The 72,089-nt window shown below is 37.6% G+C and overlaps 2 protein-coding genes across 5 annotated transcripts; both read left to right on the forward strand.

The window, feature by feature from the left end:
• The first annotated feature begins 26,418 nt into the window (after positions 1-26,418).
• Positions 26,419-34,865, forward strand: LOC145166696 (protein PIN-LIKES 7-like). Of its 2 annotated transcripts, XM_079085719.1 has the most exons (12): positions 26,419-26,616; positions 31,671-31,768; positions 31,863-32,097; positions 32,204-32,283; positions 32,374-32,498; positions 32,716-32,837; positions 32,957-33,142; positions 33,622-33,735; positions 33,827-33,927; positions 34,038-34,090; positions 34,169-34,354; positions 34,549-34,865. In XM_079085719.1, exons 3-12 carry the CDS (start codon positions 31,963-31,965, stop codon positions 34,671-34,673), a joined length of 1,227 nt encoding a protein of 408 aa, XP_078941845.1. In that variant the 5' UTR covers positions 26,419-26,616; positions 31,671-31,768; positions 31,863-31,962; the 3' UTR covers positions 34,674-34,865. The 2 variants fall into 2 exon arrangements, with proteins under 2 accessions (XP_078941845.1, XP_078941844.1); XM_079085718.1 differs by having other exon boundaries at positions 31,671-32,097.
• Positions 34,866-35,758: 893 nt separating this feature from the next.
• LOC145166698 (protein PIN-LIKES 7-like) lies at positions 35,759-38,689 on the forward strand. 3 transcript variants are annotated; one of them, XM_079085720.1, is made up of 11 exons: positions 35,759-36,100; positions 36,258-36,337; positions 36,453-36,577; positions 36,683-36,804; positions 36,883-37,083; positions 37,175-37,270; positions 37,389-37,489; positions 37,592-37,644; positions 37,735-37,920; positions 38,140-38,283; positions 38,406-38,689. In XM_079085720.1, exons 1-10 carry the CDS (start codon positions 35,966-35,968, stop codon positions 38,262-38,264), a joined length of 1,224 nt encoding a protein of 407 aa, XP_078941846.1. In that variant the 5' UTR covers positions 35,759-35,965; the 3' UTR covers positions 38,265-38,283; positions 38,406-38,689. The 3 variants fall into 3 exon arrangements, with proteins under 3 accessions (XP_078941846.1, XP_078941847.1, XP_078941848.1); XM_079085721.1 differs by having other exon boundaries at positions 38,411-38,689; XM_079085722.1 differs by having other exon boundaries at positions 38,140-38,271; positions 38,411-38,689.
• Positions 38,690-72,089: the final 33,400 nt, after the last annotated feature.

Consider the following 72,089-nt stretch of genomic DNA (forward strand, 5'->3'; position numbering starts at 1 on the left):
TTACGTGTATGCAACCCATATCAAGCCTCAAATGGAGAAATATCACTGGAAATGGCAACCTAGTCTCCAATTGCTTATTTGCTTGCAAAAAGCTAGAAGGTAGTGACTCTATGGACCTCTCAAGGTCCAGATCTGATATCATCAACACAAAGGGGACCTCATACTCACTAGATCTTATAGAAAAGGGAGGTAAAAACCCTAAAATCATGAAATCTATCATATCAATACGAGATAGAAGGGATTATACTTCAAGAGACAATATCTCAAGATGATTAGCTCCAATCCAAGCTCCCTTCACGTTCTAGATGGATCCTCTCTTCTTTCTCTAGCAAAAATCACCCCAAAATGAAGATTATAAGCCCTTTCTTGCACTCAAGCCTTCCTCACTCTCTCTAGGGTTTCTCTGGAACAAGGTGGCCTCAAATGACGGCCATAAGGGCCTTTAAATAGGGCACAAGCCCCGAAAATTAGGGCTTCATTTAACAGCGCGGACTCGCCGAGTCCACGCATGGACTTGCCGAGTCCTTTCATTAAGTCTAGGCTGGCAGATGCGCGATTCCACTCGGCGAGTCTGAGCGCCTACTCGCCGAGTCCCTTTCTAAAATTCAACAAAATACTTAAAATAAGATACCTGGGTATCCCGATGTTACACCTCCTAACTGGTTGTTTGCTTAGAATGCATGTTAAACCCTCGAAGAACATCAAAATCCCCAAGAACATATGTGTTTACGGTTCAAGGAGATCTCCTTAGACCGTAAACACCTTCAAGTGGGGTTTAGGTGCCCCTAACACCTTCTATGGCTTGTATAAAGGACTAGAACCTTGCATGCATGAGCTAGAAACACCAAAACACGGAATGGTTGGGTAACCATGAGTTTACGGCCGTAAACTCATGGGTTTATGACTGTAAACTCCCAAGGAGTGGTCCAAGGACCGTAAACTCCAACAAAGGGCCATTTCGAGCCCTAGTCACTTCCTAAGCCTTGGATTCGAGTCTAGCTTACTTCCTTGTGTGGTTTAGGACCTTAAAACACCCAATGACACCATTGCCATGAGTTTACAGCCGTAAACTCATGGGGGAAATGGTCCCAGAACCGTAAACCCATATGGTGCTACCATATGGGGAGTAAACTCCAATGTGAGGCAATACTCTCTTAAGATGCAACCCTTAGCACTCATAGCACTTGAAACAAAGTGTTTTCATGTAATTGAGTGTCTTTACTTGCTTAATTAGTTATTAAATGACTAATTAGATACATAAATGTATCATTGCATGCTCAATAGGATCCGCGTGTGTGTTCAAGTCCTCACTTGACACTTAGCATCCTATGCCACCCGTTCATCCGAATCACCCACTTCAGGTGAGTTCATACCCCTTAATCAACCTTTTTAAATGATTTTAAATGCTTTTATGGGGGGGGGGAATACAAGTTGAACTATAAAGTTATTATATCGACCACATGTGATTAATAACTGTATAGCAAAAAGATTTCTGCATGTTAAACTATTTTATCCAGCTAAAGGTTTCCAAATCTCTTTTAAAGTATCAAAATCTCTTTTAAATTACCAAGCTTTTATCAAAGTCTTTTAAACTTATATTCTTGATAGATTCATGTCTATATAGATATAGTTATATAAGTAGGGTTTGAAGGACTTAGGACTGATAACCCGCTTTATTTCCTGTTCCTTGTTTGGTTGTGGACTTAGAGCATCCGGTTATTTTCCGAGTGTCGTTGAAGTCCTAGTTATATATTATGTATATCTGCTTAGATGTTAATACTCTTATTCTAGTTCAACACCTTTGGGTAGCAAAGGCATCTAGATAACCTCTCGAGTAAACTATAATAGGTATAGTTTAGAAACCAACCATAACTTTCATGAAGGAGAACTTAGTTATATATATATTCTAAGAACTTGTACTTATAGTAAAAAGAAAAGTATATAGAAATCAAAACACGAGATACATCCTCATGACGCGGATTTCACCGTTGTCGAGTGGTAACCAGAGTCTCCTGGAGGGAGAGCGGGCATTGTGTGTATAGATCTATACGGGACAGACCATCCCACATCCTGACTGCTAGCTACAGTCCCGGCCGACCAAGCCAAGCGGTGACAAATGTCACATTCATTCCGACGCCAGCAGGTCGTCATGTTTACATCCGTCAATCAGTATGGTTACGAGTATCTTTACATTTACCTTATAATTCATGGCTTTAAGGTAATAAGTATTATCATGGTATTTTCTACATATGAAACCATCATTATATATTTTCCTAGTTATACACTAGGCCTCATATTAAACCTTTAAACCGACCTACTTAGGATTAAAGGTTAACTTAGACTCTCCGAGGCGTATTGTTCACTTAATACCGCCTGGAGTCTGTATTTCATTCACTTAGACTCTCCGAGGCGTATTGTTCACTTAATACCGCCTGGAGTTTGTATTTCATTCACTTAGACTCTCCGAGGCGTATTGTTCACTTAATACCGCCTGGAGTCTGTATTTCATTCAATTAGACTCTCTGAGGCGTATTGTTCACTTAATACCGCCTGGAGTCTGTATTTCATTCACTTAGAATCTTCGAGGCGCATTGTTCACTTAATACCGCCTGGAGTCTATACTTCATTCCTTTAGACTCTCCGAGGCGTATGGCTCATTCGATACCACCTGGAGTCTATGTTTTATTCACTTTTAGTCAGCAGCGTTACTGCTGAGGTAAAATAGTATTTTCCCTATTACTTTTGCTTGTGATCTTCTCACATATTCCTTAAAGTATAAACTATATTTTAATAATAATAGTTACCTTTGGGGGAAATTACTCCTTAAACATAAAACAATTGGGTCTTGGTAGAAGACTACTTTTATTAGAAAATATAGGATTTTCTGGAAAGAATTCTAATACTCTGTAAACTCAAATCACCATTATCTAGTGAGATTTTTTTTGAAGAAAAACATGTATTTATACCAATGTCATTAAATACTTATGAACTCACCAGCATTAAAATGCCGATACTCGCTTTCAAAATAACTTGTATTCTCAGGTCATCAGTAGACAGGTACACTCCGGGAGCTTTTGCGAAGTCAGCCTAGTACCAAGCTGCAACATATGTTATTTCCTATATCTACTTTTGATGTTGTTGTTAAATGTAACCTATGTAAAATTATTACTATTAATGCAATGGTTGTTGTACTTTGATTACTATACTACATATGTTGTGATACTTGACATGACGTCCTCCACCCCAGAACGTTTCCGCCGTTCCGGTTTTGGGGTGTGACAAATTGGTATCAGAGCATTGTTTATAGTGAGCTCAATATATCAAATCATAAAAGATATACAACCTATAAATACAATGGGATAAAATACTCTGACCAAGAATTATACTTTAAAATATAACCATATTTTACAAAAGTATAAGAACATCCAAAATATAAAAGCCCGAACAAGTATCACAAGAAGAACAAGAATAAAAGTCTTTGGATGTTGAGCATTACCGTCAAACCTGGGCAGTTATGTAATCGTAAGCTGGAATAAATGTAACCTGATCAACTACATTTATTCGAGATGCGACTAACGTGTGCTTAGCAGTGATGGTGGTGTTGCAATGAATCTGAAACTTACCAAATAGGAATGCTAGAGCCAAAAATGTAATTAAAATACTATAGGGGTATTTTAGGAACCATAAATAACCTTGCGTGAAAACTAAAAGAGATCCTTATTGATAGACCTATGATTACAGAGTGTATACTCCCAAGGTTATATATATTGAGGATCTCATAGGCTAAGAATGTGTGGTTTCGCTCTACTTCCTTTTCCTTGTTTGGATGTGGATATAGGGTAGTATCACATATTCGAAGGCCTATCAGATCTAAGTTATATATGATTTGTGTACACTATTTAATTGTAGCCGGACTCGATATGGATCACCCAGTAAAATGTTTTAATAATCTCTTAAGATTCTTTAGACATTCCCATTCTCGCACAAACCCCTTTAGGAAACCTTATCCACTCCAGTAACCAGCAGAGGAGTCGATAAAGACCCAGAAGAGGTTCATTGAGAAAGACTTCCAAGTAGGAAATAAACGATCAGTAATGAGACTATTGAAATCACCATGTGCCTATACCTTTTAGGGACATCGGTGGGAAATTCGCCTAAACTTCTGAGATTCCAGTCATCCATTATGAAGAAATGACACCCAGAGTCAGAATCGGAAGTAAGGCGGAGCAGAAATTCAATATGTCTACGAGAGCGGAGAACCCTATATAGATACCCGAAGGAAACCAACGCTTGTTCCAGTCAGGAATAAGAAGTGGACAGAGGGAGCCAATGCATGGAGCCCGAGAAGTGTTTCTACCTCTTTAACGCCACGCTAATAATCCATAAAATAATACAATTTAGTGAGTTAGTGATTACACTACTCACACTATGTGCTAGGCAAATCGTCTTTCCTGTCGTGATTAATATAAATAGATCGGATCACAAAACCTCGATTGAGAGTGTTTAGCCATAAGTTTTCATGAGCTTTTTCTTCCGTGATCTGTAACACCAGCAAAATTAGGTCAAAAATAAATTTGTTCAGAAACCATAATTGAGTATACTAAGTGGTATATATCGTAAATAGGTTTCCAAAAATATAAAGAACACTAAAATCCGAGTTATAACGAAGAAGTTATGACTGATCGAAGATACGCGACAATACTGGTAAAACACTATTAAGCATAAAACGAGAAATTTCAATAAAATACTTTTCAACCTTCGGTATCTAAATGAAAGTCGTAGATATCATTAAACCGTAAACATACATAAAAAGAACGCCCAAATCTGACTTCATATGAGGAAGTTATGATTTTTCGAAGTTTCTGACCTAGCAGCAGACAGCTAAAAACTTGAAATAGAGATCGAGCGGTCTTTAGCCGACACAACCTAAACAAAAGTTGACGACCCCGACATTAGGAGTACAACAGCAAAAAGTCTGACGAAAATGGACATCAGATGAAGGAGTTATGGAATTTAAACGGACTTTTCCAGGCCCGACCTGTTAAAAATAATATAATAAAAATAAAGTCAAAATTAGCCGACGGAGTCTAAACAAGATTTGTAGAGCCTTTTCACACCTACGCGTGCATATAAAGAACGTCGAAATCGGAGCTCGTACGCGAAAGTTACGGATTTTACAAGTTCGGGACACAAAACCCGAGGCATGACTCAGCCTCACGACGTGAGGGAACCATGCTCATGACGTGAGCTCGTGATTGATGGGTTCCAGAGCTGTCAGCAGACGTCGCGTGCTTAGAAGAGGATAAGATCAAAACTCACGATGTGAGCAAGCCCATGCTCACGACGTGAGACCCCAAAAGTTGGCCTATAAATAGATCTCAAGGGTTTTCCGAGTTTAGTTGCTCACTTCTTCCCTTTGTCGTGCTTATGCTCTGCGTTTAACCTCTCGAAGCCATCCCGAAGCCCCGGTTATCATATTCAAAGTCCTGAAGGACGTTTTACGTTCCCGAGATTCCCAAGAATCCCGAGAATTCAGCTTTCTCCAGTCGAAGTTCTGCTCGACTTTTGTCTCACTTTCTTCAAACTACCAGGTGAGTTCATACCCCCATTTCTACGCTTTTAACTGATTTTAAATGCTTTTGAACACTTTACGGGGGAGAATACAAGTAAACAAACGGGTAATACTGTGTGAAAACATCTATCTTTCGTTATACATTTCAGACTGTTTTTAATAACTATCACATGGATCTTGTCTAATATACAAAACATCTTACTTTACTTTACCCTCACGGAATGGAATATGAATATAAATAGCATAAGCTCTATTTATACGTTTACATCATATTTAGGGTAACCACTTTCGTTATGACATCTTTATACATACAAGAACATACAAATCATTTTATGCCTTTATTATCATTATGAAAAAGGATAATCGTTACAGAAACAAACATATACATTTTAATACGTGACTTAATTGAGAATTCGTGAGGCATTCATCTTCAATATACCTTTTAAAGGTACCACTAGAAGTCCTGTTTATAACCAGAATCTCCCATCCGGAGAATGTGACAAGTGTGTATAGATCTATACGGGACTAATGATCCCGCGCCCTGACTGCTAGCTACAGTCCCCGGGGTGACAAGTGTCATCTCATTTCGACGCCTGAAGAACGTCGCTACAGGCAAATTATGATAGTACGGTTATGAAAACTCACTGGATAGACAGTTATTATGGTATTACGTTTTAATGGGGAAAAGTAACAAATACAGTTCTTTTCACATTCAAATACAAATCTTCTTGTAGTTTTGTTTTATAATAAGAATATACATCATCTTTTGAGCATGTCATATTTGCTTACAGGTTACGGTCTTGGACATTTAAGACTGCATCTCATTTAGGAAAATATAGCATTTTCCTGGTTCAAATACATACAGTTTATACAACGATCTTTCATACTCATTACATACGTTTGTTAGAAAATATCGGATTTTCTGGAAAACATACACGAACTTTCGAATGGCATACATTTTATCAAAACACTACTTATGAACTCACCAACTTTGTTGTTGACACTTTTTCTTTGAAATAACTTGTATTCTCAGGAAAACGCTAAGTCAGGTAGCAACTACTTTTTGAAGACTAACGCGCTGGCGTTAGTAACATATTTTGGATCACCATATTGTATTTGATATTTAAACATGTAACACATACAATCATGTAAACTTTTCAAATATATTTATATTATGGTGGTGTGTACTTTCTTTACTATTCAATTGTTATGATACTGTACATGACGTCCTCCGCCCCCGAACGTTTCCGCCGTTCAGGTTTGGGGGTGTGACATGATCTTCGTTCCGAACTTCTCTCAAATCTTTTCAAAGCCGGAGAGTGAACCTCTCCAATATAAAGATAACTTAGTAGGAACGACACCCATTTTATGGCTTTCCGATACACTTACTCCTACTCTATTACCCAGATTGCATCATAGGGATGTAGGTCGACACTCAGATAACCATAAATCAAGGCGCGGGAAAAATTTATGCCTATCATAGTAAAGAAAGATACGTCTAGGGTTAACCATCATTTCTCATCAGCTTGTGTTCCTTTTCGTGTAGGAAAAACCATGCCTCCAAAGAAACGTAACCAACCCGCTGGTAAGACACCGATTCTTCAAATCGATGAAGCTACATTTCAAGCTGCAGTTTCAGCAGCCGTAACAGCTGTCATGGCTCACATGAATGCTAACAACGCCAATGTTAGCAGGAGCCCTATCAGGAATCCCGATCATAGCAATGGACGGCAGCAACCAGCACCGGTGTGTAAAGCCACCCAAGAACTCAAACCTAATCCACTGAAAAGAAAGTCTGAGAACGAGGAGGGAAGTACCTCGACTCAAGGACCTTCCAAAGGGCAACGAGCTGAAGTGGTCAATGCCTCTGTCAACCCTTCTGCCTCGACACCTGGAAGACCATACCTAGGAAACCTCCCCCGCTGCAGCAAATGTAACTACCATCATCATGGTACCTGTCGAGAACTCTTTTGTGTTAGGTGCAACATGAAGGGGCATACCGCTCGCAACTGCAGGACCCCGGTTGAGTTCATTACATCAACCACCAATGTAGAGGCCAGTCCAGTATGCCACCTATGTGGTGAGATTGGGCACTTCAAGAGGGACTGCCCAATTGAAGGGAATGACAAGAACGTAGGAGGAGTTTAACCCTAATGCCTAGGGGAACATCAAGAACCCGGTAAAATTTTGGTACGTTTCTCAAACCTTAAGTAGCTAATCGAAAACTTAAAATAATCCGTTCTAATTGTAATTACTCCCTCGTTAAGGCGAAAGTCGCAGCACTGTTGTAACACTTAAAAACCCATCAGGTAAAACTATGATGGCTTAGTATATACGTTAAGGCCATTTATAATTAAGATTGATAGACCTTGAGTGAGTGATGCTGCCTTATCTCCTGTTCCTTGTTTGGTTGTGGATTTAGGGGGGAGTCGCTCAGTCAACAATCCTTTTAATCTTAATTATACATGACTAGTGTATACTAGGCGGTTATAGAGAGGCCTCGTGAGAAATCCGTTCATGATAAGTACATTATTCCGAAACATCAGGACCCCTAAAGTTCAGCGTCAACCATGTCAGTCCAAGTATCCACGATAGTGATGCCGTGGACGAAACCCGAGATGCCAAGAACTTGTGTGCCCTATTCAGCACATAGTCCTATCGATCTTCATTCCATATCATGTCGATGATTGTAAATTTCGACACTACCGTCAGTCATGCCTTGACTTGGTTCAACCATGCGAGAATTCCTGGTGCTGTGTAAAAGAACTTTCACCGTATCCTGAGCATCGAATAAAGATTCTTTCGAACCTAATAAGGAAAACCTAATGCGAACCGTCAGTCGTCTCTCTTATCCAACCTTCAGAAGTACCCAGGAGAAGGGTACCACGCACTGTTAACCAACCTCTCCTTAGACATTAAAACCAGAAGCGAAAGGCACTGCAGATATTCCGGAAGACAATAACCGCCCGAGGTCTACTCAGTAGATCCCCCAGAAAGACCATTAGCACCGCACAACCAGGTTCGTGAATCAAGAGAAAGAACTCATGGGATCAACTTACTACTGCTGAGTATATGCATTAGAGTGGTATATAATTTAGATCAATGAAATTTAAGATGTGTGCTTCCTCCCTACTCCCCGTTCCTTGTTTGGTTGGGGGTTTGGGGTGGGGCCACACATCTGAACATCCCGTTAATCTCAATTATATACGACTTGCATACACCGAGTATTAGTGATTGAGCCGAGTATGAGGTCTACCACGAACCTTATAATAAGACCCTTCATCCTATCCCATAGAAAAGGAGCTGGAGTCAAGAGAACCACTGTAGGTTGAGCTACTAAAATGACCACAAATTCGAAATTGTTGTCATCCCGGTTAAGCCAACGGAGTAGCTAACACCCTCAGTTAGGAAAAGTAACTCAAGCTGTAAGAGTCAAAAACATTGACTACGACCATCCATTCACGCTTAATCACACGAATTAAGCATCTTAGCAGTGGGCCCAAAAACCTGAAAGTTGTGACAGGTTAAACTCTAAGAAGAGTGGATGAGGAAATTAGAGGTTCTGAGTGACGGAACCCTATGCTATCTAGATTTAATCTAGATAGAGAAAACTCAGTAACACCGGAAGAGTAGTTGCAAGGGATACTCGCACTACTCGGGCACTTCGTCCATCCAAATACAGACGAGGAGTGCCTAGGATACAATGCCTCCTCAAGCGAGAAAAGTCACCGTCACCCTATAGACGATAGACTGCATTCTCCAAAGTAAATACTAAAATGCTAAGAACCACATGACTACCTCCGCAACCAAGAATAATTGAATAAAGTAGATGGTAAGTTGCGTTAAGCTTTATAACCCATATCATAAAGAGATTGTAGACTCGACACCAGTCTAGATGTTAGTCGATGGGTTATATAAGAACACGCGCTTCCTACAAACTGGAGGGAGCAGACGCGATGGAGAATGGTGCAAGTCTTAGAGATTTGTTAGACTACTAGGTGTTCCAAAGAATACTATCCCGAAAGAGATAGTAGATCCACCTCCCGAGATAGTCAATCACTTCAGAAAATCTTTAAGGGCGAAGCTAGCCCCGACCAGAGACTGCTATCCATGAAACAGCGAAGCGAGTAAGAGAATGATTCTTTCTAGTTAGGAATCATGCTGTGAAAGCATCTACTAGATGATGAGAAAAGTTGCAATTTTCTAAGCATCGTCTGGTAAAACCCTCTATCTCGCTGACTTTGAGAGTTTCTGTTAGAAACACCTCGAGAGTCAGAAGTGCAGGTCCATTTTGCACAGGGTCGAGATAGATGCCACATAACCAATAGATGCCAGTATATAGCCAATACCTCTAATGATCCAGAAAACCTCCGAAAACCAATCAGTAGGAAATACAAATCCGAAGACGACCTGAGCCTTCTAAGAACCAACCCGGAAGACTGCACTCCAGTAAGAGAGAACTTGTGGAACTTCAGAATGGCGATCACGCCAAGTGATGATCTAACCATGGAAGTACATTATGTTCCAAGTACTGAAACATTCTATCTTCCCAAGAACCTAGGACCATCAGGGATTCTTGATAAGAATTGGTCCAACCTCCGTTAGACCTCGACTACTTTAGGGATTCCATAATTTCCATCCGAATATATCCCACGTCTCAACTTGAAAAAGTGCTTGTCCGACGTGACTCTTGTAATCCCACTCGTCGAGATCGAAATCAATGAGAGCCCCAACTTCGTGTAGGAACCTATAGAGATCATGGACCGAGAGGTCAAGCCAACAAAGCAAAGTCGTATCCCGATAGTGGAGGTTCGCTGGAACGCCAAGCGAAGACCTGATTTCACTTGGGAGCAAGACGATCTGATGAAGCTAAAGTATCCTCATCTTTTTGCTTCGCTAAATTGTATCTACGTGTGTGCTTGAACTTTAATTTCGAGACGAAATTCCCTCTAACGGGGGGATGATGTGACAACTCGAAATTTTCATTTGTATAAACTCCGTGGTCAAGCACATCAAATTAAATCCAAATTCATTTTAGTACGTTTTTGGCCGGTTTTCAGTCCGTTGGGTGTTTTTATTTTATACTCGTCAAGCGAACAAATAAAAGGAAGTATACTTTAGAGGTTGTCGTGCATCACGTAAGTCTCAAAACTCCAAGATTTTGGAGTTTACGGCCCCAAACATGGAGTTTACGGCCGTAAACTCTAAAGAGTATAAATATGACACTTAGTCATTTTTAGCTCACTTTTTACTTCCTAACTCAAGAACACCCAAGATTCTCTCTCAAGTATCATAAGATCATCTCTTCAAATCCGCCAAAATGTAAGTGTTTCCTTCCTAGATTCGAACATGCAACACTTAATCTAGTGTTTATACATCATTTCATCCATGGATTCTTCATCTTTTCTTAGATCTTCAAGTGTTCTTCAAAAACCAAGAACACACACTAGTGTTCTTGGCCCTTAAACACTCCTACAAGCTTCCCATAAGTAAGTGGTGTTTGTAGCAAGGAGGGGTGTCTTTCGAGAAAGAGAGTTCATAAGGCAAGGAAACAATGGGAGGCAAATTGACCTTGAAGAAATTCAAGAGTCAAGTGGTGAAGGAACCTCAAACCCTAGCAGTCAACTTGAGGAGGAAACTCCTGTTGATCCAATTGACGAATCCGTACCTCTGAGGCGTTCCACAAGGGTTAGGAATGCACCTGAGCACTACTATGGTTTCCATATTACTGCGGAAGATGAGACACTTATCAGTGATGAGACATTGGTAAGTCTGGATGAACCTAACAGCTACGCGGAAGCCATGGCAGGCCCTGAGTCTGCTAAATGGAAAGAGGCAATGGACAGCGAGATACAGTCCATGTATGACAATCAGGTCTGGGACTTGGTTGACAATGTACCAGGTCGTAAGACAAAAGGGTGCAAATGGATCTTCAAGAAGAAGACCGACATGGATGGTAATGTACACACTTATAAGGCAAGACTGGTGGCAAAAGGTTTTTCTCAAACTCCAGGAGTTGATTATGATGAGACCTTTTCACCAGTGGCCAAGATTAAGTCTATTAGAGTATTGTTAGCCATAGCTGCATTTTATGACTATGAAATATGGCAAATGGATGTCAAAACCGCTTTCCTTAATGGAAAGTTGGCTGAGGATGTTTACATGAACCAGCCAGAGGGTTTTGTAAGTACATAATACCCTAATAGAGTGTGTAAGCTTGAGAAATCCATTTATGGATTAAAGCAAGCACCTCGCAGATGGAATCTTTGCTTTGATGAGAAAGTCAAAGAGTTTGGATTTTCGAGGAGTGAAGATGAATCTTGTGTATATGTCAAGGCTAGTGGGAGTATAGTTAGCTTTTTGGTATTGTATGTGGATGACATACTACTCATAGGAAATGACATCCCGACCTTGCAGGAGGTGAAGTCCTGGATCGGGAAGTGTTTCGCTATGAAAGACCTAGGAGAAGCTGCCTATATTCTAGGGATAAGGATTCTGAGAGATCGGAGTAAAAGACTAATTGGGCTTAGTCAGAGTACATACTTGGATAAGGTGCTGAAGAGGTTCAGCATGCAAGATTCCAAGAAAGGAGAGTTACCCATCCAGAGTAACGCTAGACTGAGTAAGACTCAGAGCCCGAGTACCGAGGTTGAGATAGCAGAAATGAGTCGAGTACCTTATGCTTCTGCAGTAGGCTCGATCATGTATGCTATGACCTGCACTCATCCTGATGTAGCCTTTGCTTTAAGCATGGTTAGCAGGTATCAGGGGAACCCTGGTAAGGCTCACTGGACAGCGGTAAAGAATATTCTCAAGTATCTGCGAAGGACTAAGGACTGGGTCCTTACCCTTGGTGGGAGTGATGACTTGAGAGTTGTAGGGTATAGTGATGCTAGCTTCCAGACTGATAGGGATAATTTCCGCTCTCAGTCGGGCTGGGTCTTTACCTTAAATGGAGGAGCTATCTCTTGGAAAAGTTCCAAGCATGAGACAATGGCTGATTCAACTTGCGAATCAGAGTATATAGCGGCAAGCGAGGCAGCAAAGGAGGCGATATGGCTAAAGAACTTCATTGGAGATCTTGGAGTTGTACCAGCTATTAAGGAGCCTATGGAAATCTTCTGTGATAGTGAAAGTGTTGTTGCCTTAGCAAAGGAACCAAGGGATCACGGGAGATCCAAACACATTGACATAAAATACCATTTCATTAGACATCGTATAGAAGAAGGACTCCTCGTGGCAAAGAGGGTATCATCGGATGAGAACCCGACAGATCCCCTCACGAAGGGACTGGGTAGGGTTAAGCATTTTCAGCATGCAAGGAGCATAGGGATGAAGGATGATATTAGTTTTAGTAGTTAGATAACTTTGAAATATGTAAAGTGTAATTGACATTTGATGATGAATAAAACTTGTGTTTATTTATAAGTAAAGTGTTGCTATCTTTTGTCAATCGTTTACTATTATTTCTTTTACATGTTTTGACTTCCAGAATATTTATGTTGTGTTTACATATTATTCAAATTATCCACAGTCAGTCATATGTTGGAAGTAGATATGAAGTAAGACTGTCATGGGTTGGTTGTAGAGGTCTAAGATGTTGGACATGGCCTCAACACTCATGAGTGCTCATAAGTTCTGAGTATTGGATTCAACCCACGCTCGCTGGTATCACTTCATGGAATTTATCTCGAGTGATCGCGAGAGGGTAATATCATATAAGTCTTCAAACCTAGAGATATGACTTGTTGACTATGAGTTAGTTATGCATTGATCGTGCGAAAACGCATTGGTAACTCGATGTTATAAAACGTGCGTTTGTGTGTGATTTAACAAGTAGTAGAACATGCATATGAGTCAAAGTTTATCTGTTCCTTCTTGGATTAGAAGCGATATCTGGGCCCCTCGATGATTTTGTTTTGACCCATGTACCGGGCCTGGTCAGAACTAAGTTGATGTGTTCAATTAAGTTCTATGTCAAACAAATCGGAAATCGGGAAACAAACTGCTGGACAAAAAGTAAGACACTGTTCCATGTATTTGTCCGGCTGATATCTAGAACAGAGGATTATATGATCACTTATCTGAAATGGCGTACCATCATCTTCTCAGTTCCGAGAAACCTTGAAAAGAGCTACGATTGCTGATCGGTTCCTGAAGTTATACTTGCAGTTATAGTTATTAGACTTATCCAAGTGGGAGACTGTTGGATAAGGTGTCTAAGTCCATAACTATTTCTGGTATGTACTTGACCCGACCCGGCATGGTCCATTTGGGTTGCATGGCATCATGCATTTGGATAGACTAAATGAGAAAAATAACACTTGTGGTTTATTAATATATTATAAGTTCTAATATATTAATAGTATTATTTAATTAGTATTGATCAAGAATTAATCTAGGACTAATTAAGTGGTCAAAAGATGACTAATTAAATATATGGGTTGATTATGTAAATCATCCATAACTTGTATAGTGGGCTAAAAGGCTCCATGGATTATCAAGTTGGGTTAAACCCATTGGATGCTCAATGGAGGCTCCATGGGGGTTACAAACCCATGGGTCATGGAAATGAAGAGCCATGCCACATTAGGGTTTACATGGTGTAACCCTAGATGTGACACACTATATAAGCAACATGTTCTCCACCAAAATCGGTTACACATAGTTACAAGAGGGCTTGGCCGATTTAGCAAGTGTTACACTTCTCTCAAGTTTACTCCAAAAGCATTTGGTGTTGTGTGAAGCATTTGAGGAATCAAACTTGGGGTGCTAGGCTCTCAAGGTTTCAAGGAATCATAACAACTACAAGGTATGTATTTCTAGCTATCTTTTATATAATCAAGTTCCCCATGTATGCTAGATAGGTTTATGAACCTTGGAAAAAGTATTTTGCATGTATTTTAGACAAACATAGATCCAAGGTTTTCTAGGGTTGCATGTACACTTAGGAGTGTTAGAATTGCTCAAAACCCATCAAAAACATCCAAAGTGAAACACAAGAACAATCGAATCCAATATGGTCTCAGAACTTATGAATATAAATAAAACACATTTTATTTAATCACCATATTGATTACAAATTATTCATTGCATAATGTTTCAAATAATCAACTTAATACTTGAACTGAAACAATAGTCATGCCATGCTCCAAGCATGCACACTATGTTTGTCCAAACAATAGTTATGCCATACTCCAAGTAAGCACACTATGTTTGTCTATGATCCTTACTTTGTGAAATAGACCAATTGGACATGAGTCCAATGATACTCATTTCACAATCTCAAATCCTTACCGTAAATGTAAGAATACAATATTCTTTGCCATTTACTGAAATCTGTTAGATTCTAAACTTATATGCATTGATTCTCTTGTAATGACTATGCACAAAAGTCACAAAGACTTGGCAACAGACATTTACAAAGTATTACAATGGAGAGCAATTCCATGGAAACGAAGTCTCAAATTCAAAGTACATTCCTTTGAACATCCTTCTTGCATTAAGTTTTTCTAATCTTACATAGATTTAATGAATACCTTCCACCTATGGAAACATTTCCACATTCCCATTTTAACTATCACTTCTGAACAAGAGTTGCCTCTTTTCAGAATATGTCAATATGGTCCTTCCAAAAATTTACACCATACTTCCAATTGTCCATGAGCAACCAATCTTTGGTAATCCTCAGATTGTCCTTGACAATTGCTTAATCATTTCAGTCATATCCGGTTCTCTTCCTTTTTCCCTCTTAATCCCCTAGGCATTTGGAAAATTTAGAACGGATAAGTATTATAGCATATGCAATCGATCTTATATCTGAAGCATACAAGACACGATTCATGATGTTTCACATAAAGACATGATACTTGACCAGTCTTTTGCTACAATATTTCTTATAATTTGCCATGTTCTCATAATTCGAATTATGAAAAGGGATGCCGTAATCATAATCGAATTTTAGAACGCAAATAATGTAATCATGACTAAATTTGATTAAAATCTCACAATCTAAGCTTTTATATTTGAAATGAAGTATGAATTCCTCTCCCTTAATTATAGCAAAACAACTTTTTCAACCCCTACAACTTCACGAATTGAAACTTTTGTTTTCTATAATTAACATTGTTAACTTGCAATACTAAACATAATAATCATGCTCCCACTAACATGATAATTATTATTAGCATAACACTTATGCTCCCACTAGCTTTGACATGTATTCAGAAATCAGCTGGACTTCTAGAAATCAATACTTTATTGACTTACCAAAGTTCAGATTTATGATACGAGATGCTTTGATAAGAGTTTATCAAAATCATACACCTTTTCTTAGATATCTCACATGTGTGTCTAAACAATTTAAGAACTATGAAGAGGTATGCCGTAATCACAGTCTCAATTGTTTAGACCTTTGTCATTCCTCACAAGTCCATGTTAGTGTGTTGGTTAACCACACACGCTCCACTAACTACTTTGAGAATGCAAATATCACAATTTCTATCTACTTAAAATCTTCTTAGTGAAAGCGTTTCCTCACCATTATTTTCATGAATCGAAGAGACACTCAGATTTTATGGTGTATGTGTTCCTATCCATGTGAATTTGTCAAAACCACAATCACAAGACAAGGTTAGTGACAAATCCAAACTCATATGGACTGTACTTGCTCAACCTTATTTACTTGCCACCTGGCAGCACAAGGGCCGACCATTGCTTCCAGGTTGTTATGCAACCAATTGAGAACTCTCAGAACTCACATGCATAGTCAACTTTAACTGGAATGGACACAGAAACAAGAATTATGTTAGCACGATAGGTTATAAACCTCAAGTCGTGTGCTAGTGACTACAATTTTTATTCTTGATTAGTTCTTGAAACTCTTTAAGGATCTTTTAAGACTCCCACTGTCCTCTTGACATATAAGACTCTCTTGCCAAGAACCATTCCTTGACAAACAAATATTCAAGAGATAGTGCGGATTCTTATTAAGACAAACACTTCACATAATTGGCTTTAGTTGGTCTTTGTTTTATCCAAAACATCACAACTTACCAATTTCAAATGTACAAGAGTAGAAAACATTTTACTCTACATTTGATAAGTGTTGTAAACCTTCCTTAAGATATGTCACTCAAGTTACAATCTTGGAGTATCACTCTAAGAATTGTTTTGGAACGAAGTATGACTCATCTTCTTGATTTAACCACTTCAACAATTCATGACTCCTCTTCTTAGCCATAAGAATGCACTAAGATGTCCTTAGAGGATCAATTGTGATATGGTTTCATAATCAGTAAGATGATCATGATACTAAAGTACTCTCCCATCTTTTCAGATTTGAGAAACTTTTATCTTTCTGCCTAATTTGATTCTTCTCATTCGTTCTGCGATACATTGAAACTTTTCCAATGCTTCAGAATTATACTTAAACTTGTAAGTATAACCATATTTACTAAACTTTAGTAAATTATGACGAATAGTCTTATCGATCTTTGTGGTGGACTTGACCAGTGCACAAGAATGTATACTCGATCCCTTAGTCCTTCACTTGACTCACATATACATGTGAACAAGGAACTAGTCTTAATCTTTCCAAAGATGAAAATTCTCATTCATCATACAATACAACTTGCATGATTCCAAGTTTCGGTCCAATTAAAACTTGGGTGATGAGAATCTTTCCTTATTTGGTAAATTTAGACACTACCACAAATGAAATAATCAAAATTAATTTTTTCAATATTGCTAGAAACATACAAACATCAATTTTTCATAAATGCCATTTCAAGGAGATATAAAATAAAGCAAAACAAAATTTTATTTATTTATAAAATGCGGAAAAACTTTTCCTTACAATGCAATTATAAGTGAAAAACTATGCTATTACATATTTCCTAGCAATCTATCATAACTCTCAAGCGGTAGCTCAGAAATCCGATTTTCGAACCATGCGATTGAAATCCATCTTCGCGATCAAATTCATCATACTCTTCTTTTAAGCTTCCTTCCCTTTGCTTGATCCTGTCAAACATCAAAATGCAACCTAGTCACATCATGTATTAAGAATCAACAATTAGAAAATTAACAGAGTTAGATAGTAGACTTACCTGAAGTAGAACCATACATTCTCATTAAACTTCTCAGGTAGTCTGGGCAGCTTCGATTCCAATGTCCCTGTCTTTGGTAATAGAAACACACAGGCTCACATAGATCAATCTCAGATTTGGCATTTCTCTTATGATCAAAACTTTCGACCATGCCCAATTCCTTCCCTTTAGGAGAAGGAATCTTTTCTGGGATGTCCATGTCAACTTGGGATTTTGACCTTTAATCAGATTTGCTTGACCATTACGCCAAATCATTGCTGATTCGGCAGCAATTAGCAAATAGGTAAGATCAATTAGGGTCATGTCGTGATCTGTCACATAGTAGTCTTTAACGAACTCACTATATGACTCGGGAAGTGACTGAAGGACCCAGTCAATAGCCAACTTCCTTGGGAAGACGACACCCAACATCCTTAGCCTGTCCATATGCAGCTTCATATCCAAGACATGAGCACATATAGGTTTTCCATCCTTGTGTTTACTATCCAATAGGGATTGAGTGATCCTAAACTTTTCAAGTCTTCGAGCTTGTGGGTCAGGGAGAATTATTGGAGGAGGTGGAGGAAGAGAAGTATGATTTCCATGATCCAATCGGAGGACATCATCTTCATTAGGAAAACTTTTTCCAAGGGATTTGGGAAGACCATAGTTGTCTGATCTAGACATCTACAATGGGAGAAATTCAAGTTAGTTGATTTAAGTCCTTAATATAACACCCAATCTGAAATATTAAGGCTAGGACCCAACACAATATTTTATAAATTGGAAGAGGGATGCCGTAATCCAAGCTATAAAATATTTGAAGGTAGGTGAATGACGATTCACCAATTTCCACCATGAAAAACGAAATAGGTATTAGGTTTTAATTGGATTGAAACTCCTAGATCTTTTGAGATTCATTGAACTTTTCAATGGCATGTTTAAATCTCGATTGTGCCCTCTCAAGTTTGTGACTGGGATGCCGAGGATCACAAACAAGGTATGAATAACCATGCAAATTAACTTGGTACCCTTAATTTTATCACCTAATCGATGTGTCGGTTACCCACACGCGCTCCACCGATCTATGATAAACATTAAGTCACCCTTTGCCACTCTTACTAGTCCATGTTAGTGTGTCGGTTACCCACACACACTCCACCAACGACTTGGTAAGGTACAAAGTGTAATTTCATGGGTTAGCACCAACTTCACAATTTCCTAAGTAACTAAGCTTGGGAATTTATAAGTGTTTAGTTACTTAGTATTTATCATTATACTTTTAATGAAAATTATAGTCCTTGTCCTACCCGTTCAGCTAATGACCCTCCACCAGTCAAGGAAGCGGTGGGTGAGAGTGGACACCCACTAAACTGCCATTTTATAGGCAATAACGTTATACCCCCTTATAGACCGACTTCGTGAATGAGGCCTACTAACGGTAAGATTGACTTTTACTCTTACACACACACACACACACACACATATATATATATATATATATATATATAAATATTAAACCTATAATATTATAATAGTATAAGAGTTGAACTTTAAACTATTTAAAATTCTAGGGTTTGGAACTAAAGTATACATGGGGGGGGGTAACTTTACAAATTCCAAAACTTGAGGGCAAGTTTTGAACAATTAAAAAAAACTTTTGGAATCCATAACATATGAGTTTAATACGGCTTTTATGACAAGACTCTTGAAAATCCATAACTTGAGGACAAGTTATGGATGTCATAAAACAATTTATGGAAAAAGACTCTTCAAGTTTCTATAACCTATGACTTTAAAAACTCTTTTAAAGAAAAACTTTTGGTTTTCCATAACTTGAGGACAAGTTATGGAATCCATTAAAGGTCATTTAGATCATCTAATAAACAAACAGACATATCAAGAAAAACTATGATCTAGATTAAACTCATATGAACAAGACAATTCAAATCAAACAATTTTCATGTAATTAGCCTAACCATTAAACTAATACAAAACATGAATCTATTGACAATTATCTTTTGAATTGGATTAGAATGATCATTACCACATCAAAAACACGTTTATAATATCAAAAACAACTTAGGGTAATGATTCTAGTCCAATTCCAGCCTTAAAAGTCGAAAATTTGCACTCAGGGCCTCCTACTTGTCGAGTGTATGAACCTACTCGACGAGTAGGATGATTTTAGTCTTGGACTCGGTGAGTCCCCCAGTGGACTCGGCGAGGCCACAGTCCAGAAGCCCATAAATTCAATTTTTACAGCATTGCATCAAGTATAACTGAAAACCAAGCCTAGGCTCTGATACCACTAATGGCTTTTGAGCATTCTAACACTCCTACGGTGTGCATGCAACCCTATGTGCCTTAGATCTATGTTTTCACTATTATACATGCAAAAACACAAAATTCCAAAGCATCATCCTAACTAGCATGTTATGGAGAAACTATACTACAAGAGTCTAGTTAGATGACATACCTTTTGATGGAGCTTGAAGTCTTGAACCTTTAAAAGCTTAGCCCCAATAGTGTGGAAGCCTCAAATGGTATCACAAATCACCAAAACAACTTGGAAAGCTTGAGAGAATAGTATACACTTGTTCAAAATCGGCTATGCCCTCTTTCTTCACACTCTAGTACAATTTCAAGTGCCAAGGACCTCTTTATATAGTATGGTGGATTAGGGTTACATCCATGTAAACCCTAATACCCATGACCTTTCATTTCCATAGGATCCATGGGTTAAAATCTCTATGGACTATCCATGCAAGCTTAGCCCATCCTAAATGAACATTGGCCCATTCTATATATATATATATATATATATATATATATATATATATATATATATATATATATATATAAGAGTTCATATTTAATTAGTCTCTTTTTGATCACTAAATTAATTCCAAATTAATTCTTGATCAATACTAATTAAATAATATGATTTCATATTAATATATTATAACTTATAATATATTAATAAACCTTAGACATAATATTCTCAAAATACTATCCATACAAATTGTTCCGGTGAAGTGCAACCCAAATGAACCATGCTACTCTCGGGTCGAGTACATACCAATAATAGTTATGGGCTTAGACATCTAATCCAACATAATGAGCCATCAGTCTGACTGGACCGTCTCCCAGTCCTCAGTCTATCTAGACCGCTCTCCGAGCCCTCGGCACGTCTGGACCGCCTTCCTCGGGGCCTACAGCCTATCCGGACCTCTCGTCGGGCCTTCGGCCTCTGACTAATTTGCCCAGCCCGGGCCTGCAGTCTATCTGGTTCGCCCTGGGTGTCTTGGCCTACAGCACACAGCAAGACTTGCCTCAACCCAATTCCCCAAACCAACAAACATGTGCACATAAATATCATACGCTATCATGCAATAACAGATAGTCATACAGATCCAACAGATCACTAACATGGCAACCATCCTATAACCAGGATACCGATCTAACCGATCTCTAACATAGCAACCATCATACAACTAGGATATCAATCTAACAGATTACTAGCATAGAAACCATCCTAAAACCAGTATGAAATCTAACAGATCAATAACATAGCAACCATCCTAAAACCAGGATGCAAATCATAAAGGATCGGCCTTGGTGCCGTAGACCATGTTGATATAGTGAGGAGAACTCACCTCTCAAGTGACGAATCGGAGTGATATCAAACTCTCGAACCATGGCCACGAACTCCACCACATATATTTACCATAAAATTATTTCCATAAATTTCCAATTTACCAAAATACCCTAGAAGTCAACTAGTCAATCCTTGGTCAAAGTCAAGGTCAACGGTCAAGGTCAACAGTCCATGTTGATCCGACTCGTCGAGTGCAGTTCACCGACTCGTCGAGCCCTTCCTGAACTCGAGAAGTCATGAAATACCTGGTTGACTCGTTGAGTTTCCTTGCAACTCGCTGAGTTCATGCATGTCCAAAAGTCGGGAAAACCCTAGCTGAATCGCCGAGTCACTCTACTGAATCGCCGAGTCCATGCAGAAATCCTTGCACGACAATCTTCATCGGACTCGCCGAGTTGGTCATGCAACTCGTCGAGTCCCTTCAGTCCTTTCTCCATCCAGACGATTTTTAAGCCACTTTAAAGCTCCATAATGCAGATCTAAGCTCTTAAGGCATACATCTTACGTAAAGTTGCAAACTTTACGTACATGCAAGGTGATAATGGCCCAAATCAAGCTAAAGAAAGGTTCTATGGGATGAAGAAGGTATTAACTCACTAAAGGCTGAAACTTTATGATCTTACAGACCAAGATAATCCTAGATTTGACGTTGCAACTTCAGATCACGCCTAATACCCAAAATAACATACCAACATTGCCAAAGTGGCCCTAATCTCATACATGCATAGATCTATATAGAAGAAGGTCAAGGTAACCACTTGTTACCTCAAAAACGGTGCTAAGATGAAGAAGAACTTGGATCTACAGCCTTCATCTTGTTCCAAGCTTGAGTACTTCAAGATCTTCCTTCCACAATTCACCACACGGCTTAATATCACACAAAAAGAGAGAAAAACGGTGATTTAGGGTTTCTGGACTCACAAGGGTCTGTAAGGGGAGGCTAAGGGGGCAAAGGATGCTTTAAATAGGGTGCAAAACCCCGGGGATTAGGGTTTCTCATTCCAGCTCCAACTCGCCGAGTCGGGTTCACCGACTCGTCGAGTTGGTCACTTAAACTACGTGGCCAAACGCGTCCATACTCAACGAGTCTACGCACCAACTCATCGAGTAGATCTTCTGATATATAGACATAAAAATGTAAAGATATATACCTGGGAGTCGGGGTGTTACATCAAAGTTAAAAGTTCAGCACTTTACCACTTGGACAATTCAGTACTTGTGTTTAATTTTCACAACATCATAATATAATAGGTATAATTCGTATAAAGCTATATAAAAGGAGATGTGAAAATAAAAGAAAAAATATGTTTGAAAGAAGATTTGAACTTACAACCTCCAAAAACACTCCCTAACGCATTAACCATCTAAACCAACCACAACTTTTGTTGATATCTCGCTAAACATATATATATATATATATATATATATATATATATATATATATACACACACACACACACATACTACATAAAACCAAATTTGTAACATCCATAAAAAATCATGACAAATTTAAACTTTTTGAAACCAACCAAAATCATAATTGTTTACAATGTAGTTTTCAAAACATGTTTAATATCATAGTTTTCCTAAAATCATAAAATCAAAACACGAGGAGGTGCACAATCACGCCTTCGCCTTCCTGCGATCATGTGAGGTACCTGAAACATAACCCAAAACTGTAAGCCCAATGCTTAGTGAGTTCCCCCAAAATACCAACACAACAAATAACACATATACAATAACAACATGCAATGGGTCCACATCTAACAGATTGGATTACTACTGAGCCCACAACATAAGTTTGGCTTGCCCTCGACCCTCAGCTTATGTATGGCTTGCTCCCCGACCAGATCAGTCCCTGGACTAATTACCACTGGACCCTCAGTACAAGTTTAGATTGCCCTACCGGACCCTCAACTCGTATTTGGAATGCACATGAGCCCTCAGTATGAGTCTGGCATGCCCTACCCGACCCTAAGCTCATATATGGATTTCTCTAGGGTTTGTTGGCTACCGCACGAAGCAGTACAACCTCAACCCAACCCACACAATATTTTGACATATAACAGATAAGATCATATACATATAATCATACAAACAATATCATAAGTAGTCCTACAGATCTACCAACTAGCATATCAGAACTAGCATGCATATCTAGCCATACTCAGCATACCAACAAATATTGGGTTATCAAACCAATGGGACGGCCTTGGTGCCTTCGACCCGTAAGTACAATGAGGAAAACTCACCTCGCAAAATGAACATAATTGATGAGGCCCGACTCTGAATCTCATCTCTCTATACAATACCTATATCCACCAAGTGACCAATTCCATCAAAATCTCAGAATACCCAAAATGCCCTCAAAATCAAACTTGGTCAAAGTCCAAGTCAACTTGTGAAAGTCAACTGGTCAAACCCACTAAACCAACTGAGTCAACCTAGCCGAGTCAATTTAACAAGGGCTGACTCATGCGAGTACGCGGGGTGTAACTCAGAGGTACGCTTAGTGTACGTGAAGCCTCGCATTGACCAGCTTACGGGGTGGCTGACCGAGTACGTGGGGTCTACTCCCACCTACGCAGGGCGTAACCTCGCAACTTCAAAACTTAATTAAGTGCTTAATGGCTTAAGCATTCAAGCCTATACTTCAGATCTACGGTCCAAATGCACCCTAGATTCATAAAGTTTCCAACTTTATGACTTTACACGTCTATAAAGTCCTTAACACAAGGTCTTAATTCATTAAGACATTCTACATGATGCATAGAGAAAATCTAACCAAAGGGACTCCATTTTTATGACTAAGGACCCCTCCTAGGGTCTGAAATGACAACTTAAAACCTCCAGAACATGTCATGCTCAATATGAGACTTTTGGTCCCAAAAAGTAACATAAAACACCCAAAATGAGATCTAGAAAACAAGCCATCAAGGTATGAACTTTATACCTTGAGATGATGGAGAAAGGAGCAAAACTTCCAGATCCAAGCCTTGCTTCAAGCTTCAAAGCTTTGACACCACCTGCTTCTTCTTATGGAGCACTCACAAACTCACACTCAACCTTCCAAGGGCTCAAGAGAGGCTAGGGTTGCAAGGGATATCGACTTATGCTAATGGAGGCTGAAAAGTAGGGAGGAAATGAGACTTAAGGATGTTTAAATACTTACCAAACCCTAAAAATTAGGGTTTCCACTTTTAGGACGTACGCCCAGCGTAGTAGGGCGCGCCCTAGTACACTTAGCGTACTCCGAAGCCATAATGACCATAATGTCATTAAGGCCCCTTATACTTATACTCTTGAACTTTAAGACCAAATGCAATATAATTAAATTAAAGGACTGGAGATAGGATTACCTTGACATCAGGATGTTACAAAATTTTTCTACAAAAATTACAATACTAAATTTTTAATAGGGGCATCCTGGGATCTATTGTGGGTCCGACCATGGTAGGTGTCATACCACACTTACCATATTTTTGCAATGTCATGTTATTTTTTTGTCTCACCCCACAAAACTGGTTGGTGTCATACCACACCTACCACAATACACATTTTATGCATGAAGTACAACATTTGAAGGAGTGCTTTTTTTCCCGTGCGATAAAATTGTAACACAATGTATGCATACCACACTTTTGTTGGGGGGGGGGGGTCGGTGCGATGTTTACAGCATATCACACTATACCGCGGTATGCTGTAAAAGGTGCACCACATGGTCTCATTACCACCATTCACCACCACAACCACCCATGTCTACTAGTCACCACCACCAAGAAACTTTTCTAAAATCATATTCAACCTGCAACAAATTGATTTAAAACCTCACGTAAAAAGGGAAGAGAGATAAATATATGGTAGGGTTGTTTCATAAAATAACAGGAGGGAGGGAGAGAGAGAGAGAGAGAGAGAGAGAGAGAGTAGGGGTAGTAAGGGAGGAGTGGAGTTTTCACCGAAGAGTATGCTTTGGAACACTTTTAAAAATTGAACATGTAAAATGATGTTTTCTCTATATTTGGAATTGTGTTGGTTGGAGAAGAAGCATGGAAAATTGATAATGACCGGAAAAGATAAATGTGATTAAATGTTTATAAAAGTTAGTTTAATAGTAATCTATATATAAAAATGTAAGTTTAATGGTGTTTCTTGAACAACAAATATAAGTTTAATGATGTTTTTGACATGTACACCGAATAGATATAAAATAGTTGGTCAAAATTATATTAATTAAACAACAAAATATAATTTAATGACAAATCATGTACAAACAATTAAAAAAATAAAAATGATTAAATATGTTAAACAAATGACAATGCATTACACTATAATGTCATGTTCATTAATATCATTTCAAGTTACATATTAGCCCTTTCTATTATAAAATATACACTTTATACATTCTTTTTTGTTAATTTTTATAGATTCATAACAAAATTTGAATATGCATCGCAAAAACACACAACAAGAATATAAAACTATTTTTTTTAACCACTTGGGTTGTGGTGACTTGGTAAGGCATGTGGAAGATATGGTGGATAACCTATTGACCCATGTTCAAATCCTGACACTACTCAGCCCTTGTAGTCATGGAGGTTCGCCTGCAGTGACTCCAGGGCATGAGGCAAAGCCTCATGTTTGCAGCGGGAGATTAGTCGGTGCGCGAAAGCTGGCCCGGAAACCCTCGTTAGGGAAGTTCCCTTTCCAAAAAACTATTTTTTTTGTATTATTATTTCATATATAAATGATAAATTAAATAAATGAATACAAATATGAGACCTATTTATAAATCTTCAAGAGATTTATAAATACCTAAGATAAGTTTATAAAAATTAAAATTTTATATATTGATAATGGGACATGATACATATTCAATGCTAAGAAATGGAGATGCTCTATCTTTATAAGGATTTTCAAGACACAGTAATATCTTAACAAAACCTCCCTCAAATTAAGAAAAGAAAAAGGAAAAATCAAGGGAAATTAACCAAAATTTTGGGGAAAATATACGTATACGTATTCAAAACTCCATATTTTGTCTTGTAGTGGTGGAGGTGAAATACAGCTTTCCGCAACACATCATTTCCACCATCCCTAATTCCCTAATCCCTCCCCTTCCTCTCTCCCTGGTTTTGGTTTCTTCTTTATATATATACCAAAATGTGCAGCTTCTTTTCCTTTTATCATCTCATAAGAAATAAACTCAAATTGTTATATTATTATTATATAATACATATAATCCAAGAATTTCACACAGATACCACATTCAATCCCTTCTCATATCATTCATCCAGGTTCGTCATTTTCATATTCCACTTTTTTTTTATTAACTTTACAATATGTAGATTCATAATTCATTATTATTGTTTGAGTTCATAAATTTCAACTATTAGATTCTTTCATTCATCTCATTTAGCGTCGTATAGACGTGTTACAGTAAATAATCTCCAATGATTGAATGAATAAATTATATAGAATCCTGTAATATCGGAATTATGAATCAAATGAACGTATTATGAAATCTGTTATCTCGGAGATTACGATTTGGTAGGAATCGGAGAATCAACAGAGATTGTTTCTTTCTATCTTGTTTGATTCTATTAATTATTTACATTTTAATATCTAAATTATTTCGTATCTTAACTAATTCCGGTATTTCGTAATTGAACTCGCTAATAACCTTATTATTAACCAAAAAAAAACATTATTCTTTTTTATTATATATTTCTAATTTTATAGGATCTTTTTTAGTATGAGTATTTTTATATGTCGTTCTCATATATAGTAAACGCTAACCATAAATTGTTAACAATTATCAGGTACTTTTAGTCTTTTACTGATAATCAAGAATTTTAAAAGTATTATGATGCTCTAATCAATGTTTTTATAGTATCCTAATTAAGTCAAAGTTGACGATTATTGATCTGTAAATCGAAAAAGATAAATCTCTAAATACAATCATCCAAAAACTAGTATAATAATGAACAAGGATCGATAACCAAAAGGCTGTAGCTCAAGTTCGTAGTTTTAAGAGTTTTAGTATTTAAAAAAAAAACTAATATCCCAAAGGCTATTTCAAATAGTTTTTAAAAGTATTTATCTTTTTATATATATATATATATATATATATATATATATATATATATATATATATATATATATAATCTAACACATTTTAAAAACTTATAGTGTACAACTAAATTCAACTAAATATTCGTTCAAAATAAGGAGGTAGATTTAGATTTGATGATTCACGTGCATGGACAACCCTTGTCGTTACATGTTTACTTTTATTTAATTAATCAAGCAAATCAAACTCTAGACTATACATGCACTGGATCCCATATTCCTTAAAATAACGAAGTAGATGCAAATCTTTTGGTAATTGATTGGCTTTTTTGCTTATGAAATAATGATCGATAATCGATTTTCATATTTTAACTTTAATTAACTTAACATTTATTGAGTCACCCTCATGATCATTAATCTTTTTCTTTTAGTTTGTCCATTAATTTTTTTAGGATGTCCAAATAGATTTGTTTATCTAAATCATTAAAAATGTATTTTTTTTAATTACAAATTAAATTGACAATTATAGTCGCATAAATTATCACTATTATACAATTAGAAAACTAAAAACCGGTACTTTTAGTAGTTTACCTCTCAAATTCTCAAAATGAAACAATATATATATATATATATATATATATATATATATATATATATATATATATATATATATATATATATGTGTGTGTGTGTGTGTGTGTGTGTGTTTGAGTATTTGACTTATATAGAGGTAGGCTTAACAAACTGGTCTGCCCTATGCAACTGATGCTTGTCATGTACTAGAAGTTTTATAAAATGTAATACATTTTAATAGTTTTGAATATTACAACTATTTATTAATTTGTCGTCATAAAAATAATAAAATTTCATAATATACTTAGAATATGTTTAATCAATGATTATATATTCTTTGAAGTTCTATCGATTGTACTTTTAATACATTGAACTAAAGGGGATATTTGGTTAGTGATAAAGCGTGTTGAAAAGATTATACTTTTACAAAACAAATTAAACTTGTGTTTTATTAGGATTTGAAATACTAACTCGATTAAATATGATTAGTCAACACAATTACTTTAAACCATGTTTAAAATCAAGTTCACAAATTATAGCAGCTATTCACAGATTTTTTTAAAGTTCATTTTGGTTTTGACAAACATAAATACTTTCGTTCTGTATCAAGTTTTTTACTTTTAAAAAAAAATATAAATACATATAAAAATAACAAATTGCGTATTTTTCTACAACTTTGCATGTTACTTCGATCAATTAATTTGATCAATTATTTCTGGATGTCTGTATCAACTCGTCTAGTAACACCAAATTTCTAAAATAAAAGACTCCAAGAATAAGTTGTAGATTATTATTATTATTATTATTATTATTATTATTATTATAATAACTAAAATTTGCTGATAAATCTATTCATTTAAAACAGTTATATATGAGATCTGTATATTACACTGATTTATTAAAAATAAAAATTTAATACAAAGTTGTAAGCATTACGTATTTTTTAAAATAATACTTTTATATAAATATAAAAGTTGTAATGAATAAAATAAGTAATTCAATATATATATATATATATATATATATATATATATATATATATATATATATATAAAATGACATTGATCTATTTAACATATTTAAACCTTTAGAAAAAAAACGATTATAAATATTTATTCTGAAATTTAATACAATTATCTATTTGAGAAAATATGGATTTTAAATTTAAGTAAATGAAAAACACAAGAACACGTAAGTGGAAAAGAAATTCTAAAAATTCTAAAAAATAACATGTGTTATATTCAATGAAAACATGACATTTGAGAATAAATGATTTTAATTTATTATGTTGAATTTAAAATTCTTGTAAAAAACTACAATGCAAAAAAGTTTTAATTTCTAAGTCATAAATAACACAACTATGAACTACAATAAAAAATAAACAAATAAAAAATAAAATAGATTGGAACAAAATATCAAAGTTATGTGAGAAGTAATTAATTAAAGGGGTATAGTTTTATTTTTTTTAGTACTATGTTTTTGTTGTCGTTACCTCTAATATATTTATTCTTTTTTATGGACCACAAAAACAGCAGCCTGTACTTCATTTGTTATTTTGTTATAATATAAACTTGTCGTTTTGAGGTACATTAGAAATATGGAATGATTTTTATAATAATATTTAGATCTTGATATATACATTATATTTTACCCGGCCAACTAAGGTTTTGCATAGAGCATTAGGTATGGGCCCGTTGAGGTGGTGTTATAACACCTTATAACACCAAAAGGGAAATGATGTTTATGGTGTTATGACCATGTTATGAAGAGGTTAATAGGAAAAAAATAGAGAGAGAAAAAATGTGCAGCCAATCAATGTTCCCGTTTCAATATGTCATAACGTCAACAAGATATATTATAACACCAAAGGGGAAATGGTGTTCATGGTGTCATGACCATGTTATGAGATGTCATATCAGCAAAAATATCACTTATGGTTGACCATACCATATGCTTTTAGCATTTTGTTTTGTGTCGCACTAGAAAAATATTTTTATTTCAATCTAAACGTGTCTATTATTTTTAATAGCATAAGACAATTAAAAATTCTTTTACATTCTTTTTCTATCCATAAAAACTTAAATATTCTCTTACATTTTTTTTTCTATTCATGTTAAATGTTGACATGTCTCATATTTAATGAAATTAATAATATTTTAGTACATTTATCATTATTTAACATGGACATGAAGATAGGTAGTAAGAAAATGTATAAATGATATTATTGGTAGGAAAAATGATGGTGTAGGGTATTAATTACAAATTTTGTATATATTTAATTATTTTTTATACTTTGTATATGATTTACTATTAAACTAACATTTATCGTTCAAAAAAAATATTATGTAGATCAGCTATTGCATGTCTAGCCGATTTATTTGTTCAAAACTATTATTAAACTCATATTTTGTGTTCAAAGAAAGACCATAAAGTTTATATTTGTGTACATAATTCACTATTTAACTAACTTTTGTACATATTCGCCACTTTCAATCTTTTTCAGTTATCATCAATTTTCCGATCATCTTTCTTAAGCCAATACAATTCCAAAAAAGAAAGAAATCATAATTTTACATGTTCTTTTTTTTTAGAAAAAAAAACATTGCAAAGTATAGAGTTTTTTCCTGCTCATCCCCGATGAAAACACTCTCATCCCTTCTCTTTATTACCACCAACATCCCTACTACCGATGCTCACACATTTGCATGTTTCTCTTCTTCTCCTACAATTTTGTGAAAACCACTCTCTCTCTCTCTCTCTCTCTCTCTTTCTCATCATGAGCCACGTGTAACCACCCCCGTTCAATGATGCAAAAGGGTGTTTGTTGCTAGAGGTGGATGTTTGTCGTGACGAATGATGGTGATGGAAGGTGATATTTGTTATTGGAAGTGGATATTGGTGGTGCGAGATGTAAAAGTGGATGATGTTGGCCGAAAAAGATGAGTGAGATATAATTTAATGATAAATCATGTATAAAAAAGTTTAATGACAAATCATATACAAAAAATATATTAACCTACGCGGGTAAATTGTAGTTTTGAAAAATTCAGATGAATTTAATGATAAATTATGTATAAAAAATAAGAAAGTATATACGAAAAATATTAGTTTGTTACCTGCAAAAAGTCATTTTCCCTTGTATGTACCATAATTTGTCTTTCTATAAGATTATTTATATGTACTATAAGTTGTCTCTTTATAAGAACCGGTCCTAGTTTAAACAGGAAACGTTGTAAATTTTACTTTTGGTTCGTGGGTATATTTAATTTTTTCAATTATAAGTATCAAAGTTTTCACTTGCAAATTTAGTCCTTATTTGTTATTGTATGAAAGGTTTTATTCTCCATCCGAGTAAAATAACTACATCTAAGGAACCAAGATTGAAAACTCAGTTATACTTAAGGACCAAGCTTGCAAGAACCTCAAACTTATGAGCAATATTAAAAAAGAAAACTTTACAAGAACGCAATTTTATGACCAATATTGATTAGATATAATGAGGGGGGAAACTGTAAGAAATATATATAACGAGGGGTAAAACTGTAATTTACTCTAGGAAAAAAAGGACAAGATTATCTCCCTTTCACACACATACCACACTTTCTCATCCCCTTCCCACGTTCATTACACTTTTTCCCTCTCCCTTCACGCCGTTTTGTTAAAAACAACCCCACAAATCTAATCATTTCACTATTCATTTTCACAGGAAAATCAAGAAACAGAAAAAAAAGGGTTAAAAAGGTGGAACTGTGGGAGTGTTATGTATGTTTCACGAAGTACAAATACGAGAAATACGTGTCTTTTGTATGTAAAAAGACCATTAAATCCCTATTGTTTTTAACAAAAATAATATCAATAGACACCAAGTGTAGACTGGTATTTCTTTTCTTTTATACAGCCCCTTACGCACACTTATAAAAGACAAACGACAACATCAACATTTCATCACATAACAAATATCAAGATTAAATCAATTCATCAAAAAGAAATTTATAAAAATGGGCTTTTGGACACTCTTCGGGGTGGCATCAATGCCAATAGTGCAAGTCTTAATAGTGAGTGTCATAGGAGCTTTAATGGCTACAGATCACTTCAATCTTCTTTCCAACGACACTCGTCGCTCCCTTAATAAGGTATTTTTGTTATCTGTTAATTGATTTTTTTAATAAATAAAGTTCATACATTAAAATTATATTAATAACGCATTTATCCTAATAATCGAATTAATAACGTATGCAGATTGTCTTTGTGGCTTTTACACCATCTCTTGTTTTTGCAAGTCTTGCCGAAAGTGTCACCTTTCGAGACATAATCTCATGGTATATATAACATGTTTTGTTACATAAATAATTTATTAGCTAATTAATTAATTTTCTATATATAAATATTGTAATTCTGGATTGTTTTAGGTGGTTTATGCCTATAAATATTGGATTAACATTTTTGTGTGGAGGAATATTGGGATGGATAGCAGTAAAACTAATCAAACCAGCAGCACATATGGAGGGCCTAATCATTGCAATGTGTTCAACTGGTAAGTTACCAAACATGCATACATGACAACAATAGTCCCTAAACTATACATAAAAGACAACAATAGCCCCTTATATACTTACTTATACATAAATGACAAAATCGTACCTTAAGTATGTATAAACAAGAAAAAGACTCTCTAGAGTAGTAATGATAAAAACACTCCCTTAACTATACAAAAATGGCAAAAATAGTCCGTTAACTATTTATTTTTTTAGGCAACTTGGGAAACATCCTTTTAATAATCATTCCGGCAATCTGCACTCAAAGTGGAAGTCCTTTTGGAGATGGTAACGTTTGTAAAGCTAATGGGCTCTCATATACATCATTTTCTATGGCAGTAAGTCTTTTTTTTTTTTTTTTTTTTTTTTTTTTTTTTTTTTTGCTTTTTAAATTACTTGCTTCTTGTGATAATTGCATTTTAATTTAATTAAATGATGTGGATTTAAATTTCTGTAGGCGGGTTGTTTCTATATATGGACATATACATACCAATTAATTAGAAACTCAGCTGTGAAGTACAATGAAATGAAAAAGTCGGAGGATTTATTGATCAAGGATATAAACAAAGACTTCAATGCAAATGAAACAAGTCATCTCTTATTAAATGAAGGTCAAGCGCACGTTGATCCAGAAAATCCAACTGTGAGTTTCATATTTGATTATTTGTTGTTTAACATATTAAAGAAAGAGTTATCCACAAAAAATGACCACATTAGGATCTCCCATATTAGTAGTTATTACATAATTACAATTTTATGTACTTTAAGAAAATGACCAACAACCTAGTAAAATAAGCCTTCCTTTTTAGCGATATACACTTCCTAAGGGTGAACATTTGGACCTCCGGACCTGGTAAACATCAACAGGTCCGGTCCAAGGTCCATCAATTTCTGCAAAACAGGTTCGGTCCAAGAGCCAGTCCAAATGCTCACTTTTACGTCCAAGAATCAGGAATCAGATCTTGACCTGGTAAGCCTAAACAGGTCAGGTGCAAGGTCCACTAATTTCTGTAAAACCGGTCTGGTTTGATCCAAATGTTCACCCCTAACACTTATACTGTATAAGATCATTTTTGTTAATAACTCTTAAATAAATCTTATACATACTCGGTTTATATGTAGATGGTGTACAAAGATCTAGCCAACAATGAGAGAAAAGAAGGGTCTTTCTCTAGACTGATAGAAACTTTACAAAATATTTTGGAAGAGCTATTAGCACCTCCAACAATTGGTGCTGTAAGTTTGTAATTATTTTTGTGTATATCACTTCATGTTATATATTTTCATTGTTATAATATTATTTTTATCAATTACACGTTATTATCAGATTGCAGGATTCATTTTCGGTGCAGTTCCATGGTTGAAAAAACTATTGATTGGTGATGAGGCTCCATTACGAGTGATCGAGGACTCTATCGCGTTACTTGGGTATGATTTATCATGAGTTATAGTTATTAAATCTTATATTTACGGGTTAATTAATGTCACATCATTCTGAGTATATATAGCTTCTTACCAACTTTTTTATGATAATTTAGGGATGGAACAATACCTTGTATCACACTTATATTAGGAGGAAATTTGATACAAGGTACGGAAAAAAATGAAAGAAATTAAACTAAGTTATATGTTTATGGATTGTAAATTCTTTGTTGATTATTTTTTACAGGTTTGAGAAATGCAAACATAAGATATGTTACCATCATCACAATTACTGTGATCCGATACTTGATTCTTCCTGTAATTGCAATTGGAGTTGTTAAAGGTGCTGGCGCTTTGGGATTACTTCCATCTGATCCTCTTTTTAGTTTTGTGCTCATGATCCAGTTTGTTGTGCCACCTGCCATGAATATCAGTAAGCCTTTCTTTGAAGCAAAAATGAATTTTTTAGACATTTTATATTTGCAAATTCATTGAATTAGTATGTGTGTAACAAAAAATTGTGCATGCATTTAAATCTTTCATCATATGGAAAGTATGCATTAGATAATTACAAAAAATCCATTGATTAAATTTCATTTAAATCTTGCATCGTGTGCATGTATGTAGGTACAATGACACAATTATTCAATGTTGCACAAGAGGAGTGTTCGGTGCTTACGATGTGGACTTACGTTTTCGCAACATTTGCACTTACTGGATGGTCAACGGTCTTCATGTGGATCTTGACTTGAAACTTGAAAAATCATTTTTGGGCTTTGGTCGATTCAATTCATAGGATCTTAAAATTTATTTTGTAATTTCTACAAAATTTTGCTCAATTATTGGATTCTTGTGCTTCCAAAAATACGTTTCTAATTCTTTGTTGGACTTAAAGATCACTACCTCAACTCTTGAAGATTCAAAGCAAAAAGATCATTTGTGTAGTTTTGAATTGCAATTGTTTATTATTATGTAGCAAATAATATACTAACCAACATATTATTAAAGTTATTCTCTTTTAAGTCGATCAAATTAAAAAAACAAAATTTAAGATATTAAACTTTTATATTTTTCAGTTTTTGGGTAAATAACTTCTAAATTTGAGATTGATTTGGAAACCATCTTTGACAACTATTGACCAAAATCGAAGAAAAAAAAAGTGTGAACTACCTATAATAAAGATAGGATTAATGAAAAGCCTTGTTTGATTTTAAACGAATAATTGTGAAATTTTGATGTTTTTTTTTGTCATATGATTGAGTTATGAAACTATACCAACATTAATTCTATCTTTATTCAAGGTACCAAAATCATTATAACAGTGGAAAATATGAACCAAAATTATTGAAGAAAACTATAAATACCAAAACTAAATTTTTGAATAAACCTACTGACAGAAATTCTTACTTTGATCCGCAAACACCGACAATTATTTTAGAACAACTTACATACTCACATTTGTATCTCAGCAACATCTGATATCTCGTTACTCGTTAGACTATCACTAACATGTGCTATTTAAACAGGTTTTTAGATTATATGTCACCTAAATTGATATAAAATTACAAATGTTAGTTATTGTAGATAATAAGGTCAATGAAAATTAACTTATATAATAAAACTATTCACTTGGCTCTTCGGATTTCCAAAGAAAAAATTGGTTGATTCTTAATTAAAATTAACTTATATAGTACACAATTACAAAATAAAACAGTAACACGTAACAACAATACAATTAACAAATAAGAATAATCAATAAAATACTGTGAGAAGTCCATTCCCCACAACTCAAATTCTTTTCTTCTTCCTTCTTCCTATTATTGTAATTATTATTCAAATAAAATAAAATCTGAACAACGATGACATGAAGAGGCAAGATATATCGTCTTCTTCCTATTATTGATGATCTTAAAGAGGCAGAGACATCATCAGTCTCACTCTTCTAATTTCCATTATTCCATCTTCATCTATCGCTCTCTATGCACACAATATGTAATTTTTAATTGTTAAGTTCAAATTTTAATTGAGAGGGAAAGTAATCAAAATGGGATTTTGGGGACTGTTGGTGGTGGCATCGATGCCGATACTGCAGGTGTTGATCGTAAGTGCAGTCGGAGCTTTCATGGCTACTGATTACCTCAATCTACTTCCCAGCAACACTCGAAACTCACTTAACAAGGTAAATTTCATCTCTTATTTATCATCACAATTCATACATACATGTTAAACCCGATCCAGGATCCCAATTTCTAGGGTTTCCACTTTCAAAAAAACTTAGTAGAATTAAAATTGAATTCTAGGTGGACACTAGTAATAAATTTGCTCAATGTTTTCAGATTGTGTTTGTGGTTTTCACGCCTTCACTTATATTTGCAAGCCTTGTGGAGACTGTCACCTTTGAAGACATCATCTCAATGTAAAATCTTTACTCCTTTCCTTCTAATAACAGCATTATACATCTATTTTATAAACAGATATTAATTCGTAAATGTTGTAGAATCCTGTTAACGTGGTTTAGTTTATTTTTATAGGTGGTTTATGCCAATAAATATAGGAATAACATTCATATGTGGAGGAATATTGGGATGGATAGCAATAAAACTAATCAAACCAAAGCCTCATTTAGAAGGCCTCATCATAGCTATGTGTTCAACAGGTAAAATTTGGGTATTATTATTCATCTTCATCTTCATCTTCACCATTTAACATTGTTTCTTTTTATTTTCTAATCTTTTCACTTCCAATTTTCATGAAAAATTAGGAAACTTTGCAAATCTTCTATTGATAATGATTCCTGCAATCTGCATGGATGATGGCAGCCCATTCGGTGATCATGGCATCTGTAAAGCTAAGGCTCTCTCTTATGCATCATTCTCCATGGCTGTAAGCATTCACCATTAGTCAAATGTCTAAAATGCTCTTCAAAGAAAACTCATAATGTATGTTTGAATTTTCATCTAGTTAGGTAGTTTCTACACATGGACATGTACTTATCAGATGATCCAAGCCTCAGCTTTGAAGTACAATGCTATAAAAGAAATCGATAAGTTCTCAAATTATTCAGATCAAAACACTCATCTTCTCAATAAACAAGATGATGATCATATCAATACAATCATGCCTTCATCAAGTTTGACTAGTCAAGATACAGAAAACCAATGTGTAAGCTTCATTACAATGATTACATAGCTTGAATCTATCACAATTTAAATGTTTAAGAAAAGAAATATTATCATCCACAATCTTTCTGCAGATTGTGAAGAAAAAAGATGGGTCAATTTCAGATCAATTAGTGGAAATAATAAAGAAAATAGTAGAGCAGTTACTAGCTCCACCTACCCTTGGCTCTGTAAGTGTAAAATTTCCATCCCACATAAATTCAAGGACCAATTGGTAATTAACCATAAGTAGTGGGTTAAACTCGTAATATTCTTCTACTTATACAAAAAATAATAACCTTTAACTAGTTTGCAGGACTAATTATTGGGGCAATCCCATGGATAAAAAATCTTTTAGTAGGTGAAAAAGCTCCTTTACGTGTGATTCAAGACTCCATGACATTACTCGGGTACATATTAATTAACTAACATTATTAAATCTTTAAAACATAAGATTTTGTGAAAATTTATGATGTTTTTTTTAATGATGTTGTCATATATATATGATATAGGGATGGAACCATACCTTGTTTGACTCTTATACTAGGAGGCAACCTCACACAAGGTACTTTTAAGTTTTAAATAATAATACACTTTAAAAAAATGGATTTTTTTTTATATACGGTTGGATTTTAAATGATGAAATTGTTGATAGGTCTAAAAAAGGCGAGTGTGGGGCCCACAATCATTATCACGATTATGATAGTGAGGTATTTGATTCTTCCTGTTGTTGGGATTGGTGTGATAAAAATGGCTACAAATATGGGATTGGTTCCGGTGGACCCGCTCTTCAGATTCGTGTTGTTGATAATGTTTGCTCTGCCACCTGGCGTCAATATCAGTAAGCCCAAATATGTAGGAAATAGCAACGTACTTTATAATTATTTACTTAAAAATAGCAACATAAATGGATTTACTTACTTATAATAGCAATGTGTAACAAATAGAGTAAAATGGCCATATTGGTAGGAAAATGTAAGTGGTGTTTGACTTTTGAAAGTCAAACATATTATTTATTTTGACTTATTGTTTTATGGGAATAGTTATATGAAAAATGTAGGTACAGTGGCTGAGTTGTTTGGTGTTGGGCAAGAAGAGTGTGCGATGTTGATGATGTGGACTTATTTGGCTGCTGCTTTTGCTCTTACAACTTGGTCGTCTGTTTACATGTGGATTTTATCATGAAATTTTTGTACGTTAAAAGGTTGTTCCTTTGTTCTATGTTATGTTAGTTTTTCTTTTTCCATTTTGATTTTGAATATATTAAATTAATTAGCTTTTGTTACAAAACTAATATGAGTATATACACTTTCTTATCATGTAAAGTGTAGAAGTGGTTGTTGGACATGGTGTGTATAGAAGATTGTTTTTGGTGGCGTAGAAGATATCTGATTTGGAAGATTGTATTGGGGATCTTATGTCATAGAACATTGTAGTAACACCCATTTGATGTATCTTAGTTTAGTCATATGTGGTTCACTAGAATATTTATTTGTGTTATATGCCCTTGATGTATTTAGAGCTTAGATTCATAAAATGTTGGTTATTGCTATTTTTTTGGAGTTTAAGGTGTTACATATTATATAAGCTTTTGTTCTGTTTTCGTTTCATTAACGTCAAGATTGTGAAGTATTAAAAGTAAACAAAAAAACATTATGTCTCATATTCTCAATAATAATCTCCTTATTGAGTTCGATGTCCATAGACAAATTGTCTAACAACATATCCTCATTTTCGTGGCCCTCGATATAATATCTCAATATAATATCTCATTGTTGTTCACTTGGACTCACAACTTATGCCTTGTCTTCCTCAAACTACTCATCTAATTCCTTACCAAAATGGTGAATGTATATAGAAGCTTGAACTCCATAACTCTACCAAGTTTCCAAAATTATCTTGTAGTCAAGTTAATCTTTTATATAACAAAGACCATCTTTTAGATTTTCGTTAGACACAGTAATATAGTATTCTTTAGAATACACACAATGTCACTCGTTTGAGAAATGTTACATATTCATTTAAATTCAGAGAAAAGTTACACATTCACTTAAATTTATACCAACACAGTCTACATCAGTCAACATTGCGTATACCATTTGAATATTTGAAAGAGTAGCGAACAAAAACTTCTTGAAAGCTAAGATCAACTTTGTTGAATTTGGGATTTAACATGCTACAAAGAATATCAACAAATCATTTTCAAGTAAGAACCATGAGAAGAGAGAATATCATAAAATGATTCGAAAAGCCCACAAGGGTCAAAGACTAAGAAAACATTGACTGAATTTTATCGTTCTTGATATTTCTCTTCACAATGAACAAGTAATGGATTTTGACTATGAATATGGTATAAATGATATGATAAATGGTTTACAAGTAACATGATTATAGAGACGGCGAAATAATTTTTTTTTACACTTGTATTATACATTGGTCAATCTATCTACATAACATTGCTAACTAATTATAGACTAAGAGGGGAAACCGGCTAATCCCTTCATATTTGAGTGAGTGGCTTTATGACAATCGAAGCATCTAGAATACACAAAATAAATGGACCTATTAAGCAAAAACCTAACAACAATTGGTCAGGTCAATAATGAAATTAACCTATAATAAAAAGAAAAGAAAAGGGTAGGCGCAAGGGGACCCCCTACTTAGCAAAAAACACAGTTATACCGCTAGGCCACACACTCTTATTGTTTTTAAACAACAAACCACACTTACAAACAATTAGCCGATGTCTTGCTAATTGTTAGTAATAGATAATAGATAATTATTTAAATAACAGTATAACCGAAGATTTATGAAGTGAAGACACAAAGTGACATCATCATCATTGTAAGTACTTAAATTAAATAATATAAAGCTTGAACAAAGATGGTCTAAAGAGGCAACAAACATCAGACGTGTTCGGTAAAACTAGCTGGAAGCTGTAGCTTTTATTTGTATATGAGTGTTTGGCAAAAGTAGATGAAAGTTTTTAAAACATGTAAAATTATATAAAATTGTTTATATAAAATACATCATTGATTTTACAAAGGATAATTAAGTCAATTTGAAAAATTATAAAAAAAGCTTTTTTTAAAACGCTACTTGAATTTTTTTTTGGATTTAAGGTTTTTTGTTTTAGCTAAAAGCTAGAAGCTCCTATTGCCGAAACTAGTTGATTTTTTTTGGAATTGAGAGAATGAAACTTTTTCTTTTCAGCTTTTTTTTATTAAAATCAAAAAGTTAGAAATTTCCAAATTTGCGTGCCGAACATGCCCATCATCTTTTATTTATTAGTTTTTGTAAATACTAATGTATAAATGTAAGTATAATATAAAATATTATGAATTGGTTTTAATAACATTAACAACTAGTTTATATCTTTTAATAAATATGTAAATTATTCTATTAATTTATAATCCCTTCAATACAACATCACCTATTTATAATTTACACTTTATTATCTTTCTACTAATTTTTATGCCTAGGTTGAGTTTATAGTATCATCATGTTTGTAATAATCTGCAAGACTTTCAGATGTTGAAACTTATGTTGAAACTTGAAAGAACATTACTTAGTTAGACTTTGTTAGATTCTCATTTCAAATGTTGATAGAGTATTACTTAGTTAGACTTCGCAATTGTCATTGTCAATTGCAACGAAATTGATGTTAGGAATAGGACAGGGTACAACACAGCGGAAACACTATCACACACACTGTAACCTCCCGAGACCATGTAAATCTCAATAGCCCTTTACTTTATTGTAGTTGTCAAGTTTGGATCTTAACTGAGAAAAGGTGCTAGTTGCGTACGCATGTGTACGCTCAGCGTACTCATGTGCGTGATTTGGACGCGGAAGCCACCTAGCATGTTGGGCGTACCAGAGGGTACGCTGGGCGTACTAGGCTCAGAGTGAAAACCCTAATTATGTGGTGTGTCCTTATTTAAGGAACATGATGGCCTCATTCTAGCCACCATTTCCAGTCATCAACTCCCCTCAAAACCCTAATTTCCGTTTTCTTAGCTTGAGTGGCCATTTGAAGCTTTTGAGTGTTCTTTGTGGGATTCTTTGAGTGAAGAAGGAGCTTTGAAGAGAATAGAGTTGGAGTCCAAGCTTTGGATCTGAGTTTCCCTGTGGTTGGTGCATCATTTGGAGGTATCAAGCTCAAAGCTTTCTCATTGTTTTGATTTGTGCATATTGTGGTTCATTTTAGGGTTTATGTCCTAAAGCTTGAAGCTTTATGAGTTTGTTGAACTCCAGAGCCTAATACCTGCCCCTTTAGGTGTCTCTAGTGGAGTGGACTCATAAAAATAGGATCTTGGATGTCAAGATCTCCCCATGCATGATATATGAGAACTTTTGTGAGTAAGGAGTGAGACTTTATGGGTTTTAGACTTTCTCAGCCATGCAAAGGCTTAAAGTCACAAACTTTATGGAGTATTAGCCTTTAGTGAGTCCAGATCTGGGATTATAGTTATGGTCTTAACGGATTAAGACCAATAGAGTGGGAAAAGTGAAGTCTGGGACATACGCTGAGCGTACTCCCAGATACGCACAGCGTAGCGACGAAGTTTCCTGACGCATGCATGGCGAAGTAGTACGCCCAGCGTACGTGCTTGCTGTTGACTTTTAGGGTTTGGTCAAACTATGGACTTTAGAGGCCATAGAAGGGTAAAATGGTCTTTTATCCTTCTGAGAATTTGTAGTGGGTTTAGCCTAACATCTTTGGGGTCGTTTATTAATTAGAGTTAATTACGATATATGTTAGGCGGAGGCTAGACCGGTGGTTCGAGTACGAGACATACTTGCTTTACGTACGAGGTGAGTCTTCTCACTATACTTACCTGAGTGGTAATACTGAGTGACCAGAGGGTCTTATTTGATTCATCAATCGGAGGGTCCTATGTGCTTATACGGAGTTATGTGATATTATGCATTTTGTCTTGTGATATATGCTATATTATTATGTGCTTTACTGAGTTAGGACCGGAGGGTCCAAACCGAGTTGTTAGACCGGAGGGTCTTCACTGAGATACAGGACTGGAGGGTCCAACCCGAGCTGTGAGACCGTAGGGTCTTCACTGAGACACATGACCGGAGGGTCCACACCGAGCCGTGAGACCAGAGGGTCCCCATCGAGACGCATGACCGGAGGGTCCATGTCGAGCTATAGCCATGAGAGGCTTATTATTTGTGTATGTGGTATTTTGGGGAACTCACTAAGCTTCGTGCTTAACGTGTTGTGTTTTATGTGTTTCAGGTACTTCTCAGGATCGCGGGAAGGCGTCGGCTTGATTGTACACACCTGTTCGAGATTGTGTTTGAGGATTGTGGGATATTATCAGTCGTTTTGTTGATTGTGTTTTGACAATTGATACATTGTGGTTTTGAGAAAATGCGATATTGAGTTTTTATGTGATTTAAAAATGAAAAAAAAGAATTATTTCGACAATTTACGGCGTTACAAGTTGGTATCAGAGCCTTGGTTTGAGGGATTCGGATGTACTCTCGGGTATGTCTGGACTCAAACTGAGGATTTGAGAAAATTTTTCTAAAAAGAAATGATTTTTCTAAAACGAGTAAGAGATTTAAAGAGAAAACGAGACGGAGCAGTGTGTACAATCAGCTAGAGCCCGAACGGTAATTCCCCAAAATACCATTACTTCTTTATATTATGAGATACTTATGAGATATTAAAGCTGCATGCTAGAGGATAGGCTAGGTACTTCAGAAATTAGGGCTAGAGTTGCCTGATTCATGATGCCTTAGCCTAGGGTATGCTATTGATTGATCTTATCTACTATTTGCTCTGTGTGTACTGAGTAGGGAGAAACATAGCAGGAATCTTTTAGTGAGAGAGTCTTGAGTAATCTAGGAGAGATACCTAGATGAACATTGAGGAATCTACCGAGAGAGTAGTTGATATCCGTGAGGGAGAGAGTATTGTGAATTAGGATCCTAGGAGGAGGACTTGGGGCGACTACAGGTTGGTGTGGAAGGTAGTATTAGGCCTGTACTACTGAAAGCATCGGATCTGTATGCCACCCAAGTAAGAATCTTAGGATGCTAAGGAGCGTGTAGGGGTGGGTAGCCGAGTGTGTGTGTGTGTATTGAGCTAGTCTCCGATGATTTTGTGTTTGCGTTTCAGAGACACTATGGTGATTACCCGCAACAACCCCGTGGGCAGTGGTACCAGTGACGAGGAGATCCGAAGGATCATTCATGAGGAGGTGGTCGCAGCTATCAGAGAGGCCATACCAGATATGGTCGGGTCTATTAAGACCATGTTGATTGAGACATTCGATGAGCGATACGCTGTTGTCACGAAGGCTGCTGCTGCCAGGCCACAGGGAGGTGACTCGTTGTTGTTCTGTGAGATCAGCAACACGAAGCCACCTGATTTTGATGGGACACAGGATTCGATCGCTGCCATGAGATTGGTCTCCGACATTGAGGGGTGTTTCTATACGTGTTCATGTCCAGAGCATCTGAGAGTCCGGTTCGCGTTGAACCAGCTTCGCTTGGGAGCGAAGGACCGGTGGAAGTTTGTGACGACTAATTTTACCCCTACAGATCATGCTGCAGTGACTTGGGAGAGGTTCACCAAGTTATTCCGAGATGAGTATGTTCCTCAGGTGGAGAGGGAACGTTTGTCACATGAGTTTCTGTCTTTCAAGCAGAAGACAGAGTCGGTGACAGAGATTACGAGGATGTTTCATGAGAGGGCGTTGTTCTGCCCTGAGCACGTGTCCACTGAGCAGGCACGTGTGAGTCGGTATTTGAGCATCTTAAGGAGAGATATTCGGGAGTTCGTGGCGAACTCGTCTTATCGTACATTGGCTGAGTTGCAGACCAATTCCAGGAGGAGAGAGATTGAGCTGGAGATTCAGACCAGGGAGGAGGGAGAGTAGCAGGGGAGAGATAGGAGACCGGTACAGTCGCAACCGGCGACAAAGCGGGCTAAGCCTGCTGATTCGAGAGCTGGATGTCACAACTAGCACTTTTGGCTAGGAAATTCCGTCCTCGGGTACGTAAGGACTATTGTGAGATTGTACTAACACTCCTAAGTGTTCAATATGAGTTCCTAAGGAGCCAGAAAGCGTTAGAATGCAAATCTCTCCAAGTATAGTGAATCTCTCCAAGTATAGTGAATCTCTCCCAAATCTCTCTAAGTATAGTGAATCTCTCCTAAATCTCTCCAAGTATGTGAAATCTCTTCCAAGCCTCTCTAAGTATGCGAAATCTCTCCAAGAATCGTGAATCTCTCCCAAATCTCTCCAAGAATAGTGAATCTCTCCCAAATCTCCCTAAGTATGAAAAATCTCTCCAAGAATAGTGAATCTCTCCTAAATCTCTCTAAGTATGCGAAATCTCTCCAAGAATAGTGAATCTCTCCCAAATCTCTCCAAGTATGTGAAATCTCTCCCAAATCTCCCTATGTATGCGAAATCTCTCCAAGAATAGTGAATCTCTCCCAAATCTCTCCAAGCATGTGAAATCTCTCCCAAATCTCTCCACGTATCTCAAATCTCTCTCAAATCTCCCTAAGTACCTTCCTTAGTCGAAAACGGCTCAAAACCGGAAGAGGAAACCCCAAAAGGACCCTTTTGGTCCGGAACCCTCTTGGTCCGGACTCCTCTTGGTCCTGAACCTCTTGGCCGGAACCCTCTTGATCCGGAACCCTCCCGGTCCGGAACCTCTTAGTCTGGAATGTCTCCTAAGGCAGCCAAGAGGAAGCTCATCTCGGAAGCCTCTCATCCGGATAGGTTCGCAGCTCCGGAAGTTTCTTACCTCACTTCGGTTCGGAAGCACCTCGGTCCGGACCACTGATCGCCCAACGCCTTCGAAACTCCGCCTGATGACTCCGGAAAAGTGTTGTTTGCTTCGGAAAATGCTCCCTACTCTGGAACTTGCATTTTTACTCCGGAAATTCCATAAGGACTTCGGAATTCGCATAATGGCTCCGGATTTTGGACTATTCCGGACCTTTTTATCGTTTTAAGGTATTTTGAGGTCGGGAATCCCCCCAAACTCGTGTTTTTTCTTAACTAAGACCCCTAAAACCCTTATTTTATGCTAAAATTAATTATTTTAAGCATATTTTTCATAAAAATAAATGTTTGGGATTTAGGAAAACTTTATCCTAAATCAAGAAAATGACAAAGGGATTGACTTTGTGATTAGATGAAATTCCTCATTTCCCATACAAATCTCAGTTAAACACAAAATATCTATGGATAACCAAGCATTATACACCGGTCCTCCAAGCAAGTGTCATATCACTCTTATCCCTCCGCTTAGAATACGTGAACTCCTCTTCTTCCTTTTTCCCACTTCTCATTTTTCACCTCCAGCAAACTTCTAAGAGTGCTCTGAACTCCTTCAAGCTTCAAGTTCATCTCTTCAAGAGAAATTCCCAGAATTCTTGGGTGAGTATTTTATCCTCTTTAAAACAATTATTCTTCACATTATTCTAAGATTTCATCATATTTACACGTGAAAATTATTCTTAGAATACTCTAGAGATTTAAGAATCATTCAAGTTTGGAGCTTGGAAACTTCCTCATCACTCTTCGAATCACCCAACAAACAAACCAAGGTGAGCTTCATACCCCACCTTTTCAATATTTTAATGTTTTTGGGGGAGAGTACAAGTCAAATCTTGCCTAAATACTTGAATAATTGCTTATATACGTATGATTGTATGTGTGTATGAAATATTATTAAATTAATATTTTAGTAATATACTCACGAACGTAAGAATTCTCAATTTCATAAAGAACAGAGGATACTTTGTGTACAAAAGAGCCTCCCAACTATTGGATGTGTCCAACTTAAATCCTTTATCTATGCTTTCATGTCTAAAGATAAAAGTTATAACAGGGATCTTGATAAGTGGACACCAATTCTAGTAAATTTTCGAAAATGGAACTTTGTGACTATTTTGCAATCTGTCAGGGGGTATTTTATAAATATTCAATATAAAAGTTTACGTCAAGAAAATACACAAATAGAGCCTCTATGACAGAAATATTTGCATGTCATAAACTGCTGTCATAAAACCTCCAAGAACATAAGTAATGTTCTATGTGTCATAAAACAGAAAATGCGTGTCATAACCGGCAGCTATAAATTTATACAAATTATAACTTGACACTTTTTCTCTCTTGACTAAAATGACTTATTTTCCAATAAACGAAAAGGAACAAACACGAGCACCTAGTTAACGAGCACAATCAACGATATGGAACGAGAACGATACTTCTATTCAATGAGTACGAGTTTCATTATTTATCTAACAAATAATGGATCTCTAACGATTGCTCAAAAGGTTGTTAATATTCTAGTCAGACAAATCTCAAAAGTACCTAAATATAAAAATATTAGTGTACGTCTAAGTCCTGTAAGGAGTTATAGCCAGAGTCTCCTGGAGGGAGAGCGGGAATTTGTGTATAGATCTATACGGGGTTGACACCCCGCACCTTCGTTGTTCTCTACAGCTAGACAGGCCAATCTAGGGTGACAAATGTCTTTATCCAAACCGAGGGCGCCTGAGAAACGCCAAAACAGGCACTTCGTCATATTAGTATGGTTATAACGACTCACTAGAATATGTTATATTAACTAGAAATTTATGTAAGGAAAACCTCATAAATAAACTTTGGCACGTTGTGTTGACTGTCCTACACGTGATAGGTGATGGTCCGCATTTGTTGTGTTGACTGTCCTTCTTCATTGCGTAGAATGTCCACAATAGCAATGTTGATTCTTTCTCCTACAAGTATAGAGTCGTAATACTGCTATTTTTACAAATTATAAAGCGTAGGACTCTATGGAAAAACGTTTGTAAACGATTTTGATAACGATAAACTAACCCAAACATATACACAGTTGGAAACTAGAACTTACGATTATTTTGTAGCAGAAAATATAGGATTTTCTGGGGAAAACGATTTTTCTACGATTTCGATAACGATAAACTAGAACGCACACACTCAATTTTACTCGATAAGAGGAACAAGATTTTCAACCATATTTCCTTTTTGAAAATAAGGGATTTTTCTTGAAACGGTTGATTGTTACTATTCAAAAGAACTATTCTCGGACACAGCTCACTTTTACGAATCACACTACTTTTCAAAAACCACTCCTTATAAGGATGTACGAAAGTAATGTCATGCACACACACATCCATGATTTTCAAGGCAAGACTTCAAACGATTTCATAGAAAATATCGGATTTTCTGAAAGTACAATAAGAACGATTCTAAACAAGTGTAAACGATTTTATACACAAAACTGCTTATGAACTCACCAACTTTTTAGTTGACGCTTTTCAAAACGACTTGTATTCTCAGGTATCTAGTAAGCAGGTAACAAGGGACGCGGTTGCAAGACCATTTAGCTGTAGTTTGGATTATTATCTACTTATGTATCTTTTGTGTAACTCGAAGAACAAATACAATATGTAAACGATGTAAGTTTGTTATCTCAATGTATGATGTTTGGATTGCTCTGTTTCATTTATATTCAATTGTTATGATACTGCACAATGTAGTCACCAGCCTCCGGACGTTTCCGCCGTCTGGTCCGGGGGTGTGACAGATTGGTATCAGAGAATTGTTTATAGTGAACTAGTATATCTAGCCATACAAGACATACAACTATAAATACAATGGGACTAAAACACACTCTGCTTAAAAGTATACTTTAAAAAGATAAGTATTTTATAAAAGTATACATATCTACTAACACAGTATCATAACGAGAAGAAACCGAAAGTAACTAAAGGTTGAACACTACAGTTAAACCTGGGCAGCTATGTAATCATATCTGGGATCAATATAGCCTGATCAACTATATTTATTTGAGATATGACCAACATGTGCTTGGGAGTGATGGTGGTGTTGCAACAAACCTAAAACCTACCAACTATGAGTACAATAGGATACTAGAATCGAACATCAAGTTTAAAATACTATAGGAGTATTTTAGGACACTATAAACTCCTCCCACACCTAAACTTTCCCCCGCATATCTCGTACCTCGATTCTCGCACAAACTAGTAGTTGAAGTTCCTCGCCAAGACTTCTACTACTCTGTCACGGTAAATTACGGATGGGGCAAGGAGATACCAGAGGAAGTCCATGAGGAAAAATCCAGAAGTGGATCCTAAGGAACACCAAGGGATGAATCGTGAAAGGGAGAATTCCGATTAAGAACCCAGCAAGGATAAAAGCGCCAAGGAAACCCTTGATAAGCTTTGCCCAACTGAGAGTAGACCCGAGACCCTTTCACCTTTCTTTTCCCAGATACATAAACACCCGATATAGGTACTCCTGGAATAGACATACCTAGAAACAAAACGATACCCATGCAAACACAAGTTGAGAATTTGGCTCCTATCCCATTTAGGGTGTAGCTCCAGAAAAGACAACCCGATCCATAATCGACGTGCACCGAGCTCCGATAGCCAACGCCCTCACAAATCAGACATCTGTTTAAACCACAAGTAACCCAAGGTGACTCCCGGTTTCCAACCCTCTGTCATGGAGTAATGGAGACCATAAACAAAACCCGATATATGGGAATGTAAATCTGATCCCCCAACAAGTAACCAGAAACCATTCCAAATGCCTTGCGAAAACCACAAGTAGGACCAGAAAACTAGGCAGACCATGTGCACTCCTTAAAAGAGGAAATGGTCATTTGGAGACCACAACTCGTAGCAACCAAGGCTGAGACAGCCTTAGCAGGGTAAGGAACACAAAAAGGGCACTCATAGTATGAGTAAAATGGCCAAGCACCTTTTGCGCCAAAATAGGATCACCACACTACTCGCCTTAGGTTCATAATGCCCTTAATCGCAACCAGTAGTAGTAAACCAAGAGGAGTACATCCTCCAAGAATCCATACAACCGAATCCGTTAACTATAGTGCTAGCTATGTGCTATTTTGACGGACTTTACGTCAGACAATACATGTTCCCACTCAATACCATAACTGCATCATGGGGATGTAGGTTGACCCGATTTACACCAGTACGTTAAGATTATAGGAGTAAACCCACTTGAAACTAGCTACAAGTACTTACGAGCTCACTTTTCGTGTGCAGCAGGGTCATGTCTTCTCATGAAGATAACCAGTACCTCGACCATGCACCGGTCCTACGAATAGACTCCGCCACTTTCCAAGCCACTGTAACAGCGGCTGTGGCAGCCGTCATGGCATACTTCAATGCCAACGGCACAAGCAAAAGTTGAGAGCAGTGTTGGTAACTCCAACCATAACAACAACCAAGGAAACCAACAAAGAACAACCCACCCATGCACTCAAAATCCTAAACCTAAGAACAAGAAACGCAAGTTCGGGAACGAAAAAGGAGATAGTTCGACTCAAAGGCTTACTAAAAGGCAACAAGCGGGACCAGTCTCTACCCCTGTTAACCCTACTCCTCCCACACCAAGACAATCATACCTTGGGAACAATCCACCCTTCCACAAGTGCAAATACCATCAATGGAGAGTCTGCCAGACATTTCGTTGCAAAAGGTGCAACAAGATGGGGCGCACCTCCCGCTACTGTAGGGCCCCGGCCCCATGCGTCACTCCACCTCGCAACCCAGAAGTGAGCACAGTTTGCCACAAGTGCGGTGCAACAGGACATCTCAAGAGAGATTGTCCAACGGAGATGACTAACGAAGGATTCGACGACTAGACAGGAGTTGACGACAAGGAACCCTACCACAGCTTTTGGTACGTTCCACGATAAACTTAAGCATCGATCAATCACAAAAGTTTGTATCAATTAAAAACATAATCCAAAAACTATTGTCTCGTTGGAGCAAATCCGATGAATTACGGGAAGCTTGGGATCCTTACGAATGGACCATGAATGGTTCCATATGAACGTTGGTATCGTATATAGTTAGGATTCCATAAACTAAGAGCGTGCGATCCCGCATCATTTTTCTGTCCCTGGACTGAATAGCGATTGGGACAGAACCCTACAGTCAACCATCTCTAAAGATCTTAAGTATGTACAGACATCCATCTATAGCGGATGGACCTGGCGGAATTCGGATTACGAATTCCCTTGCCTTATAGCAGCACCCTCGTGTCGCCAGAACACCTAACAAGCAAAAACGAGATAGACCCAATGGTAACAACGAAAATGAAACGAGCAACGATAAGAACACAACACCAGAACACCTAACAAGCAAAAACGAGATAGACCCAATGGTAACAACGAAAATGAAACGAGCAACGATAAGAACACGAACACTAGAACACCTAACAAGCAGAAACGAGATAGATCCGATGGTAACAACGAAAACGAAACTAGCAACGATAAGAACACAAACACTAGAACACCTAACAAGCAGAAACGATATATACCCAATGGTAACAACGAAAACGAAACTAACAACGATAATAACACAACACCAGAACACCTAACAAGCAGAAACGAGATAGATCTGATGGTAACAACGAAAACGAAACTAGCAACGATAAGAACACGAACACTAGAACACCTAACAAGCAGAAACGAGATAGATCTGATGGTAACAACGAAAACGAAACTAGCAACGACAAGAACACGAACATTGGAACACCTAATAAACAAAAATAAGATAGACCCAAATGGTAACAACAAAAACAAAACTAGCAACGATAAGAACATGAACATAGAACACCCTGTCATTTCTAGCAACCAATGCTCCTCGAATCGACGTAACAACAAGAAGTCCAATGCCATCAATTGGCACGGACAGGCTTGATCCTCACCTTACAAACCTTGAGCACTACAAATAGACTTTCGTCCTACTCCACCGGGTAACAAAACTCTTTCAGCCGATAACGGCAAATCCCTAGCAACCAGACACCTAAGCTCTAGTGTAAGAAATATCATGCCCTTCCCTAGCCCCGATAAAGATTTAAAAATCAAGGAGCAAAAGGCATTAAGGGAATTCGAAAGGCTTCCAACCTTCCTCCAGAGGTTCCTATAATCCCTTTGGAAACCTCAACCATGTGCTAAGCAGAGATGGAATCACCTCGACTCCTAGGACCACCCCAATAACCAAACACCCGATACCACTTAGCACAGTCACAAGAACAGATAGTGTCTGATCGCAAGATCGACATAATAGATAAGGGAAACATCAGACCCAATCCCTAACCACAGGAAGCACATGTCTAACTCATAAGGGAGAAAGACGAAATTACCATAGGCACCACCGACTACGAATAAGCCAAACAAACCCATTCTCAAGGGTCGATACTCCCTACCCCCGAATCGGAGACATGTTCAACCAACAACGAGGACTGGCAGAGGTCGACCTACCATTAGCTCGAGAAAACTATAAGAAGAAAACCCCCCAAGATAATCTAAGACTCATAAGGTTAACTACACCACTCGCAAACGCAACCTTGGTGACCATAGTACCAACTCCTAAGACCCAGAATACTCTACTTCTAGGACACCAGGATTTCGATCCCTAGAAGACCATTCAAAAGGTCTCGCCAAGAAAGGGCCCGATAACTCATAGTCTCCGATTAACCAAAGGAACCAAGCTAGGACATTTCTCCTTTCATGGGCTCAGCACTCATAAGTGTAAGACCACCGAAACTCTAGAAATTCCACCTGTTGAGGTCAAGGTAAACAAAAACCCACATCCCGAAGAGAAGCATGTGTAGTGGACATTGACAAAGTTGAATGCCCACTTGCTTCCAATCGAGTATTCATATGACAACAACTACCACTCGAGCATAGGAGTTGCACCCCTCGAGACCCTGTGTGGCCAGAGGTGCAGATCATCCTCTGTTAGGCTGAGATGGGAGATACCCAGCCGGCAAGATGACAAACGCCCAATAGCACACTCACTAGACCCGAGAGTATTCGATAAACCACGGAGAGGATAGTCAAAACCCAAACACGACCTCAAACATCGTAACACCGACAAAGGAACTATGTAGATAACATCTTAAAACCTTGAAATCCCAAGTAGGGATCACAGTATTATTTAAGAACTCCCCTCGATGAAGAGTAACTCGAATCAAAAGGAAAAGTGAACTAAACTCCCGATGCACCAGACCCTTCGAGATCCTCGCACGGATCGGCCGGTAGCCTACCAACTCCACTTACCCTCCGAGTTTAGTAACGCACACCCTGCATTCCATGTATCGAACCTAGAAAGTGTCTATCGGACAACCCTCCCAGTCCCACTAGACAAGACTAAGGCGAACTAGAACCTCCTAATCATTGATCCGCCTATCAAGACAATGAACGGGAAAGTTAAGTACACAAAACAAAACCGCATCCCGATTGTGAAGGTTCGAGAGAACGCTAGGCGTGAGCCGGAATTCACTTGGGAGCGCGAAAACCAAATGAATCAAAAGTACCTTCATCTATTCACATATTCATGACTCTACCTTTCGAAAGAATTTCGGGACGAAATTCCCTCTAACGGGGGGATGATGTCACAACTAGCACTTTTGGCTAGGAAATTCCGTCCTCAGGTAAGTAAGGACTATTGTGAGATTGTACTAACATTCCTAAGTGTTCAATATGAGTTCCTAAGGAGCCAGAAAGTGTTAGAATGCAAATCTCTCCAAGTATAGTGAATCTCTCCCAAATCTCTCCAAGTATAGTGAATCTCTCCCAAATCTCTCCAAGTATGTGAAATCTCTCCCAAATCTCTCTAAGTATGCGAAATCTCTCCAAGAATAGTGAATCTCTCCCAAATCTCTCCAAGAATAGTGAATCTCTCCCAAATCTCCCTAAGTATGCGAAATCTCTCCAAGAATAGTGAATCTCTCCCAAATCTCTCTAAGTATGTGAAATCTCTCCAAGAATAGTGAATCTCTCCCAAATCTCTCCAAGTATGTGAAATCTCTCCCAAATCTCCCTAAGTATGCGAAATCTCTCCAAGAATAGTGAATCTCTCCCAAATCTCTCCAAGTATGTGAAATCTCTCCAAGTATGTGAAATCTCTCCCAAATCTCTCCACGTATCTCAAATCTCTCTCAAATCTCCGTAAATACCTTCCTTAGTCGAAAACAGCTCAAAACCGGAAGAGGAAACCCCAAAAGGACCCTTTTGGTCCGGAACCTCTTGGTCCGGAACCCTCTTGGTCCGGACTCCTCTTGGTCCTGAACCTCTTGGCCGGAACCCTCTTCGTCCGGACTCCTCTTGGTCCAGAACCTCTTGGCCGGAACCCTCTTGGTCCGGAACCCTCTTGGTCCGGAACCCTCCCGGTCCGGAACCTCTTAGTCTGGAATGTCTCCTAAGGAAGCCAAGAGGAAGCTCATCTCGGAAGCCTCTCATCCGGATAGGTTCGCAGCTCCGGAAGTTTCTTACCTCACTTCGGTTCGGAAGCACCTCGGTCCGGACCACTGATCGCCCAGCGCCTTCGAAACTCCGCCTGATGACTCCGGAAAAGTGTTGTTTGCTTCGGAAAATGCTCCCTACTCTGGAACTTGCATTTTTACTCCGGAAATTCCATAAGGACTTCGGAATTCGCATAATGGCTCCGGATTTTGGACTATTCCGGACCTTTTTATCGTTTTAAGGTATTTTGAGGTCGGGAATCCCCCCAAACTCGTGTTTTTTCTTAACTAAGACCCCTAAAACCCTTATTTTATGCTAAAATTAATTATTTTAAGCATATTTTTCATAAAAATAAATGTTTGGGATTTAGGAAAACTTTATCCTAAATCAAGAAAATGACAAAGGGATTGACTTTGTGATTAGATGAAATTCCTCATTTCCCATACAAATCTCAGTTAAACACAAAATATCTATGGATAACCAAGCATTGTACACCGGTCCTCCAAGCAAGTGTCATATCACTCTTATCCCTCCGCTTAGAATACGTGAACTCCTCTTCTTCCTTTTTCCCACTTCTCATTTTTCACCTCCAGCAAACTTCTAAGAGTGCTCTGAACTCCTTCAAGCTTCAAGTTCATCTCTTCAAGAGAAATTCCCAGAATTCTTGGGTGAGTATTTTGTCCTCTTTAAAACAATTATTCTTCACATTATTCTAAGATTTCATCATATTTACACGTGAAAATTATTCTTAGAATACTCTAGAGATTTAAGAATCATTCAAGTTTGGAGCTTGGAAACTTCCTCATCACTCTTCGAATCACCCAACAAACAAACCAAGGTGAGCTTCATACCCCACCTTTTCAATATTTTAATGTTTTTGGGGGAGAGTACAAGTCAAATCTTGCCTAAATACTTGAATAATTGCTTATATACGTATGATTGTATGTGTGTATGAAATATTATTAAATTAATATTTTAGTAATATACTCACGAACGTAAGAATTCTCAATTTCATAAAGAACAGAGGATACTTTGTGTACAAAAGAGCCTCCCAACTATTGGATGTGTCCAACTTAAATCCTTTATCTATGCTTTCATGTCTAAAGATAAAAGTTATAACAGGGATCTTGATAAGTGGACACCAATTCTAGTAAATTTTCGAAAATGGAACTTTGTGACTATTTTGCAATCTGTCAGGGGGTATTTTATAAATATTCAATATAAAAGTTTACGTCAAGAAAATACACAAATAGAGCCTCTATGACAGAAATATTTGCATGTCATAAACTGCTGTCATAAAACCTCCAAGAACATAAGTAATGTTCTATGTGTCATAAAACAGAAAATGCGTGTCATAACCGGCAGCTATAAATTTATACAAATTATAACTTGACACTTTTTCTCTCTTGACTAAAATGACTTATTTTCCAATAAACGAAAAGGAACAAACACGAGCACCTAGTTAACGAGCACAATCAACGATATGGAACGAGAACGATACTTCTATTCAATGAGTACGAGTTTCATTATTTATCTAACAAATAATGGATCTCTAACGATTGCTCAAAAGGTTGTTAATATTCTAGTCAGACAAATCTCAAAAGTACCTAAATATAAAAATATTAGTGTACGTCTAAGTCCTGTAAGGAGTTATAGCCAGAGTCTCCTGGAGGGAGAGCGGGAATTTGTGTATAGATCTATACGGGGTTGACACCCCGCACCTTCGTTGTTCTCTACAGCTAGACAGGCCAATCTAGGGTGACAAATGTCTTTATCCAAACCGAGGGCGCCTGAGAAACGCCAAAACAGGCACTTCGTCAGATTAGTATGGTTATAACGACTCACTAGAATATGTTATATTAACTAGAAATTTATGTAAGGAAAACCTCATAAATAAACTTTGGCACGTTGTGTTGACTGTCCTACACGTGATAGGTGATGGTCCGCATTTGTTGTGTTGACTGTCCTTCTTCATTGCGTAGAATGTCCACAATAGCAATGTTGATTCTTTCTCCTACAAGTATAGAGTCGTAATACTGCTATTTTTACAAATTATAAAGCGTAGGACTCTATGGAAAAACGTTTGTAAACGATTTTGATAACGATAAACTAACCCAAACATATACACAGTTGGAAACTAGAACTTACGATTATTTTGTAGCAGAAAATATAGGATTTTCTGGGGAAAACGATTTTTCTACGATTTCGATAACGATAAACTAGAACGCACACACTCAATTTTACTCGATAAGAGGAACAAGATTTTCAACCATATTTCCTTTTTGAAAATAAGGGATTTTTCTTGAAACGGTTGATTGTTACTATTCAAAAGAACTATTCTCGGACACAGCTCACTTTTACAAATCACACTACTTTTCAAAAACCACTCCTTATAAGGATGTACGAAAGTAATGTCATGCACACACACATCCATGATTTTCAAGGCAAGACTTCAAACGATTTCATAGAAAATATCGGATTTTCTGAAAGTACAATAAGAACGATTCTAAACAAGTGTAAACGATTTTATACACAAAACTGCTTATGAACTCACCAACTTTTTAGTTGACGCTTTTCAAAACGACTTGTATTCTCAGGTATCTAGTAAGCAGGTAACAAGGGACGCGGTTGCAAGACCATTTAGCTGTAGTTTGGATTATTATCTACTTATGTATCTTTTGTGTAGCTCGAAGAACAAATACAATATGTAAACGATGTAAGTTTGTTATCTCAATGTATGATGTTTGGATTGCTCTATTTCATTTATATTCAATTGTTATGATACTGCACAATGTAGTCACCCGCCTCCGGACGTTTCCGCCGTCTGGTCTGGGGGTGTGACACTGGAGGCCAGAAGGGTCGCACTTGTAGCAAGTGCGGCAAGAGCCATGAGGGGTCTTGCCGAGCGGGGATTTGCTACAAATGTGGCAAGGAGGGGCATATGGTGAGGGACTGCCCCAAGGGATTTTCGGTTTGCTTTCACTACAACCTGACTGGCCATCGGAAGGCCGAGTGTCCCCAGCTCACTCAGGGATCAGCCCAGGGTGCTGCTCTTGCTGACCTGCTGCTTTACGTGTTACTGATGGTCGGCCGGGGAAGGCCGAGCCTCCGAGAGCTCGTAGGAGAGCATTCCAGTTGACCACAGAGGAGGTCCGCGCAGCGCCTGATGTTGTTGCTGGTACGTATATCTTTATTTATGTTATTTTGAGATTTGTTTATGCTTATATTGTGATGTATATAGGTATTTTTCTTGTGAGTTTTGTGCCTGCTTTGGTGTTATTTGACTCGGGTGCGAGTCGATCTTTCGTGTCTTTATCCTTTAGTCGTCACATTAGTGTTAGACGCGAGGCGTTGAGTCGACCACTAAGGGTTTCTATAGCCGACGAGCATGTGTTTTTGCCACTGATGTATTCTGGGGGTGTGTATTAGAGATTTTCGGTGTTGAGTTCCCGATAGATCTTGTGCCGATAGCGATGGGTGATGTTTGTGTCATATTGGGCATGGATTGGTTGAGCCGGTTTGGAGCTGTGATTGAATGTGAGCATCAGATGGTGACCATACGAGACCCTAGTGGGGGAGTGCTTACTGTGTATGGCAAGGGGACCAGATCTGGATCAGCTTTCTGTTCTGCCACCAGGGCGAGGCAGAGTTTACAACAGGGATGTATGGGCTTTTTAGCATATGTGATGGATACGAGAGTTGCCACTGAGAGGCCAAGTTCTATCTCAGATGTTCCAGTTATGTGTGAGTTCCCGAATGTTTTCCCCGAGGAGTTACCGGGTGTGCCTCCCGAGAGGCAGGTGGAGTTCCGGATCGATTTGATTCCGGGCGCGGCACCTATTGCCAAGGCACCCTATCGCCTTGCGCCGCCCGAGATGCATGATTTATCCTTGCAGCTCCAGGAGTTGCTGGGGAAGGGTTTTATTAGACCGAGTAGCTCACTGTGGGGAGCGTCGATCCTTTTTTGTCAAGAAAAAGGATGATTCACACCGGATGTGCAACGACTACCAGGAGTTGAACAAGTTGACGGTCAAGAACCGTTATCCACTACCGAGGATCGATGATTTATTCGATCAGTTGCATGGGGCTTCTTGGTTTTCCAAGATTGATTTGAGATCTGGGTATCATCAGATGAGAGTTTGCGAGGAGGATATCCAGAAGACGGCCTTTAGGACTCGTTATGGGCACTACGAGTTTATGGGGATGCCTTTCGGGCTTACCAACGCACCGGCAGCGTTCATGGATCTCATGAACCGGGTGTGCATGCCCATGTTGGACAGGTCGGTAATTGTGTTCATCGACGACATTTTGGTATACTCGAGGTCCAAAGAACAGCACGAGGAGCATCTTCGGGAGATTCTTAGGGTATTGAGGACAGAGAGGCTTTATGCCAAATTCTCCAAGTGTGATTTCTGGCTACGAGAGGTCCAGTTCTTAGGACACCTCGTTAACCAAAATGGGATTTTGGTCGACTCGACCAAGATTGAGGTAGTCATGCGATGGGAGGTGTCGAGGTCCCCATCCGAGATCATGAGTTTTCTTGGCCTGGAAGGCTACTACCGGAGATTTATCAGGGATTTCTCCAAGATTGTCGTTCCTTTTACCATATTAACCAGGAAGGGTGTTAGTTTTGCGTGGGGGACCGAGCAGCAGGCCTCATTCGAGACTCTTCGCCAGATATTCTGCGAAGCTCCAGTGTTAGCCCTTCCTGATGGAGTGGAGGACTTCGCAGTTTACTGTGATGCATCTATATCAGGGATGGGTACGGTGTTTATGCAGAGGGGAGACGTGATAGCATATGCATCGAGGTAGTTGAAGCCTCACGAGACGAGGTATCCCACCCACGATTTGGAGTTGGGGGCGGTGGTGTTCGCCCTCAAGATTTGGCGTCATTACCTTTATGGTGTCCGGTGTACCATATACACTGACCATAAGAGCTTGCAGTACCTTATGGATCAGCCCAACCTGAATATGAGACAGAGGAGGTGGTTAAATGTTGTGAAAGACTACGACTGTGAGATTTTGTATCACCCTGGCAAGGCTAATGTGGTAGCCGATGCCATGAGTCGCAGAGCAGTGAGTGCTCCGATCCGAGATGTATGCATGAGGATGACGGTGATGACTCCAGTCTTAGATACCATCCGAGAGGCCCAGGTGGTGGCCGTGAGACCAGAGAACTGTAAGAGAGAGCGGGTGATCGGGCAGATTTCTGAGTTTGGGACGGATAGTCGGGGGCTTATGACCTTCCGTGGGCGGATATGGGTACCATATACGGGTGGAGCTCGACGTATTTTGATGGAGGAGGCCCATAGCTCGATATTCTCGATCCATCCGGGAGCGACCAAGATGTATTTGGACTTGAAAAGGGATTATTGGTGGCCCTGTATGAAGAGAGAGATGTGGCATGGGTAGTCGAGAGATGCTTGACCTGTCGTCAGGTCAAGGCGGAGCACCAGTGTCCACATGGCCCGTTGCAGCCATTAGAGATTCCCCAGTTGTAACAACCTGGTATTTCGAATTTATGTAATAGTATATATATATATATATATATATATATATATAATAATAATAAAGAGAAATTTTTGTATACTATGTATATTTACATATCAACCCTCAAAAATGAAATGTTAAACAAACTTGTTTGGGATGAACATAGTAGTAGAAATCGTGTCAAGGATTCCAAAAATATAAAAAACGCCCAATTCCGAGTTATAACGAAGAAGTTATGACCTATCGAAAATCCGCGACAAAACCGGCAAAACACTGTTTAACGTAAAAAAGTGAATTTTCAATAAAATGCTTTTTAACCTTAACTATCTAAATGAAAATTATAGTATACATTAAACCGAGAGTGTCCATAAAAATAACGCCAAAATCTGACTTCATATGAAGAAGTTATGATTTTTCTAAGATTCGACATAGTAGTACACAGCTAAAAACTCGAAATAAAGATTGAGTGATTTTTAGCCGACACAACCTAAACGAGAATTGAAGATCTCGTCAATAGTAGTACAATGATAAAAAGACAGACGAAAACGGACGTCGGATGAAGAAGTTATGAATTTTAGAAGTTTGGAAAAAGGAAGTACGCCTCGCGTACAAGAGTACGCCCAACGTACTCGGAAACAAGGTCAGGAGCCAGCCACATCGATGCTCCGTCACCCTCTCGCTTCATGCGAGCCATGCATGCATACTAGCTCCGACGCGTAACGACTAGGCTGGGCATGTACGCTACGCCCAACATACGCAGCGTACGCCCCGCGTACGAGGAGGCTTCAGCCTCCTATAAATAGGAACCGAGACCTCCGGTTTTAAGTGCCAATTTCCAACCTATCTCCTATATTCACTCACTTTTAAGCCTCTCAAGACTACCCCGATGCCCCGATGACATATCCAAGCTCTGACGAAAGCCCGAAGCCCCGAAATTCTCGATAAGCTAACATCTTTCCAGTCGAAGTGTTGCCCACGTAAAGCCCAGCTTTTCATCAAATCGTCACTCTTACCAAGTGAATTCATACCCCCGTATTTTCATAGTTTTTACTATTTTAAGGGGGGGAATACAAATCTAATAAAAGGATTTTGTGTTACAAATAAATGGATTTCAATTATCTTATCAAAAATGGATTTCAATTATCGTTAAATCAAATAGTTTCAAAATGTGTTAAAATGACATCAAGTCATCCAAAAATATTTCCAAATATTAAACTCTTTAAATGATTTTATAAACTAATGTTTTTCCTAAAAATCATATTTATAAATATATATTTATATAAATAAGATTTAAAAGGCTTAGGACTGATAACTCACTTTGGATCATTTTCCTTGTTTGGATGTGGGCTTATAGTATCGGTTATTTGTCCGAATTTCGTTTAAATTTTACTTATATATAATTGTATATGTATATAAATATAAAAGTTATTTCATTCAGTTTAGATACCATTTGTAACATGTTGAGCAAGGGGTTACATTCATAAACAGTTAGTACCAATTCAGAAAGTACATATAAATTATAATATGTATAATTTATGATACATAGAACCTTAATTCACGATTCAAGTATACTAGAATACACCGTTTTACAAGAAACAAGGGTTTGATTCAAAACTAATCGATGGTATACAACTTTCAAATACATGTTAATAATACTAATTCAGGAATATACAATAAATCATTATTTCAGGATGATTGAGTTTTCATAACTATTATACATGTAACGTCTATATGCTTTTTATGAGTCATTTGATTCAGGTTGTTTAGTTCATTTAAACAACATAGTTAAAGTCCTGACATTATAACCAGAATCTCCAAGTCGGGATCGAAACAATGTGTGTATAGATCTATATTGGGATTGACAACCCCGCACTCAGACTGCTAACTACAGTCAGGCATACACGCTACGAGTGACAGTTGTTATCAACAGTTTTAACACATTCATAGCGTTGGGTCAGGCCATCTAGTCTCAGTATGGTTATAATAACTCATTAAAAAAGATATTATTAATAATACGTTAGTGTATAATAAACTTAAGTACATTTTCAAAGTACCAGTTTACCATGATACAGTTTTTACAGTATTACATCTCAGTTTTCAATAACAGTTGGTTAAGCCAGGCACACTCTCACTTATACAGTTTATACAAAAGGAATTCAATAACAGAACATTGGTTTACAAATAGAACAAGTTTTATGTGATTAAAACTACTTTTCATATACAACAGAAAATATAGGATTTTCTAGAACAATTTACATATTCAAGAAACAGAAAACATACTTTCAAACATAAATACTTATGCACTCACTCAACTTTATGTTGATATTCTCTTTTCAAATTACTTGTATTCTCAGGGAATCAGTAGACAGGTACTCCCCGAGCTTTTGAGAAGATGGAGATATTTTGAGTCATGTCTTCTTCTTTTGTATAACTATTTTGGTTTCAATATACAATGATTGAACACATGTAAATAATTATACTTTTTAAATACAATGGTTGTTTGTACTTTGATTACTATGATGCATGTGTTGTGATACTACAAATGAAGTCATCCACTCCCGGACGTTTCCGTCGTCTGGTTTGAGGGTGTGACACCAGTGGAAGTGGGAACAGATTTCCATGGATTTTATCACCAAATTACCGAAGACCGCACGAGGTGTCGATGCGATCTGGGTGATTGTAGACCGGTTGACGAAGAGCGCTCACTTTCTGTCTATCAATGAGAGCTCTTCTATGGAGAAATTGGCCGAGATCTACGTTCGAGAGGTGGTGGCACGGCATGGGGTGCCGACATCGATAGTGTCAGATCGAGATGTGTGTTTTACTTCCAAGTTCTAGAAGAAATTTCATGAGGAGTTGGGTACCTGGTTGTACTTCAGTACCACATATCACCCACAGACAGACGGGCAGAGCGAGCAAACGATTCAGACGCTCGAGGACATGCTACGTGCATGTGTTATGGACTTCAGTGGGAGTTGGGACACTTATTTGCCCTTGGCTGAGTTTTCGTACAACAACAGCCATCATTCCAGTATCGGTACACCTCCCTTTGAGCTTTTATACGGAAGGAGGTGCCGGACTCCCATCTGTTGGGGAGAGGTAGGGCAGAGGGTGATGGGGAGCACCGAGATAGTGCTCAAGACAACAAAACAGATCCAGCAGGTCAGGCAGAGGTTACTGACGACTCAGAGTCGTCAGAAGAGTTACGCAGACCGGCGACGTTCAGAGTTAGAGTTCCAGGTCGGAGATTATGTCCTCCTGAAGGTATCCCCATGGAAAGGAGTGATCCGATTCAAGAAGCGGGGCAAGCTGGGCCCTAGATACATCGGTCCTTTCAGAGTGATCGCCCGAGTGGGTAAGGTAGCTTATCGGTTAGAGCTGCCTGCAGAGTTGAGCCAGATTCATAACACCTCCCATGTGTCCCAGCTGAGGAAGTGTGTAGCCGATGAGACAGCAGTGGTTCCTTTAGAGGACATTCACATTGACGATCGCCTGAACTACATTGAGAAGCCGATAGCGATATTGGATATTTAGTTGAAGGTCTTGAGGAATAAAGAGGTGCCCTTGGTTCATGTTCAGTGGCAGCATCGTAGAGGGTCGGAATGTAATTGGGAGTCAGAGTCCGAGATGCGCGAGCAGTACCCAGAGTTATTTCCAGAAGATGACTTCGAGGGCGAAGTCTGATCCTAGTGGGGGAGAATTGTAACATCCTGGGACCAGGTAAATCTCAATAGCCCTTTACTTTATTGTAGTTGTCAAGTTTGGACCTTAATTGAGAAAAGGTGGTAGCTGAGTACGCAGGGCGTACGCATGTGTACGCTCAGCGTACTCATGTGCGTGATTTGGACACGGAAGCCACCTAGTACGTTGGGCGTACTAAGCTCAGAGTGAAACCCCTAATTGTATGGTGTGTCCCTATTTAAGGAACATGATGACCTCATTCTAGCCACCAGTTCCAGTCATCAACTCCCCTCAAAACCCTAATTTCCGTTTTCTTAGCTTGAGTGGCCATTTGAAGCTTTTGAGTGTTCTTTGTGGGATTCTTTGAGTGAAGAAGGAGCTTTGAAGAGAATAGATTTGGAGTCCAAGCTTTGGATCTGAGTTTCCCTGTGGTTGGTGCATCATTTGAAGGTATCAAGCTCAAAGCTTTCTCATTGTTTTGATTTGTGCATATTGTGGTTCATTTTAGGGTTTAGGACATAAACCCTAGAAGAATGAACCCTAAAATAAGCTAGTGCTCACATCTCACCATCATCGCTTAGCATTCTACGTTTAAGTCTAGAAATCCTACAAATTCCTAGTTCGCTTAAACTAATGCTCTGATACCAACTGTGACATCCCCATTTTCACGGCCAGAAAAGACCGATTTTGTTTATGCTTGTTTGAAAATCAGAGTAACATTTTAAATAAAAGTGTTGCGGAATTTGTCCCAAAACAAAATATGATACAGATTTATCAAAAGCATTTCCAAGGAAATGTATTTCATTAAATGACTCGGGATGTCATGTTCGATACAGATCAAAAGCATAAACAGTAGAATATAAGCCTTACTACATTATTTCATATCTACAGGCCTATATCCGTAATCCCTCATCCAAAACATCACATCTATGCTCAAACGCCACTACCTGTAATACATGAAACTGAGTGGGTCAGGCTTGGGGGCCTGGTGAGCACATAGGGTTTTCAACCCACAATAAATAAGTTTATTAATTTCATCAACCAACAATAACCTGATTACCCGTTCCCGTTATCCTCACTTTACGTCCCTAAACACCTATCATAAGGGACCTAGGCTAAGGATCATCATCGGGATGGACACTACTGCTAAGGGGGTTCCTCAGCAATAAATGTCCTAAAGGCAACCATGAGGGGGATGAAGTACACCGGTGAACACATCGTTCACAAACAACTACAGGTTGCGAGCCTGCTAGCGTTCCACTGGACAGTCTAGAAGAGTCCGTGGTTGTCATCCATACTCCGCTAGATGACAGAATCAACAAAAATAACATTGAGGCCTCTCATCATTTTATCACACATCGTCTATTACATCTACCCATGTTTTACCCCAACATTTTTGTAGATATAAAATACATATACAGTTTAAATCATTTAAAACATGTATAAAAATCTTTCACCAGCATAGACAGCAAGTATTCAGACAATATGCACACATAGCACGTAGTTTATATTAAATACTTCATATCTATGTGTAAGATGAAAGTAACTATGCACTCACCTGATTAGGTGGTGACTCGGTACTCGAACAGCACTTCGTTATCTCAAAACAATTTTTCCTTGACCAAAACCTAGTATTAATACCACTAGAGTTTAGTTTTAACGTTAACCGTGACTAATTAATAGTCTAGCTAATAATATTATTATATAAACGTTAAATAACACTCAATATAACTCATAATAATAGCCCAAATAATTATTTTAAGGACCTAATAACATTACTATAATTATTTAAAAGTTATATTAAAAATTGCGTAGGTGTAGCTCACTTACAGCGGATTTTAAAGAAAACCGGGCTTTGTTCGGAGCAGCGTTTCAGAACCGAAAGACCCTTTTTCTCGGGACTCCGGGAGCCTCGGGGCTTCCTTAGTGTGCTAGGGATTTTTCCTAGGGTTTAGGGGGTTAAAATGGGTTAGAGAGAGAAAGTAGGGAGAGAAAGAATGAGTTTTGGTGTGATTTCCTCTGCAGCCCTCGCAGGGTATTTATCGGGGCCGAACTTCGGATCTACGCGGGGCGTACAGCAAGTTACGCGGGGCGTAACTTCGGATAAAGGTGCCAGCTCGCACCAGCTGGCTCGCACTCGCAAGAGGATTAGGTCCGAAGGTACGCTGGGCGTACCAGCCTTGGACGCAGGGCATAGAGCGAAGGCGAGGCGACGTGGCGTTTATCGGATGCGAGACCGTGGGGAGCAAGCAGCGGCTAGGATTGAGCCACGTCATCGCGTCTTGCATCAGATTTCGCAAATTGCACTCTCGACTTTAAAAATTCGTTACTTTCACATACGAGCTCCGTTTTCGACGTTCTTTATATCTACGCGTAGGCGGGAACGTACTCTACAACTTTTGTTTAGACTCCGTCGGCTAATTTTGACTTTATTTTAAAAGTTATATTTTTAACAGGCCGGGACATGATTGGTCCGTTAAAAATTCATAACTTCTTCATCCCACGTCCGTTTTCGTCTGTCTTTTTATCGTTATGCTACTATTAACGAGATCTTCAATTCTCATTTAGGTTGTGTCGGCTAAAAACCGCTCGATCTAATATTCGAACTTCGGGATGTACACCGCTAAGCCGAAACTTCGAAAAATCATAACTTCCTCATACGAAGTCAGATTTGGGCGTTTTTTTATGGACGCTCTCGGTTTAACGCTTTCTACGACTTTCGTTTAGATCGCTAAGGCTAAAACTCGCTCTATCGTAAATTCACTATTTACGCTTCCCGGTATCGTGTCGGTTCCATCACGAAACTTCGACGGGTCATAACTTCTTCGTTATAACTCGGATTTCGGCGTTCTTTATATCTCCGGAATGCTTGTTTCGACCACTACAACTTTATCTAAAGATATCGGGCTTATATCACACTTTAATTTTGACGCTTATTTTTATTCTTTATTAATTATATATTTATAATTAAATAATAAGCATATAAATTCACATAATTCACAAAATACTCAAATATTTCATCTTTATTACATCAAAAGAGTTACAATAGTTGACCTAGACTATTACATCGTCTAAAATGCTTAGCCCCAAAACCCGGGCGTTACAAGTAAGGAGTGAGAGTTTATGGGTTTTAGACTTTCTCAGCCTTGCAAAGGCTTAAAGTCACAAACTTTATGGAGTATTAGCCTTTAGTGAGTCCAATCTGAGATTATAGCTATGGTCTTAACGTATTAAGACCAAGAGAGTGGGAAAAGTGAAGTCTGGGACGTATGCTGAGCGTACTCCGAGATACATGCAGCGTAGCGACGAAGTTTCCCGACACATGCATGGCGAAGTAGTACGCCCAACGTATGCGCTTGCTGTTGACTTTTAGGGTTTGGTCAAACTATGGACTTTAGAGGCCATGGAAGGGTAAAATGGTCTTTTATCCTTCTGAGAATTTGTAGTGGGTTTAGCCTAACATCTTTGGGGGTCGTTTATTAATTAGAGTTAATAATGATGTATGTTAGGCGGAGGCTAGACCGGTGGTTCGAGTACGAGACATACTTGCTTTACTTACGAGGTGAGTCTTCTCAGTATACTTACCTGAGTGGTAATACTGAGTGACCAGAGGGTCTTATTTGAGTCATCGACCGGAGGGTCCTATGTACTTATACTGAGTTATGTGATATTATGCATTTTGTCTTGTGATATATGCTATATTATTATGTGCGTTACTGAGTTAGGACCGGAGGTTCCAAACCGAGTTGTGAGACCGGAGGGTCTTCACTGAGATACAGGACTAGAGTGTGACATCCCCATTTTCACGGCCGGAAAAGATCGATTTTGTTTATGCTTTATAAAAATCAGAGTACCTCTTTTAATAAAAATGTTGCGGAATTTGTTCCCAGAAAAACATGATAAATACGTTATGAAAGCATTTCCGAAGAAGTTTATTTTTATCCATTTTAAAACATTTGGGATGTCATCGTTAATACAGAAACATAAGCATAAACAGAACTTACATTCATTTACACTAGTGATCTACATTTCTTTAATCTCTCAGTGTAATGTAACTTCATATCGACACATGTGATACAAATAAGCTTGAGTGGGTCAGGTTGGGAAACCTGGTGAGTACATAGGGTTTTCAACCCACAATAATATAATTATTATGTTTAATCATCAAACAATTAACCCAATTACCCATCCCCATTATCTTCCTTACTCTTAAGGATCTACCCTAAGAATCAAGTATCCTGCATTCGTTCATTTTGAAGCCCATTGCTTCCAGGGTTTATATGATAGGCACTAAGTCCATAGCTGCCAATGCTTGTTCGTAAAGCACTAATTCCATAGCTGCTAAAGTTCATTCATTGGGTACTAAATCCATAGCTACCAGTGTTCAGCTAATAGGTACTAAATCCATAGCTACCAACGTTTATTTAACAGGTACTAAGTCCATAGCTACCAACATTTATCTAACAGGTACTAAGTCCATAGCTACCAATGTTTATTCGATAGGCACTAAGTCCATAGTTGCCGATGTTATTTGTTAGGCACTAAGTCTATAGCTGCCAATATTCACTCATATCATCTTTCATCTCTCATCATTCATCTACCCATGTTTTACCCAACATATCTGTAGATATAAAATACATATACAGTTTAAATTATTTAAAACATGTATAAAATCGTTCATCCAGCATAGATAGCAAGTATACAGGTTATATGCACACATAGCACGTAATTTATATAAAATACTTCATATCTATGTGTAAGATGAAAGTAACTATGCACTCACAACACGTAATTTATATTAAATACTTCATATATATATATATATATATATATGTGTAAGATGAAAGGGACCATGCACTCACTTGATAAAGTGGTGACTCGGTACTCGGACAGCGCTTCGTTTACTTTAAAATAATTTCCTTCGACGAAACCTAATATTATTACCACTAGATTTTAGTCTAATATTTACCGTGACTAATTATTGGTCATATTATTATTATTATTATATGAGCGTTTAAACAATATTTTCCAACCACTATGTACAAACAGGGGCCAGACATAAAACATCGGAGGGCATGATTATTTTGGCATATAGCACTTGTGAAATCCAACAACCTAGGCGGCCCTTCAAACCGGATTCCCCGTACCGCGAGTGGTTAAAAAGATATTATAACGACACTTATATAACCCATAATAATAGCTCAAATAATTATTATAAGGTCCTAATAACGTTACTATATTTAAATAAAAGCTATATTAAAAATTAGGTAGGCGTATCTTACCTACGAGGGGGTTTGGCTAGAAGCTGCGCTCTGCAGGGGCAGAACTTCCGAGCCGAAAGCTCTTCTTCTCTGAGCCGTCGAGCGCTCCGGGTCTTTCTTCTAGCGCTAGGGGAGTTTTGGGAGGTTTAGAGAGAGAGAGAGAGTATAAAGAGAATGGTGGAGGTGTGAAGAAATGAGGGTGGAAGGGGTTGTATTTATAGGGTGAAATATGGCTGAAATTAGTGCCACGTGTCACCATCTAGTGGCAAGCCTTGGGGAGAAAGCAATGGCCAAGATTGTGTCACGTCACCCCTTTTGCAGCAGCACCCTGCCGACTTCTAAACCCCTTAACTTTCGCATATGAGCTCCGTTTTCGACGTTCTTTATATCCACGCGTAGGTAAAAATAAGATCTACAACTTTCGTTTTGACTCCATCGGCTAATTCTCGACCGATCTTAAATTTAACAGTACGAGGAGATTATATTGTTAAATGTCCTCGTAAAATTCATAACTTCTACATACGGACTCCGTTTTCGTCTGTCTTTTTACCGTTGAGTTCCTATTAATGAGATCTTCAATTCTCATCTAGGTCGTGTAGGCCAAAAACCGCTCGATCTAAAATTCGAGTTTCGGGTCGTGCACTGCTATGCTAAATCTTAGAAAATTCATAACTTCCTCATACGAAGTCAGATTTGGGCGTTCTTTTTTTGTATGTTCTCGGTTTAACGTATACTACAAGTTTTGGTTAGATTTCTAAGGCTAAAAAGTCATCCATCGTAAATTCACTATTTACGTCTCCCAGTGCCATGTCGGTTTTGCCGAAAAACTTCGACGGGCCATAACTTCTTCGTTATAACTCGGATTTCGGCGTTCTTTATATGTACGGAACCCTTGTAACATATACTACCATTTGGTTAAGATTACTCCTTCTAAATAATCTTCCATAAAAACTCATTTTTGATGCTTATTGTCTCTAAATTGACTACCCCGCATCTACGGGCGTTACAATTATCTCCCTCTTAGGATGATTATGTCCCGGAATCATCAACGAAACAGGGCTGTATAATGACTCCATACGTTATCTCTTCATCCTAGGTAATAACCGTAACTTCTATGTTTCTTCGAATGCGTATCTAACTCCTGGTCTTCTTGACTGCAAGCGGTGCTTGATCTTGCACCCGTTCTCTGCGTCTTGTTACACTTTCAATCATGACCTTCACGTGTGACAACCCGAAATTTCTATCTCGATCAATGGATCAATCTAATCAAAGATAGACTCGTTTCACTAGCTTTTAGCACTGTTTGGGGTCTATTTGAGTGTTCTAAACCCAGTATAATTAAGGTAGGAACCTAGAAATGGGATATCTCGATGCATATCAAGCAAAATCGGGCCAAACACTCCAACACATGGAGTGTGCGGCCGCACACTTGAGTGTACGGCCACACACAGGTGTGTGCGGCCGCACACCCATCCCAACTGCACACTCCCACCTATATATTCAACACTTAGCCATTTTGAACACTTTTTCCACTTCTTCAAAGCTAGAACTCGTTTTCTCTCAAGTATCATCCAAAGTTTCACTTCAATCTTCAATCAAGTGAGTGATTCATTCTTTGAATAGCTAATATATAACCTTAACTAGCCTTTCTCCTTGATTTGATCCATGAAAACACCTATTTGGTGTTAGATCACCAAGAACACCAAGAACACACACTAGTTTTGGACCTTAATCACCCTTTCAAGCCTCTATAACGTGTATACACTTATCATAACTTGTTATATGCTAAGAACACTTGATGATATACTAGAAAAACTCGATTTTATCATCTTCATAAAGGGTGTGCGGCCGCACACACCATGTGTAGCCGCACATACCCTTTTTAGGTCCAAAAATGGCAATAAACTCCATATAAGGCTAAGGCATGAAGTAAGAAACCTTCCTAGATGAGTCCTAAAGCCTTAAAATACATTTTGGCACATTTCATAGGGAGTGTACGGCCGCACACACATCCTGGCCGCACACACATAAATGTTGTGCATTTTGACCATATACTCCCTTGTATAGCCATATAACCCTTATATACAATCATATATGGTTGTAACACTTAATTCTAAGTGTTTTTTGTTGGGTTTTGAGCATTCTAACACTCCTATGGTGTACATGCAACCCTATAAACCTTGGATCTATGTTTTCTCTATTATACATGCAAATATTAAATATTCCATGGTTTCATCCTAACTAGCATATTATGAAGCACCTATACTACAAAGTTCTAGTTAGATGACATACCTTTTGATGTAGCTTGATGTCTTCAAGCTTTAAGATCTTAGCCCCAATAGTGTGGAAGCCTCAAGTGGAATCACAAATCACCAAAACACCTTGGAAGAACTTGAGAGAATATGTATGCACACTAAAATCGGCCCACTCTTATTTTCACACACTTGTTCCAATTTTGTGAGCCAAGGACCCCTTTATATATTATGGAGGATTAGGGTTACATCCATGTAAACCCTAATACCCATGACCTTTCATTTACATAGGATCCATGGGTTAAAAGCTCCATAGACCATCCATGAAAGCTTAGCCCAACCTAAATGAACTTGGCCCATTCCATATATATAAGAGTCCATATTTAATTAGTTCTTTTTGATCACTTAATTAATTCTAAATTAATTCTTGATCAATACTAATTAAATAATATGATTCCATATTAATATATTAGAACTTATAATATATTAATATAAATCATAAATATACTATTCTCACAAGACTATCCATATAAATTGTGTCGGTGAAGTGCAACCCAAATGGACCATGCCGGGTCGGGTCAAGTACATACCAAATATAGTTATGGACTTAGACATTAATCCAACAGTCTCCCACTTGGATAAGTCTAAAACTATTATTAAGTATGACTTCAAAACCTAACTGGCAATCGTAGCTCTTAAAGCCGTTGTCGAACTCTGACCTTGTCAATGACTTGTCCATTAGATAAGGGATCATATATTCCTCCATTCTAGATATCATATGGACTGACACACGGATTATAATCATTCTCTCTGTCCATTTGTTGTTTCCCGATTTTCGATTTATGATGACTGACTGATTGAACAAATCAAATCAGTCCTGGCTTGGCCAAGCACTCACATGTGTCATCGCTAAATCATCGAGGGGTCCACATATATCGCTTTTATCCCGAAGGTAAAAGGAATGGATAAACTTCGACTCATATGGCTTGTTCTACTACTTGTTGAATCATACACAAAGGCACGTTTTATAACATCGAGTTACCAATGCGTTTTCGTGCAATCAATGTATAACCAACTCATAGTAACAACTCATATCTCTAGCTTTGAAGAATATAAGACATTATCGTCTCATGATCACTCGTGATAAAATCCATGAAGTGATTCAAATGAGCGCGGGTTGAATCCAATACTCAGAACTTATGAGCACTCATGAGTGTTGTAGCACCACTTTGTCCACCAACTTGGACCTCTACAAACCAACCCATGACAGTCTTGATTCATATCTACTTCCAACATATGACCGACTGTGGATAGTTTGAATAACTTAATCATTCAGGAAGAGTGACTTAGTTATTCTGGAAGTCAAATCATGCAAAGTGAAACACAAGAATAAATGAATCAAATATGGTATCAAACCCTATGAATATAAATAAACACTTTTATTTATCACCATACTGATTACTCATTATTCATTGTTTCGGTTTTATCAACTTTATACTTGAATTAAAAACACTAGTTGTCCCATGCTCCAAGCATGTACACTATGTTTTTCTTAAACAATAGCTTTGCCATACACCAAGTATGCACTCTATGTTTGTCTATGATCCTTACTTTGTGAAATAAACCAATTGAACATAATTTCAATGATTCTAATTTCACACTCCCAAATCCTTATCGAAAGATGTGAGAATTTCAAATTCCTATCATTTATCGAAATCTGTTTAGATTTTAAACTTATATGCACTGACCCTCCTGTAATGAATATGTACAAAGTCAAAAAGGCTTGTCAACAGTCATTATAAGGTATTCCAATGGAGATCAACTCCATGGAAACTAAGTCTCATATTCAAAGTACATTGCTTTGGACATGCTTCTTGCATTAAGTTTTCTAATCTTACACAGATAACTTCCACCTATGGAGACAACTCCATATTCTGATTTTGACTATCACTTCTGAATAAGAGATGCCTCTTTTCAGAATATGTCAATATGGTCCTTCC

The sequence above is a fragment of the Lactuca virosa genome, chromosome 3, assembly GCF_052849685.1.
Source record: "Lactuca virosa cultivar CGN04683 chromosome 3, Lactuca_virosa_CGN04683_v6, whole genome shotgun sequence".
NCBI classification, from domain to species: Eukaryota; Viridiplantae; Streptophyta; class Magnoliopsida; order Asterales; family Asteraceae; genus Lactuca; species Lactuca virosa.

Bases quoted from the DNA above. Each gene is read 5' to 3' on its own strand.
- LOC145166698 (XM_079085720.1), top strand. From the start codon at position 35,966: ATGGGATTTTGGGGACTGTTGGTGGTGGCATCGATGCCGATACTGCAG. The intron at 36,101-36,257 runs GTAAATTTCATC...CAATGTTTTCAG, and splicing joins CTCGAAACTCACTTAACAAG to ATTGTGTTTGTGGTTTTCAC. The intron at 37,921-38,139 runs GTAAGCCCAAAT...TGAAAAATGTAG, and splicing joins GCCACCTGGCGTCAATATCA to GTACAGTGGCTGAGTTGTTT.
- LOC145166696 (XM_079085718.1), top strand. From the start codon at position 31,963: ATGGGCTTTTGGACACTCTTCGGGGTGGCATCAATGCCAATAGTGCAA. The intron at 32,499-32,715 runs GTAAGTTACCAA...TTATTTTTTTAG, and splicing joins CATTGCAATGTGTTCAACTG to GCAACTTGGGAAACATCCTT. The intron at 34,091-34,168 runs GTACGGAAAAAA...TATTTTTTACAG, and splicing joins AGGAGGAAATTTGATACAAG to GTTTGAGAAATGCAAACATA.